Here is a 67,238-nt window from a genome sequence, read left to right as displayed (position 1 = left end):
TTAAATAATTAAAGTTTATTTTACTTAGAAGTCTTACTGAGTACTATAGACAGGCCTAGAGCCCAGCAGTGGCCCTTTAGAGAGGTTCTATCAGTTGGGCCCAGGACAGTATTTTAGCCCACTGCTTATATACAAGTGGTGGGGGTTTAGTACGTGCAAAATCACATCAGACTTGCTCAGAAGTAACATTAAAGTGGAATCACATCCATGTTTCCATGTAAGAGTGCGTTGGGGTTATAGATTACAGAGGCATAATCGCGAACGCCATCAGACGCGATCGTCTGTACCGGAAAAGGCCAGGACTAGGTTCATTTCTCTTTTTTTATTTCTGGTTTTTGTTTTGTTTTGTTTTTGAGAGAGAGTTTTGCTTGTCGCCCAGCCTGGAGTGCAATGGCACAATCTCAGCTCACTGCAACCTCTACCTCCAGGGTTCAAGCAATTCTCCTGCCTCAGCCTCCCGAGTAGCTGGGATTACAGGCACCCAGCACCATGCCCAACTCATTTTTTTTTTAATTTTTGTAGAGACAACATTTCAGCATGTTGGCCAGGCTGGTCTTGAACTCTTTTTTTTTTTTTTTTTTTTTTTTTTTTGAGACAGGGTTTCACCATGACCGGGATGGTCTCAATCTCCTGACCTCATGATTCACCCACTTCGGCCTCCCAAAGTGCTGGGATTACAGGTGTGAGCCACCCTGCCTGGCCCGGTTCATTTATCTTTCAAGGAATATAGTGACTCAGGCAAGAGACATGGGGAGCCGTGCCCACTGTCCCGTCTTATCTCCAAAGCATCCCTCCAGAGAGCTGTTCATGGCCATGGAGTCAGAGGCTTGTGAAATTATGCTGGCAAACAGAAATGAGAGAAGCAGCTTCTTCCATTTGCTACTTTGTCTCCCAGGCCATGGAGCACTCTGCAGTCTGCAGTGAGTCCAGTCCTGGACTGGCGTTGGCTTTCTGTTTAGTCATTTTCACCCTAGTTCATCCTTGGCCTCCTCGCCTGCAGAATGAGGGAGGTTAGACTGCAGGCCACAGGTGGATCTTCATCTACAGCCTGGAGCTGGGGTGAGGGGAGAGGGAACCACCCTAGTCATTGACTTGCCTGCGTTTCTAGGAAGAGGGATGAGAACGAGGATGGGGAAGGGGCTGTTGGCAGGGGTGGGTGGAGGGGTCTCTGATTGGCTGATGGAGGGCACCTGCTCACAGGGAAATGACTGGGGTGATTCTGAGACTAGATTATCCCTGTGACTGCCCTAAAACCACACCCTCCCATTTTGGCTCAGTGGATCTGTCTCTGCTCAGCCTTCTCCCTCTGGGCTCAGAGCACCCACTCCATGGCACGTTCCACCTTCTCCCCACTCCACCTCACCAACAGCTCCAAGAAATGCTGTCAACTTCCCAGGTTTTACTCACAGTTTTCAAGAGTCTGGAAGTTACTATGGTGGCCTAATTTGCATTATCTACTGGGGACTCCTGGAAATGGGGGTGCCTCCAAGAGATATATCTGCATACATGTCCAGAGAATTCCTGAATGAAAGATCTAGGGTTGTCAGGCTGATATCAGGAACCCCAGGTGTTAGCACAGTTAAGAGAGGGGACAAAGGCCAGGCTTGGGAAGGAAGGAGGGATCAACAAAGGCCTTACCCACGGCAGATAAAAACTGATAGAATGGCAGGAACCCCATCCGGAGCCTCCATCTGCAGTCAGCAAGCAAAGTGCTGGTACTTTTTACACCTTATCTAACCTTCGAGACACGTCCCTGGGAGGTTGGTATCATTATTTCAGTGTCTGAGCAGGAAAACATCACTTCCCAGAGGACCCACAGCCAGTACTTGGCAGAGCTAGAAATCAGACCAGGTCCATCCAAAGCTACAGCTAGAGGTCCCTTTACTGGACTCTCTGAAAATGCTTCTCAACTTTGAGGATGGCTCTGTGACAGGCAGTAACCACCAGGACTGTCATCCCCTTGGGATTCAAAGGGGGAGGTTAAACCAGGCTCCACGCCACTGTGGAATTATGCAATTCTAAGTCAAGTCTTTTTTTTTTTTTTTTTTTTTTTTTTTTTTTGAGACGGAGTTTCGCCCTTGTTACCCAGGCTGGAGTGCAATGGCGCGATCTCGGCTCACCGCAACCTCCGCCTCCTGGGTTCAAGCAATTCTCCTGCCTCAGCCTCCTGAGTAGCTGGGATTACAGGCACGTGCCACCATGCCCAGCTAATTTTTTGCATCTAAGTCAAGTCTTAATTGTGAGCCAAGCTTCAAGTGTCTCCAAGGGCCAGAGGTAAGAGTTATAAAGGCCCCATGTGACCCTGAGCAAGTCTCTCTGCTTCCCTGATCCTCAGTTTCCCCATCTCTATTGGGGAAGGGTTAGGTATCTATTCTGGTTGATTGATTGCCAGGGCCTGACCTCTGATGGTCCAGGATTCTGTAGATCTAACGTTAGGTACCACAACTTGCCCTGCTCAGCACCTAATAAGGTCATTAGCTCTGGCTCCTTCTCTCTGGGGTGGCAGCAGGGACAGAAAATAACAGATAAGTTCTCTTGGCAGCACAGAATTCGGCTTAGGGGCTCTGGGGATGGGGCCTTCCCTCCTCCCTGGGAGGCCATCTCGAGAGGCTGACTGCTCACACCTGGACAGCACTCTCTGCCTCCTCCCCTCCTGTCTGGGTCCCAGCTCTGATCACCACGACGTCAGTTGCAAAGGCCCCGCATCACAGGCTAGGAGGGAGGTGGGAGGCGGGAGAGGAAGGTGGAGTACTAACCAAGGTGCTGAATTATCACTGCCCACCAGGACACGGTTATTTCGCCTTACTCTAGGACACCGATGATTCGACACAATCTCCCTGTAATCCGGAACCACAAAACGGAGGCACAGCCTCACACACACACACACACACACACACACACACACACACACACACAACTTAGGAGAGGGAGGGGGGAAGTACTTTTATTTTGAAATGCGTTCATTTTCCTTTGTTTTTATTTTCTACCTTGATGAAAAGAATGTATTTTTAACCCTAGAAACAAAATAGCACAATTTTTCTTTTAATCTTACGTTCCCAGATACATGTGCAGGATGTGCAGGTTTGTCACCTAGGTAAATGTGCGCCATGGTGGTACAGATCAATGCACCAGAACAAATAATTTTCTATCTGTTTTCAAAATTTTGACAGTTCTATCATATTTCTATTACAAAATGCTCCCCCCTCCCTGAAATCAGATGAAGTGGGGGAAGGGCTGACACTTTGGACCAGAGATCCAGGGACTTCCTACGCTGATGTCATGACATGGGCTGGGGAGGGCCTTTCAGGACGCTGGCATCAGAGGCACAAAGCCTCAGGTCCTGGTGAGCTTTCCAAAACTGTGGGACTAGATGTGATCGAATCTGAATGCTGGAAGGGTCTGAGTGATCCTCTAGTCCAATCTGAAACCCTGAGCGGGTTAGTTTCTAGCTCCACATCACACAGCATATGGCAGAGCTGAGACTAGAACTCAGGTGTCCTGGTTCCCAGTCAGCACACAGGGGAGGGAGATTGACCAGCTGAGAGGGCCCCAGCCTAGGCAAAGAAAAGGAGCACAGGGCAGGCTGGAAGGGGCAGGGCCAGGGCTTAGGAAGGAGGTGCTCAGGGTCCCAACTAAGAAGGTCTGTGGGGGTACAAGTGTGCCTATCAGAGTTGGGGACTGCAGCTCCTCTGAGAGGAGAAGGAGAGAGTAAAGGGGTGACCAAATCAGGAAGTCCTTCCTGGGGTGAGCATGCCAGTCAGCATCACAGGCCGCAGCATGGCTGAGGAGAGATCCCTGATCTCAACCCTGCCATTACATAGAAAAAAACTGAGACCTAGATGCAAAGACAGCAGCCTGCGGGGCACAGTCAGGCCCAGACCCAGTTCTTCTGACTCCCAGCCATCGGCTCTTTCCATGCAAACTTCAGTCTCCCTCTTGTGGATTCTGGTACCTCCTCCTACCCCCTGGGAACTGGAGCCTGAGCAGAAGGAGATGGAAAGCAAGCAGGGCTCTGCCAGCCCCAGGCACCAGGAGCTGGGTGCCTTCCTCTGTCCTTCTCCCCAAGGAGAAGAGAGCTGGCCTGGACCTCCAGGGCAGAGCCACTTCAGGCCCGCCCACATCTGATCCTCCCTTGCTGGCAACAGAGTTCAGAGCTAGCACCAGCCAGAGCAAGGACAAAGCCCAGCCCAGGCAGCTCCTGGAGCTGCAGGGAGTCCCAGGTAAGTGAGGGCATTGGGACTGATGGCCCAAGGAGGGGGTCCCCTGATTTCATGGCACCAGAGAAAACCCTGGGATATCAGGTGACTTGAAGGTTTTGGAATCCTTTTCCCCAAAAAAGGGGCTCTTACCCCTCACTCTCTGTAGGCTGAGCCCCTGTGCCTACTTCCTCTGCTTACCACATACACCTGGCCAAAGGCCTTCCCTCACCAAGCTGCCAGATCTGCCAACCAGAAGCAAGGTCCTGGGGCCCAGCAGCTCTGTTCTTGCCACTGGGAGAAGGGAGGAGATGTGGGACCCAAAAGGTCACCAAAAAAAGCAGACAGGCTGGAAGTGTGTGCCTCTCACAAGGATGGGACTGTGGGTCGAGACCTGGGTGAACCCCAGCTCCATCTCTGACTCATCGATGACCCTGGACAGCTCCTTCATCGCCACCTTAAGCATCCCCGTTTCTCTTCGGCTCAAAAAGAGGGACGGGTAAAGGTTCTACCCTGAGGCAGCTTCCTGGAGTTTGTCCAATGGTACCTCCCACCCTGTCACTCGCCTTTCCTCTTAGGGAACCCCCTCTGCCACACTCCTGGAAAGTCCTTCCCCACTTCTTTTATTCCTCCATTAAATTTACCCTCCTGTATTCCGCAGGGTAACTGGCTTACGATTTAAGATGTTCCCCTGTTCATAACCTATGCACATTTATAATAGGAACTACTCCCAGAAGAGTAGGTGATGGTGGGATCTCAGACACCCTGACAAGCAGTGGAGGAAAGATTATGGGGAGTATAGAAAAAGATAGGGGACTTCTTATGACACCATATGGCACCACTACAGCAGCTGCTAGTGGGTCCTGTCTTTCCAGCTGATCCATCCCACTCTTGCCCCAGTCCTCAGCACTCAGCCCTCCCCACCAGCAGCCCAGTACAGGCTAATGGCCACACACCACAGCCTTTCTGTTTGCAGAGGCTTCCTCTGCAGGAAGACAACAACCTATGCATATGATGTTAGAATCAGACCATGTGGACCTTTAAGATGCCAAGTGGAGAATGATAAGCATATTTTTGGCCTCAACACATCTGCTTTGGGAATACTCTTCCCCCTACCTAATGCCCTCTTTTCCTTACCATTGAAATCTTACTCATCCTTCATGTCCCACTCAAGACAGGCTGTGTCAGTCATCCATGTCCAGGAGAGTCATTGATCCTGGGCTTTCCAAGAAGGACTCTGGGTCTCCCACTGCTACTAGGCATGATCGTCTCAAGGTGGGGATCTGTCCTATGGTTTTATATGCTGGGTGCAGAGAGAATATCAGAAATGTTTTCTGGCTGAAACTGGCTATTGTCAAGCTGTACTTGTGAAAATACCCATCTCCAAGATGGAAGGGATCTTAGAGACCAGAGACAGCCCCTCCCTGACAATGCTGAGCCCCCAGAGCAAGCCCCACTGACCACCCTGCCAAACACATTCAGATTTTGTGCAGAGAGAGCCAGGGAAAGAATCAGAGACTAGGAAAGTTATTTGTTTGCTTTTTTTTTTAACAAATTATAACATAACTTGTGCTCATTTAAAAAAATTAAAATAGAGTAGAAAATAGAAATTCTCCTCGTTCTCCTTCTTCCCCAGTCTCAGAAGTCAGCAGGTATTAACAGGCAGTGTGAGTCCTGCAGGCATTTTTGCTTATACATAAACAAAATGTCATCCTTCTACAAAAATATGATCATCCCTCACATACTGTTCTTCATCTTTCTATGTGTTCTGTGGTGTAAAGTACTACAAAAGGAATTGTTGGTCAAAAGGTTTTCTCAAAAAATGTGTTGATTTCCTGAGTCATTTTATTTTCTTGTAACATGCTCATTATAGAAAATTTGGAAAATACAGTCAAGACACAAAGTAAAAAAAAAAAAAAATCATCCATCAGCCACTGTCCAGAGATAACTGCTGCTAGCATTTTGATGATAAGATTTACAGTCTTTTTTTTTTTTTTTTTTTACTTAGAGACAGGATCTCCCTCTGTCTCCCAGACTGGAGCGCAGTAGCACAATCACGGTGCCTCAGCCTCCCAAGTAGCTAGGACTACTACTGGGCATGTTAATTTAAAAAAAAAATTGCAGAGACAGGGTCTCGTTATGTTGCCTAGGCTCACCTTGAACTCCTGGTCTCAAGAGACCTTCCATTTGGCTTCTGAAAGTGTTGGGTTCCAGGCATGAGCCACCGCACCTAGCCCAGTCTTTTTTCTATGTGAGTATATTCTACATAAATCAAAACACTTTACCTATTGTTCCATAATCTGTTTTTTTCTGCTTAATAAAAGATTGTTCTTCCATTAGTCTATGGCATCAGTTTAGTATGCTGTGTGACCTCAGGGCCTCCTTAGAGGCCTACCTTTCCTGACCCCTGTACTGAACAGGGCATCTGCCACAGCAGATGACCAGAATGCTCTTGCTGCAGGATGTAACCTCTGAGCACCTGCCTCCTTGAGGTCCTGAGTCCTTGAGCACCTGCCTCCTCCACCTCCCCTGAGCTGAAATCCCAGCACCCCCAACTGATGGTTATACAGCTCCCCTGCAACTTCTCCAGTGCCGCCCACCAGTGCAGCAAGTAGAAGCCCGCCCCTTTCCCCTGCCACCTCCCTGGACCCTGGGCTCCTCAGCTCTGCTGCCAACCCAAGACCCAGAGTGGGGAGCATAGAGGTGGGGGCCTGGGTGGTCCTGACTGTGAGGCAAGGGAGGGCCTCTGGATTCAAGCCAGGCAAGGGACAGTGCCACTTGCCCTTGTACCATGGCCAGCTTTCCCTCAGAATGATGGGACTGAGGAAGGCACGGGGCAGGTAGATGCCAGAGGTGGGCCAAAGAGGTTGCTGAGCCACTTGAAAGTTTTCTGGTTCCCAAAGCAAATACCCAGCGTCCCAGTCCAAGCCTATACTCTGCCCAAGGAATTTACTGGCCAAACAGTGTGGTTAAGTATGATGTTGGGCAAGATCTCCCCTCTGGGCATCAGTCTTCTTACAATTAAACAAGAGGAAATACAGCCACTTGACTTCTAAGGCACCTTCCCGGCTCTGAAACTCTAAAGCCCAATTGGAATCCATGTTTTCAAATGCTGTTTTCTCTCGAAGTCCCTGTATACCTTATGATCAGTTGAATCAAATTATAGATGAAGTCTGGTTTGAAATACCATTCACATAATAATTATTATGGGCTGTCATCTCATTTAATCCTCATGAGCCTAAGAGGAGATGCCATTTTATACCCTTTTTACTGATGAGAATACAAAGTCCAGAGAGCCAAGATAACTTTCTGCTCATGTGGTAGAGTCCAGATTTGAACCCAGGGCTGTGTGACTCCCAAACCCATGCTCCTTATAATCCTCCAGTCCCCATACTACTCTGTGATCGGTGTAGGGATCATTTTCCCTTGCTACAGTTGAGGAAACTGAGGCCATAGAGAAAGGCAATTTCTTCCTTAGGGTCACAGAGCAAGTTCATGGCACAGCTGGGTGAATCCAGGCTCTGTGTCTCCCGGCCAACCGTCACTCCCCTACTCCCACCCAGCACTGGCTGATTTTCATAGACAGATGTTGGGGAACCAGAAACAGTCCCTGGGGCCAGGCACAGTGGCTCAGGCCTGTAATCCCAGCACTTTGGGAGGCCGAAGCAGGCAGATCACTTGAGGCCAGGAGTTCAAGACCAGCCTGGTCAACATGGCCAAACTCCATCTCTACTACAAATACAAAAAATTAGCTGGGTGTGGTGGCATGTGCCTGTAGTCTCAGCTACTTGGTAGGCTGAGGCATGAGAATTGCTTGAGCCTGGGAGGCAGAGGTTGCAGTGAGCCAAGATCATGCCACTGCACTCCAGGCTGGGTTACAGAGCACTGTCTCAAAAAAAAAGAAAGAAAGAAAAGAAAGAAAGGAAAAGGGAGAGAAAGAAAAAGAAAGACAGGGAAGGAAGGAGGAAGGAAGGAGGGAAGGAGGGAAGGAGGGAAGGAAGGGAGGAAGAGAGGAAGGGAGGGAGAGAGGGAGGGAAGGAAGGGAGGAAGGATGGGAGGGAGGATGGGAGGGAGAGAGGAAGGATGGGAGGGAGGAAGGGAGGAAGACAGGAAGGAAGGAAGGGAGGGAGGGAGGGAAGAAGGGAGGAAAAGGAAGGGAGGGAGGGAAGGAGGAAAAGAGGGAGGGAGGAAGAGAGGGAGAGAGGATGGAAGGAAGGAAGAGAGGGAGGGAGAGAGGATGGGAGGGTGAAAGAGGGGGAGGGAGGGAAGATGGGAGGGAGGAAGAGAGGGAGGGAAGGAGGATGGGAGAGAGGAAGGGAGGGAGAAAGGGAGGAAGGGAGGGAGAAAGAAAGAAAGGGCTAGCCCCTGGGCTGGAGTCAAATGCTCAGAACTGAAGAGGGATGGGGGCAGTCAGGCGGGGAAGGCAGTATTTGTTCAGCCCAGCTCACGTCCACCTTCCCCAGCTCAGTGCAGACAACTATTGGTTTTGGGCAAGTCCCAAAGAAAGAAATACATTACCTGCAGAGTCGGGGAGGGGGGCTTGGCCAGTGGACCCCTCACTGTGCTCTTCACTCCCTTACTCCCTCATTTAATGCATTACCCAACAATTCCTATGGCTTGATGGGCACTGAGATGGGAAACAACAGCTGCATCCCAGCTCTATATCAAAGAGCTGCTGGTGGCCAGGCAAACATATCACATATGCCGAGGACTCAGGAGAACAGGAGTGGCTCTCAGGAGCTCAGAGAAGAGGTTCCTCCTGGAGGAGGTTCTGCTGAAGCTGGGACCTGCACACTGAGTAAGCACTGGGCAAAGTGATCCAGGAAGGACGAACAGCATGTGCGAGGGACAGGAGGCTGGAATGAGGCTGTGTGGCTGAGGATCCAATGTGAGACCAAGGGCAGAGCAATGGGGAGGAAAGCAGGACCGAGTCCTGCCATGCTGTGGGCAACACAGAGCTATGAAGGGTTGTTTTGTTTGCTTTGGTCTTTTTTTTTTTTTTTTTTTTTTGAGACAGTCTTGCTCTGTCACCCAGGTGGGAGTGCAGTGGCGCCATCTCGGTTCACTCCAACCTTGCTTCCAGGTTCAAGCGATTCTCCTGCCTCAGCCTCCCAAGTAGCTGGGAATACAGGCATGTGCCACCACCCCTGGCTAATTTTTGTGTGTGTATTTTTAATAGACATGGGATTTCACCATGTTAGCCAGGCTGGTTTTGAACTCCTGACCTCAGGTGATCCACCCACATCGGCCTCCCGAAGTGCTGGAATTACAGGCATGAGCCATGGCACCTGACCTCATGAAAGGTTTTAAGCAGGGAAGGAAGGTGGAGTGGAACACAGCTGGAGGCAGGGAGGGAGCCCAGAGAGAAAGCAGCAAGGCTGGTGAGGCTGAGGTTGGGAGTGGGATGGAAGAGGAAGTGGAAGACAGAAGTGAAGAGCCAGAGGTTTCTCCTGGGAGCATGGGGCTGTTTCAGAGCTGGCAACTCATCCTCACTCCCCTATTTCACAGAGCCCCAGAGAAGGCAGGTGCAGCAAGCTGGCAGCTGCTCTGGGCCAAGAACCCAGAGCCGCTGCATGTGCTCCTAGCACCAGGTGAACCCAGAATTTGATTCCTGCAATCTCCCACGCCACAGTATCCCTGGGTGAACGTGTCTAGTGCCAGGGAGCTCACTACCTGTGCAGCAGCCCATTCCACTACTAGATTAGGAGGTCTTTCCTTCCATAGGTTCCCTTGTGTCTCTAGTGGTCCTAGTTCTGTCTTCTGGCCCCCCTCCTTTCCATAGGATAGTCCTTTAAAGGCCCTCTGCTTACTGCTTTTCCAAGGACTCCTTCCCATTCTTCAACTAAATACACAGAGGCAGTAGTATTGGATTCCTCTGCTACCTCAGTGGCTTAGCTGACATGGGAAAAGGGAAAGTCCACCTGTACTTAACTCTTGGTCTTGTCACTTAACTAGCTGTGTGACCTTAGGCAATACACTTCCCTTCAATAGCCTTGGATTTCCCATCTGGAAAATAGGAACAAAAATATATACCTTTGCTGGGTTTCTGTGAGGATCAAATGAGTCAAAATAATAGTAATGCCTAATGACAGCTAGAATTTATTGAGGGACTGGCACATGCCAGGTAGTATCTTACTGGGCTGGCCACAGGCCTGGCTCAGGGTAAGTGTTCAGAACATGCTTGTGGGGAAGCACATGAATAGCATGAAGGCCTGGCAGCATGTGGACCTCAGTTCAAACCCTGCCTCTGCCCCTTATAAACATTTTAACCTCAGAGAAGCCAGCCTCTGATCACAGCTTCACCAGCTGGTAAGTGGTGGTAGCTTGCCAGGTTGAGTAAGATAAGACATGTAAAGCATCTGGTGGTATCAGGATCACATCTCTCCCTTTGAGTCCACAACAGGTACCCGCACCTTCTAAGTGCCAAACACTAGGGGAAGAACAATTAGCCACTTGCCCAAGGTCACTCAATCTTTGCCTCCCAGCCTGCTTTTGCTCTGTACCATGCCTCCTCCATTCATGGGAGCCCCGTGTTGTACGGGCCAAGGCTGCTGAGGCACAGACTGCCCTGGGGGAGCAGTCCACTACCCCTGCTCTGATACCCCATCTCTTTGGCCAGACGTGGGTGGCTTACAAGCTACAGTGCCCTGATGCCCCATCCCTTTGTCCTGGCACAGGTGGCTTGCAAGCTGCAGTGATCACCATCCCAGCCCTGCTCTCCTCATCCACTCAGCTGGTCATCAGCTGTATCATATGGAAGACGTGCCACCGGTGGTCCTGGGTCACCTGCCCCAGCCCACCACCCCCATGAGGGGCCCAGGTAAGCCATTCAATGTCCACGATGACATGGAAGATCCATTTCTCTTTTATTCTTTGGTCTTCTTGTGTAAAACACCCAGGAAAGGCCTTGTCAGGTCTGTATTACCCAAAGGTGGGACATTTAAGTGTGACATTAAAAGGAGACACTCCTTACTCTCTTGAGGCAACAGGGACAATATGCTCAGCCGGATAAAGCCTCAGAGAGGCCATGAGCACTGTCTTTGGACTCACAGCCTCTCTTGCCCTTGTTCAGGATCTGTTGGATGTTACTCACCAAGCCCTTGGGTCAAGGAATGTCCATTCTGCTGCCCTATAACTGACCCTAAGTGACTATGGGCCAAGGCTGCCCTCGGCCCCACACTATCCCTCTCCTGACCCCCTGGGCCTGATGGGGCCTCCACAGGAGCCTTACCAAGAAGCATGAGCCTCCTCCAAGGAATGCACTCCTGGTTTCACCCCAGCTGAAGTGTGGCTTATCACATCATCCAGGGCTTGCAGCCCTTAGAATTTTCAACTTGTCCTATCTTAAAACATCCTCCTGGGCCGGGCGCGGTGGCTCAAGCCTGTAATCCCAGCACTTTGAGAGGCCGAGGTGGGTGGATCACGAGGTCAAGAGATTGAGACCATCCTGGTCAACATGGTGAAACCCCGTCTCTACTAAAAATACAAAAAATTAGCTGGGCATGGTGGCGCGTGCCTGTAATCCCAGCTACTCAGGAGGCTGAGGCAGCAGAATTGCCTGAACCCAGGAGGCGGAGGTTGCAGTGAGCTGAGATCGCGCCATTGCACTCCAGCCTGGGTAACAAGAGCGAAACTCTGTCTCAAAAAAAAAAAAAAATCCTCCCATGCTTTTCTGAAGTAATGGAGTTACAGGAGGTGCCTCTCATGCGGCTAATTTTAAAAGCCCAGAATTCTCACCACTATCCAAAATCTCAGGACGTCTAGTCTATGTGTCAACCACAAGGTTCATAGTTTCTTCCACTCATCCAATGACACTCAAGTGTGTGCCATGTGCCCCAGGTGGACCAGGCGGTGAATTTATAACAAATGAAACCCAGAACTAGTAAGCTAGTGGTTAGGAAAGAACAATGAAAACAGAGTATGAGAAGGGCATGGATGGGATACAGGGGTCTGTGGGAGCATAGAGAAGGAGCAACTAACCAGTCAGGAGAGGAAGATTCGGGAACGCCTCCAGTGGCATCTGAACCGAGACCTGAAGGATGACTAGGCGCTTGCTGGAAGGGAGGAGTGAAAGGATAGTCCAGGCAGAGGGGACAGTCTAGGGCAGGCGTCCCCAAACTTTTTACACGGTGGGCCAGTTCACTGTCCCTCAGACCGTTGGAGGGCCACCACATACTGTGCTCCTCTCACTGACCACCAATGAAAGAGGTGCCCCTTCCTGAAGTGCGGCGGGGGGCCGGATAAATGGCCTCAGGGGGCCGCATGTGGCCAGCGGGCCATAGTTTGAGGACACCTGGTCTAGGGGTTGACAAACTATGGCCCATCTCTTGGTTTTGGAACATAGCTATGTCCACTCACTTATGTATTGTCTCAGGCAGCTTTTGCTCTGCAGAGCAGAATGAAGTAGTTGGAAAAAAAAAAAAAAAAAAAAAAAAACCCTATGATTAACAAAGCAAAAAAAGTATTCACTAACTGCCCTTTGAAAGAAAAGGTGTGCTGACGCTAGAGATTGGAGAGCTCATACTGCCTTTTAGGGAACATAGTGGCTGGAGGGTAAGGGAGTCGGGGGAAGCAATAAGCAGCTCACGGTGTATTCTTCCCGCAGCCATAGCAGCTGGATCCAGAGCAGATACACCTCCTCTAAACTGAGCTGATCAGTCTGTCTTCTCAGAAATTGGAAATGTGGGGTGTCAAATTCAAAAATGGAGCCCAGTCACATTAACGCCGGTGAAGCTCTGCTGCGGAGGCTCCTGGAGCCTGCTCCTTGCCCAGACTGCTCAATCAGCCATGCCCTTGATTCAGAAGGCCCTTGCAATCAAGTCCCCTAACTTTTAATTTTCATTTCCCCTCAAAGTTTCTGTTACTTTCAATGAAAAAAAAAAAACCTTTCATTAACTAAAATTAAAGTCATTGAGAGACTTCCCATTGGTAGGTAATACAGGTTTAGTCAGTGAGGTCCAACATAAATACAATGAACGATATAGTTAATATATAATTTTAAATTTTCTAATAGCCAAAATAAGTAAAATATATTTAAATTAATTTCACTCATTTCTTTTTAAATGAATGAAATTAAATAACTGGCTAATATATTTTATTTATTTTAAAACATAAAAAATGTTATCCAGTGATAATATTAAAATTAATATTCATCAATATTTTAAAATTATTGAAATCTTTTACAATCTTTTCTTTTGAACTACATCTTTGAAATCTAGGGTGTATTTGACACTTACAGCACATTCAATTTGGACTAGCCACATTTCAAGTATCCCATAGTCACAGGTGGCCAGTGGCTAACATAACAGACTGCACAGATTTAGACCCTCAGAGCCCTGCCTGAGTGGTTAAAAAGTCCTTAGCCTCATTCTGAGAGCAGTGGAAATCCCCTGAAGGGATTCCAGCCAGAAGGTAACATGATCAAAATTTCATTTTAGGGGCCAGGCATGGTGGCTAATCCCAGCACTTTGGGGGGCCAAGGCAGCAGATTAGTTAAGGTCAGGAGTTCAAGACCAGCCTGGTCAACATGGTGAAACTCCATCTCTACCAAAAAGACAGAAATTAGCCAGGCATGGTGGTGGGCACCTGTAATCCCAGCTACTCGGGAGGCTGAGGCATGAGTATCTCTTAAATCCGGGAGGTGAGATTGAATCTCAGTGAGCTGAGATTGCACCACTATATTCCAGCCTGAGTGACAAAGCGAGACTGTCTCAAAAAAAAAAAAAAAATCATTTTAGGAAGATCATTCTGACTTCCACTTAAAGAATGAATGGGACAGTGGTTGAGGCTGTAGTTCGGGAGAGAGGTTGGGGCATTTGAAGTAATCCAAATAAGAGATAAGAGACAATGATAGCCTGGACGCCTGGCAGTAGCAGCAGGACTATCGAAAGCAAGCGAATTCAAAAGATGCTTAGGAGGCCGAGGCAACACCCCTCATCATCAATGTTGCCCCTACACACTAAAGCTATTTTTCACCTGCACATCTTTGAACATCTCTTCCCACCACTCCAACCCAAATATCTTCCCTTTTTCTCTCTGTCAACCAAAAAAAGTAAATCCCTTTCAATCTTGGAGACACAGTCCATGGTAGTTACGGACACAAAGTGGTTCACAGTAGGAGATCAATTAAGTAAATGTTGCTTTCCTCCCTCAAGAAAGTCTTCTCTGACTTTCTTGTGTGAACAAGAAATAAACCTTTCTTGTGTTAAACCTTAAAATGTAAGTCACTGTTCTGGGATTGATTGTTGCTGCAGCACCACTTAGCCCATTCTGACTTGTATAGCTGGAAGAAAAGAAATTAACAGAGAGAGAGAGAGAGAGAGAGATCATGCAATATGGAGGATTCATGGGTTGCAGTTCCTAGTGTTGAAGGATTGAGGGAGTTTGAATATGAGAGAGAAAACCTGGAAATACAGGAAGTGTTGCTTAGAAAGAATGGCTAAGGTATGACCATAGGTGGTGGCTGAGTGGACAGAGGACAAGGTCTAAGTCAATAAACTGAGAAGACAATGTTGGAACGATCATCCCTGCGTATACCGAAATCCTAACGATTAACAGATTAAGACAGTTAAGCAATGTTGGAGAGCGCGGCATTCACAAGCTAAAAATCTTATTGTTTCTCTGCAACCAAGTTATGAACACCATAAAGGCAGGGACCTTTGTGTTCACTTGTGTGTCCCCAGTGCCCAGCGCAGAGAAAGCACTTAGTAAACATTTGTGGGGAGAATGGCTGAATGAAGAGGAGAGTGGTATGCCATACACTTTGACAAGTAAATAAAACTCAAGAAAGAATTCCCTCCAGCTCTTCCTTGATTCTATTTTTCTGCATTATTTTTTCCCCAGACCACAGTGGCTGTTTTCTTTGTCCAACCTTGAGTCTGCTTTGTTGATCTATCTCGTTGTTGCCAGAAATCTCAAGGAGCCACTTTTAAAACTCATCCCCAGCTGCATGCTGGCAGCTCTAGAAAATACCATCCCCACCATTACCATCACTGGCATTGCTCTCTCCTCTGCCTTCTCCCTCCTTCCCACATCCAACTCCATTGCCAAATGTCTTCTATTCTCTTTCCAGGCATATCTCAAATTAATATTCTGCTCTCAACCCGCACAGCCACTGCACAATTCAGGTTCTCATTCTTAGAGAGATGGCCTGCAACAACCACCCCTTCCTAATTTCCCCCACTTCTCTCTTTGCTTCTAATCCCTCTGTATTTGTTATCTATTGCTGCATAACACATTACCTTAAAATTAGGTAAAACTTAAAACCACAAATATTAATTATCTCCATTTTTGTGGGTCAGGAATCTGGGTATGACTTAACTGAGTCCTCTCACATGGCTGCAATCAGGTGTTGGCTGGGGCTGCAGTCATCTAAGGCTTGCTTGGGGGAGGATCTACTTTCAAGCTCACTAGCAGCTGTTAGAAGGCCTCCAGTCCTTGCTGGCCATTGATTAGCCATCCGCTCCTTGACACATAGACCTATCCACAGGGCAGTTCATAAGATGGCTGCTGTCTTCCCTAAGAGCAAATAAGCAAGAGAGCAAGAGAAGGTGCCCAAAACAGAAGCCACAGGGAGTTTTTGTATTCGAATCTCAGAAATGATGACCCACCACTGCTAACATATTCTATTCATTAGAATGGAATCAATAAATTCCATCCATACTCAAGGGGAGGAAATTACACCAGGGTGTGAATACCAGGATATGAAATCATTAAGGACAACTGAGAGACTGCCTATCACATCCTCTTCCTTGCCTCCTAGCGCACCATCTAAAGTGCAAAGCTACTACCGGGTGCAGTGGTTCACACCTGTGATCCTAGCACTTTGGGAGGCCAAGGCAGGTGGATCACCTGAGGTCAGGAGTTCAAGACCAGCCTGACCATGGTGAAACCCTATCTCTACCAAAAAAAACAAAATTAGCCGGGCATGGTGATGCACATCTGTAATCCAACTATTCGGGAGGCTGAGGCAGAAGAATCACTTGAACCCAGGAGGCAGAGGGTGCAATGAGCCCAGATAGCCCCACTGCATTCCAGCCTGGGCAACAAGAGCGAAATTCCATCTCAAAATAAATAAATAAATAAAGTGCAAAACTGACCTCCTCTCTCCCCTGCTCAGAAATTCTGATGACTTGCTGATACTTCCAGAACATCACCCTTTATTGCCCAAAAGACCCCCAGAATGGGTGAACAGTAGAAAGGAGACCTTTATGGGTTATATTAGTTTGCAAACTGGGAAGAGAGAATCTCTGGTATGAACCAAAAGTGTTCTTTCCTCGAGGAGGGAAGGAGCAGGTTGGCTTTTATGCCTCACAGGGTCCATATTACACAACAGAGTCATACATATTCAGCAGGCTTTGGGGGAAAGCTATACATCTTTATGAGGGGAGCTGAATGCATACACAATGGGTAAACATATATGTAACATTCATCCAATGCTCACTTTGGGGCAGAGTTTTAGCATTAAAATGAGTTAGAATTTGACTCTTTATGTCAAAAGATGAACCCAGGACACAAAAACAGTTTGTGTATAGCCTCTATCAGCTGGTGAAACTGGTTTAAGGTCTGCAGTTGCTTATCAGAAGAGAATGTTTGTAAGGCCGGTCCTCTGTCCAATCAGAGTTGGGTTATAAATCAGAGTTAGAAGAGATATGATAGCCCTGAACCCCCAACCCATAGGTAACTTTAACTTTTGTTTCCTTAAGCTTAGGGTCTGTCTTAAGTGATAAGGGAGCTTCTCAGATCACTTCTTCGTAATATTCCCCCAATCTCCATTCCATTCTTACCTCCCATCCTATACTCCACTTCCCAGAAAGGGCTCTGAATCATCAAACTGCTATTCTCTTGTACACGCCAGTCCCCTGGTCTGGAATGCTCCCCTCAAACTCCCCAGAATTTTCTACCTGGCCAACTCCTACTCATTCACCAAGACCTGCTGCTTCTGCTACATCTTTCCTAATCCTGGTCGGCAGTTTCATCTGCCTCTAATCAGACCTCCCTTGGTGCCCTGTGCTTTCCATTAACACAGCACTTACCATACCAAATCACAATTATCTCCACCTGGCTATCTGACAAGAGCTCAGATTTAACGTGTTCAGAAGTTCGTTTCTACTGATTTTTCTGTAAGTAAGATTCAGCAGGAGGTGGATCTTGAAGTCATCCATTTTTACTTCTCCCAGAAGCCTTGCCCCTGGTCTTAGAGACAAGCTAAAGAATCTCACCAACTTCATTAAAATTACAAAAATGCCCAGAGAGCAGCCATTTGGTAACAGGGTGCTACCAAATAAATACAGGTGATGCTTGAAAGGCAGTTAGGATCATCACAGCGTTCCTGTAGACACAGAAAGAGAGTTGGGCAGGTGTAGCGATTGAGAAGTCCCCTCAGATTAGGCAGTAATCTTTTTCCAACCTGCCTCCACTAGTTGCTGTCTGTTCTAGACGAGTTACTTCATATGTAAGCCTCAATTTCCTAATTTGTAAATGGAAATAACTTACCTGGTTACTGTGGTTACCACGTGTCACGTGCTGTTCTGAGTGCTTTAAATATGTTAACTTTCCTTTTCTTTTGCAGACGGGGTCTCACTCTGTTGCCCAAGCTGAAGTGCAGTGCCCCAATCATGGCTCACGGAAGCCTGGACCTCCCAGACTCAAGCTATCCTCACACCTTAGCCTCCAAAATAGCTGGGACCACAGGTGCTGGCCACCATACCCAGCTAATTTTTTTTTTTTTTTAACCCTTGGCTTCTCAAAGTGCTGCGATTACAGGCGTGAGCTACCACGCCCAGCCTAAATATGTTAATTTATTTATCTTTAGAACAGTGGTATAAGGTAGGTACTATTATCCTATTTTACAGAGTCAGAAAGTGGCAGAGAGTAACTTGGGCCAGGATATACAGCTAATAACTGACAGAAGCAGGATTCCAATATAGGCAGTGGAGGGTCGGAGTCCTTGTCGCATTGCACGGGTCTGTGTCGATTAAGTGAATAACGCGAGTCAAGGGCCTGGCAATGAGTAGGCACTCTTGATTATTTTAAAATGTAAAACTCCTTGGCCTGGAGATCGAGAATTATTTCAAAGCCCCTTATATTCTGCGTGAACCCAGCAGGTGTTTTCCCTCGCATATGAAATGGATGGTTGAAAAGGACATTGGAGACAAGCCTCAGGTTCGTACAGCCTTTCGGCTCTTTTACCCAGATCCTTTTTAAGTACAAGCGGAAGTGACCGATGCGCAAAGGACCCACTTCCGGTGTTATCCCAGGTCTTTCCCGGCTGAGCAAAGACAAGATTGTCCTCTTCCCACGCCGCCTCCTTCCGGGGTTGACCCCTTTCCCATGAGAGCCCCGCCTCGGCAAAGGTTTGGTTTAGCACCGGTGGAGGTTGGAAGACGGAGCTGCGCCTCCCGTCTTTCAACCAATGGATTTCCTTGTTCCTTCTGTTTGGTAAAGTCGGTCCCTCCTCCCAGCCGCCAGAAGGCGCTACATCCTGTGGCTCGAAGCCTCGGAGGCTCTTGGATACGGAAGTGACTTTACGCTACCGGAAGTCCGTGGCCTCGAGGGATGGGGACCGTGAGCGGGGTGGGGCGGGGGGTTCCGGCGGCTGGAAGCTGAGCAGTCGTGGTTCCGCCATGCGGTAGTTTCCACTTCTGACAGTCTCATATGCTCAGATGGGACAACTGAGGCTTTTGGAGGAAGGAGCTTCTCGTAGTTACGCAGCGAGAAACTCCTCAGACAAGCTCTTCCCATACGACTCGCCAGGACCGAGGGACGACATTTGCTCGGCCTGAGGAATCCCTGAGGCAAGTCTCCCGGAACTGTGGCCATTCCACAGATGGAGAAAGCGAAACCCAGAGAGGGACCTGCAGCGTACAGGGACCTGCCAGAGTAGGGTTCCCAGATTTAGCAAATAAAATGCAGGATGGCCGGTTGAAGTTGAATTTCAGGTAAACGATGAGTAATGCTTTTTAGTATAAGATTATCCCAAATATTGCAGTGAGACACGTATGCTAAAAAATTACTCATTTTTATTTGAATTCAAATTTAATTGGATATCCTGTATTTTATTTGGCGACCCTACCCTAAGGTCACCTGAGTGGAAAAGCAGAAAGCACTATGTTGGGGAGGGTCCTATCTGACTCCCTGCCTGGGGCTTACTAGTGTATGGAGCTGGTTTCTCCCCAAGCGTGACCCTGAGGTTATTTTAACGGCCCCCATCTCGTTTCAGTTGATGATCTCGCCACTGCAGGATCTAGACCTATTCAGGAGCTGACAAGGAGCCACATCCTCCACTCCCATTCAGGGGCACCACACCACCACCACCCAGGCTAGTTTATTCAAAAGGCACTGTGTACTCTGTGCTAAGCACATTCTTAGGTTCCAGATCACATGAGAAAGTAGGAGAAACACTCCCTGTCTTTGTGGAATCAACAGGATTAGATATGCCGGAAGACAAGGATGTAGAGAGAAAAACTACAGTACCTTGTGATGAGTAGTTCTTTAATAGGGATAAATACAAGATGCATGAAAGCCCAGAGATAGAACACCTAATCAAGGCATAGAAAGTAAGAGAAAGGAGACACCCAAGCTGTGGGAATCAACTAAAGGGCTTTCAGCAGAGGACTGACAAGCTTGGATTCATGTTTCAGAAAGATCCCTCTGACCACTAGAAGGCTATGTCAGATCATTTTACTGGTTGAATTTACACAGGCTTAGCTGTTTATCCCAAAGGTGTCAGGAAGAGCCTTTAAAATGGTGCAAAAGGATTGTGGAACTCCCATCCTGTTGCCTCCCCTTTGTTCCCCTTACAGCTGGAATGAGCTGGCTTGGGCAGGTGGGATTTCTAGGTGAGGGATGATTCCCACCCAGAGAGACACCATCTCCCTCTGATCGAGGGTGAACAGAGTTGACAACTTGTGTGTCTGGCCTCCACAAAGTTTCCTGGCTGGGTCCGCCTTTCAGACTGCGGGCAGAGGTGAAGGAAGCACACACTACTACCAGCTCCAAGGGTCTTCTCCCTCTACCCTTTTTGAATCTACTTTCTTTTCTTTTTTTATTTTGAATACACTTTGAATTAAACTTCCCAAAGATCCTGTCATGCTTCTGCTCCAGAAGCATAGAGGGCTCCCTACTGCCTACAGAATTAAGTTTGGACTCCTGGCTCTGTAATTCAAGGTCCTCTGTGACCATACTGCACTGTGAGCCCCCTGAGAACTCAGAGGGACTTAACTCTGCATCACCAACATCCACCACAGGCTATAGCCACAGTAAGTGCTCACTACATGCTCAAGGAATTACCTTTCAACATCACTTATTGAGCACTTACTGACATGCTAAGTCCTGGACTGAGTACTTTACACCCATTTCTTTTTTCTTTTGAGAAGGAGTCCCACCCTGTCACCCAGGCTGGAGTGCAATGGTGCGATCTCGGCTCACTGCAACCCCCACCTCCCGGGTTCAAGTAATTCTTCTGCCTCAGTCTCCCAAGTAGCTGGGATTACAGGCATGTGCCACCACGCCCAGCTAATTTTTTGTATCTTTAGTAAGACAGGGTTTCACCATGTTGGCCAGGCCGGTCTCAAACTCCTGACCTCGGGAGTGAACCACCGTGCCTGGCCTTATACCCATTTTCTCATTTAATCTTCACAATAACCCTCTAAGGGAAATACAGTTAGCAGCCACATTATACAAATGAGTAAACAGATTCAGACAGGTTCAGAGCATGTTTATTCATTTGCCCATTTGGCATATACTTTGTGAGCACCTACTCCATTCTAGGTGATAAGGATACAGCAGTGAAAAAATAAATCAGGTTTATTCCAAGAGCCCAGAGCTCACATTCTAGAAAGGCTGACAGTTTCCCTTGTGTTATGGAATACATTATGGAGTTACATTATAGAGTTATGTTATGGAGTTACAGAGTTTTTCTATAAAGAAAAAGAAAACCAGTTAAGGGAAAAGACAGACTGGGACATGCTGTTTTCTAAAGGGTGATCTAGAAAGCTTCCCCTAAGGAAAACATTGGAGCAGAACCTGAATGGAGTGAGGCCCACAGATAACCCAGGAAGATCATTCTAGAGAGAGGGGACAGTGTGGCCAGGACCCAGCGTGTGAGGGACAAGTGTGAGAATCGGAGAGGCAGTTGGCCAAGGACTGCGAATTTTTTTTTTTTTTTTTTTTTTTTTTTTTTGAGACAGAGTCTTGCTGTCGCCCAGGCTGCAGTACAGTGGCACGGTCTCAGCTCACTGCAGCCTCTGCCTCCTGGGTTCAAGTGATTCTTCTGCCTCAGCCTCCGGAGTAGTTGGGATTACAGGTGCCCACCACCACACCTGGCTAATTTTTAGTAGAGACAGGGTTTCACCATGTTAGCCAGTGTGGTCTCAAACTCCTGACTTCGTGATCCCCCCACCTCGGCCTCCCAAAGTGCTTGGATTACAGGCCTGAGCCACCATACTCGGCAGAACTTTAAATTGTATTCTTGGTGAAATGGAATCCCAGGAGGCACAGCATCTGGCTGCTGAGTAGAGGATGGACTGTGGAAGGAAAGGGGGAAGAAGAGGCCAGGTCTGAGTGTGAGAAGATGGAAGCTCAGGTCTCTTAACTCATTGAGGGAGAGAAAGAGAGAGGGAGCATGCACACAGGAGGGGCTTCAGGAGGCACAGGTGGGTTGTAGGGAGGCATTGCAAAGAGGATGTTTCTCGGGTGAGGCTCCGGGGAAGGATGGGTCTGTGAGAGGCCAACAGGAACATCTGGTTTCCGAGGGAGCCAGGAAGTATGAGGAGCCACTGCCCGTGGGTTGCTTAGCAAGGAGCTTGGAGAGGCAATGCCCATGTAGCTAGGACTCGGGGAGACCCCTGGTTAGATTCACCGGCACAAGCCCTCATCTACCATTCTCCACATTTCATGTTTTTTTTCTTCTCTTTGGAAAAAGATTGAAATAAACAAAAACACATAACTGGGTGGAAATGACTTAACTATTATCCTCAAGTCAGCCACATCACGTTCTGTGTATATCTTTCTCGGAAAAGTAAATTTCACATCCTCACTGCAAATGGAACTTGAAACACTAGAAAGGCTCCAGTGAGAAATCTGTTCAAACTCCATGACAGCTACTGTCATTTCAAAAGCCACAGAAGCCCACCTCAGTGGACCTGCTGAGAAGAGGGAACCAAGTACACCTGGGTCTCACTGCAGCCAGCCACGAGATCTCCCCAGGGCTCCTGGACTTTTCACAGCAGATGCCCGGTTCCAGCAGAAAAACCTATGTCCCTCCCCGCAAAAGAAGTATGAGTGCTTGGAGAACTGAGATGGAACAAGTCTTACAGTCTGATAGACTATTACAGGCTTGGTAATACCTGTAAATCATGGTTTTGGTGGATCACAGAAGGTAATAAAGTAATTCTTTCTGATTGCCCTGAGTCTCTTGATATCCTGAGCTTTCAGCTTATTTATTGTCAGAGTACCAAAAACTGGATTCAACCTGGAAAAGGGGAACACCCCTGCTTTGGGAAAGCACCTAGTTCACTCCAAACCCATGGCACATTGCCTCATGAGATGACCTCATGCAGTTCCCAGGACTGGCTGAGATACTGAAGGAGGATGGTCAGGCTTACCCAGAGAGAAGCTCAAGTGAAGATAGAAAATTCATCACAATACAATGTCCAGAATAAGCAAATCCACAGAGATGGAAGGTAGATTCGTGTCGTCAGGGACTGGGGAATGGAGAAAATGGAGAGTGACTGCTAATGGATATGGTATTTCTTTCCAGGGTGATGAATATGTCCTGGAATTAATAGTGGTGATAGTTACACAACTCTGGACACACTAAAAATCACTGACCTCTGCAGTTTGTTATTATTGAGACAATCTCACTCAGGCATCCAGGCTGAAGTGCAGTGGTGCGATCTCGGCTCACTGCAACCTACGCCTCCCTGTTGAAGTGATTATCCTGCCTCAGCCTCCCCAGTAGCTGGGATTACAGGCACCCATCACCATACCTGGCTAATTTTTGTATTTTTAATAGAGATGAGGTTTTGCCATGTTGGCCAGGCCGGTCTCAAACTCCTGACCTCAGGTGATCCACCCACCTCAGCCTCCCAAAGTGCTGGGATTACAGGAGTGAGGCACCATGCCCAGCCTTCTGCACTTTAAAAGGGTGAATTTTACTGCATATGAATTATATCTCAAATCTTTTAATTGCAGCAGAAAAATATTTAGGGTTCCCTACAGCCAGTGGGGGAGACTCTAAAATCTGAACTCCTTTGCTCAACAGCTCACACACCCCAGGTGCATAATTTGGGAACCTGGCAGTGTGAGGGAGCCTTTGTCCTGATAAGCACTGCCAGTCTCAGGGGATGCCAGGGCTGTCAGCAGTGAACACACCAACACTCTGTGCCCAGCCCTGTTGTAAGAGGCACTGCCCAAAGAAGCAAAGCCGACCTTCAGGTGTCTGCTCTCCTGTGACGGCCTGGCCAACCTGCAGGGAGAGCAAGGGTGCAGAGTCCACTCAAAACCTCCCGCACACCCGTTTCTTGGCTCTATATCTTCTGTATGAATTTTCACGGCTGTGTTAAATACTCCATTGCCCCTACTCTGGGCCAGGCCTTAGGCTCACACAGAGGCCATTCACCAGTTATGAGCTATGTAACTGCCCACCTCAGCCCCTGACAGCAGCCCCTTCCTTATGGCACCAGGCCTGAGGGCCCATGAGGAGGAGAGAGATGAGTCAGCTAGGGTGAGTGCCGGTGGGGGAGGCATGCACTACAGCCAGGAGGGCTCAGGATGGAGGCAGAGGGCATAGGCTTATCAAAGCAGGGTGGGGAAATCTTGCCCTTGGCCTTGCCCAGGTTGCTTTGTGAATCAAACCGTCAGATTCTGCTGCAGTTTTTAAAAACCTAAGTATTTATTTATTTGCATTATATTTACAAAGGTGGGAAGGAGACCCCAAGGACACCCCCACACCTGGCTGACCAGGCCCCTTTCGCTGCAGAGGAGGCAGACACGACTAGAAGGGACAGGATTTATGTTGCATACTTGAACTACAGCGAGTGTAAGACTGGTCCTATTTACAGAGCAGAAACACTACAGATGGAGTGCAGGGGTGGCAGGGTGGGCACCGGAGTCCTGGCCAAGGGTACCCTTGCCTGCCATCTTCCCCACCTCTCCCAGACGCATCTCTGAGGCCCCGCTGGGGTTCTCCGGGGGGGAACGAGGCCCGCTCACATGATGCTCGCAGGGGTGAAGACTGGGCCCACGCACAGGGTGTCTGTGATCTCCCAGCCGCAGGACAGAGGCTTGCACACACCCTCCACGTCATCGTCCTGTTCTGTAGCCATCAGCTGCCTTTGCAGCGCTTCCCTAGGGGTGAGAGAGGGGTGCTGCAAGTAGCCAGCATGGTGCTGGCAGGCCCCTGTACTTGGAGACACAGCCCATTGGGGCATAGGGCTTTCACCTGAGCCCGAGCTCAGCTGAGGGCCGGGACAAGGGCAGGCTGCTGACCCGTCCCCAACTGCTCCCTACTCCCATGTGGCCCCCACCCCTCAACAAGGGAAAGAAATCCACACATATTGAGCATTTGCTGTGTGCCAGACATCATGCCAGGCACTTATTATCTGTATCTTCCCAAAAACCCCATGAGGGAGGCATTACCATCCCCCTTGCATTGATGATGTAATCAGTCAGTTCCCCAGAGAGAGAAGTGACCTGCTTACAGTCACACCCCAGTAGGTGGTAGAACTAGGACTGAACCCAGCTCTCCAAAGCCCACATTCATCACACCCCCAACAAAATGACCCATTCTCTCAAACAATCCCATGTTAATAATTGGCTCCACCATCGGATTTGGAAACAGTTGACAATCGTTCCCGCACCCAGTCAAGCCCTGCTAAGCCCAACTTCTGGCCACCCTCATGTGCCCAGCAGTCTCCATCCCCACGGGTAACACCATTTCAGTCTCCCCGATCTGCTCGTGCCCTTTACAGATAGTTCTCAGCCAGGACCCAGGCTCCCCTTTCCAAAAAGCAACTCCCTGCTCTTGAGCTGCCAGCAGCTTCTTTCTGCCCTCAGGCCCTGCAAGATCCAGCCCTACCTGCCTCTCCTGCCATACTCCCAGCCACACCTGCCCACACACCTGGGCCATCCACAGTGGCCATCATTTGGGCTCTTAACATATGTCCTCCCCAACCTGGGCCCATGCTTGTCTCTCTGCCTGCACCATCAACCCTCACCTAATTCCTTCTTAACCTTCAGATCTCAGCTTTGGTGACAATCCTGAGATGACACAGTAGAGGAACTGAATGCACCTGGGCAAACTGCTCCTGCTTTCTGCAGCCCTCTCCCTACCCGCAAAGAGGGGCCCTTGACCACCGACTAGCTGTGTGACCTCAGAAGAATGACTCTGTGATAACGCTGACCCCCAGAGTTTTGTGGGGGTGAAATAGTCATACGACACCTAATGTAAGGCCTGATGTCAGGGTTCACTGGCTGTGACTCCCCCATCTTGCATGCCTCTTGCATCACTGGGTCCCCGCACTAGCCTGGTGGGGCAGGTAGGGCTACTGTCATGCCTATTTTCTAGGTGGAAAGACCGAGGCTCAGCAAGCATGCAGACCAAGTCTTTCCTGTGTCACACAGCAGCCTGGTCAGCTCTGTCTGCACCTGCCCTTGTCCTCAATCTACACAGGAGCTAGGGTGGTCTTTCCAATGTGCAAATCAGACTGTTTTATGCCCCTGCTTCAAACTGGTTCATGCTTCCCACTGCTCTCAAAGTGCATCACTCAGCCTTCAAGCCCTTCCCAGATCTAGCCCTGCCTCCCTCTCCAGTCACAGCCACCCTCCATGAGAGCCTTGAATGCACCACACTTGCTCTCTGTTCCTTTCTTCCAGGAAGCCCGACCACCCCCTCCTGTGGTTGACTCCCACTTCCTCAGGGAGGGCTCTGTCTTCCACTGGGCACAGTATTATCACAAGGGCCTGTCTGCTTCTCCGTGTCTCCCTCAGGGCTGTGAGCTCTCTAGGAAAGCCCAGCCTCACTCATGGCCACAGCCAGGTGCCAAGCATAGGCCTCATGAGGGGTCAGCAGCCAACAGCTACTTGTCAAATTGGATTACACAGAAGCGGAATCTCAAATCTCAGGTTTCCCTCATTTCTGCCCAGTTTTTCCCCATACCCCCATTTTCCAGGAGGACCCTCTTACCAGGCCACCCGGGACATGGCATAGGTGATGTGGCAGGCCTGGGTCCCCCCAAAGGGGGAACCCATGCCCATGGTGTAGGCGCCCATGTTGTCAAAGACCAGCCAGTCCCCTACATGTAGTTGCGGCAGCCACAGGCCCTCAGCCACGCAGTCACAGCCATCAACCGCCGGGCCCCACAGGCTGCTGCTGAACAGGGGCTGTTCCGTGGAGGGTTTCTGTAGGAGGAAGGGATGACCATGCCAGCTCTCCTGGGCATACAACAGCCTTGCCACTCCCTCCCTCAAAAGCCTTCTATGGCTCCCATAGCCAGAAGGATAAAGTCTAGATGGCCCTTCTAGCTTAGTATTTAAGGCCTTTCTCGCTTCTCTGTATTCATTGCCTCTTACATTCTGAAGTCACAAATGCCTGGTCTTAAATCCAGGTTTCAACAGTTGTGAGCTGTGTGACCTTCTCCATATCTCAGTTTGCTCATTTGTAACATGGGGCTAACAATAGTACCTACCTCGTAAAGTTACTGCAAGGATAAATGACTTAGTGTATGGAAAGCATGCAGAACAGTGGCCAACACAAGCGAGGTGCATGGAAAGGCAGCACAATTGTAACTGTTACTGTTGTGATTGTTGTTGTTGTCACCTCTGTGCTTTGGTCTTCACTGACCTCTTTCCGGACCTCAGCATGTCCACACCTCCACAGACCTTCCCCGACCCTCAAATCCAGCCTGTCTTCTGAGCCCAGCCCTGGGTCACCCTCGTCTCTGAAGACCTCCCAGATGTCCTCACTCCATGCCAGGCCCAGCAACAGGAGCCAGCACTGCACAGGTGGGTTAGACTCACCCTCCCTCAGGCCCTCAGTCTCATGAGAAAGACAAGTCTCCAACAACAATCACAGGGGGACCTGGCAGAGGTCACAGAGGACCCCACGGAATAGACACAGTGACTCCCATTTCAGAAAAACTGAGGCTCTGAGAGGTTAAATGACTTGCCCAAAGACACAACTACCAATGACATACAATTTAAGATTTTTTCTTTTAAATGATTTCCAAGTCCAGAAAAGAAATTTGCAACACAGATCTTTTGTGGACAACTAAGGTATCAATGTCATTTGTCACACTGTAGGCAGGGATCCTGCCAGGCAGGTCCTAGAGTCACCACTGAAAGGTGGATGATGCTGACTGTGCCTCTCAGGGGCCTCTTCTACCCTCGGTGTCCTTGCAGATACTCCAGTGACTCCAGTTGCTCTGTCTCCCTAAGTAAACCCTACTTCCCTTCCCATACCACCTACCTTCCCCCATGCTCTTCCCTGAGGCCCCACATCTGCAAACTCCTATTTTTCCTTTAGATCCCAGCTAAAGTGGCTTCAGGGAAGCTTTTCCTAAAGCTCCATGCTCCCCCAACCTTTGCTTTTATAGCATCTACCATAACTCATAAATATTTGCACAATATCTGCTCAGACCTGTCTTCTCTGCGGACTGTAAATTCCATGAACCCAGGAATTGTGCAGGTCTTGAGATCCCCATCTCCTCCATGCTTAAGGCTGGCATCCATTCGGTGCTTATTCGAATAATATTTTTTAAATAAATATGAGTTAAAGAGTGAGGTATACATGAGAGATGAGAAAAAGAAAGAGTGAGAAAGGGGGGGGGGAAGGATATGGATAGAAACCATCCAAAGGGCATAGACGGAAGCAACAGAGAAGATCAGCAGAGAAAAAAGGAAGGGCATTTCAATACCTTAGCCAAGGCAGGAATAAATAAAATTAAGAAAGAAAGATCACAGTTTCCACAAGCAGAAATAATGTTCATATATTTGACAAAAAGTTAATTAGTAAGCTATTGGTCCCCTTAATAAAGAAAAAATGTGTACATTATTTAAGTCAAGAATGATAGCTATCCAATTTTCATGAATTCGTTCATTCAACAAGTACTTATTGAGCATCTACTAATTGCCAGGCTGTGATCTAGAAGCTGGAGATGCAGCAGTAAACACACACAAAATAAAATTCCTGTGGTCATGAAGTTCACATTCTAAGAAGGGGAGACAAAGGAATACTGTGTATCCTTTTTCATATAACTGAAAATTCTTGTTAGTAAATGTTTTGTTAGTAAGTAAAATTAACCTCAATTGCTCTGAATTATTTCCGTTAGCCCCATTCATTGAAAAACATTAAGCTGATGTTTAACGATGAGGGGAGGCGATGCTCTATAAATGAATCTACAAGGATCTTTGAGAAAATAAATTTTAAAGATTCTTCCACAGCAAAGAGAAAAGGCACCCTTGATTATAAGAAGTTAGCATTCTCTCACTTGTTACTAGTATAATAAATATTTTTAAAAGGGTGAAAAAAAGATTTTTCAACTTTACATGAAATAATGCAAAGCTACGCTTTTACTATTTATTTATCTATTTAATTTTCTTTTGAGACAGAGTCTCACTTTGTCATCCAGGCTGGAATGCAGTGGTGCGATCTTGGCTCACTGCAATCTCTGCCTCCTGGGTTCAAGTGATTCTCCTGCCTCAGCCTCCTGAGTAGCCGGGATTACAGGTTCCCACCACCCCACCCAGCTAATTTTTGTATTTTTAGTAGATACAGCATTTTGCCACATTGGCCAGGCTAGTCTCAAACTCTCGGCCTCAGGTGATCTGCCCGCCTTGGCCTCCCAAAGTGCTGGAATTACAGGTGTGAGCCACTGTGCCTGGCCCACTTTTACTATTTAAAGCCATTATCATATTTTTATTGTTATTCTTTTTTTAGATGGAGGCTCACTCTGTCACCCAGGCTGGAGTGCAGTGGCACCATCTCACCTCACTGCAACCTCTGCCTCCTGGGTTCAAGTGATTCCCCGTCTCAACCTCCTGAGTAGTTAGGACTACAGGTGCCCACCACCACGTCTGGCTAATTTCTGTATTTTCAGTAGAGATAGGGTTTCCCCATGTTGGCCAGGCTGGTCTCGAACTCCTGACCTCAGGGGATCCACCCCCCTCGGCCTCCCAAAGTGCTGGGATTACAGGCATGAGTCACCACGCCCAGCCTATCTTTTTTTTATTTTTTTTTTTTAAGGAATCTGTGAAATAAATATTCCAAAAGCTGTGACAACAAGCTTGCAAATCTCAGCTTTCTTTCCAAGTCTGAAATGGACAAGCATCTGCAAAAACCTAAGACGCCCAGTCTGCCAGCCACTAGGCCCCTCTGTGAGAGAGCAAAGGGGGTTTCTCATTTGCAAAGCATACCACCACCACTTCACACCTTATTTGGGAGGCAGGTGGCATGATTGCATTCCCATTTTACGGATGAGAAAACTCAGAGAGGGAAGGTAGCCTGCCCCAGGCTCTACGGGGAGTTAGTAACAGAACTCTGGGCAGTCTCAGACAAGGAGCTTCCTGGCTACCTTCCTCAAAGGCACATATGTCTGACAGAGCCACAGAAGAAACAAGGTCAAACATTGAAAAAGGTACATGGCCTTGATGGAATCCCAAAATAATTCTTCAGCTTTTAAAGAATAACTCAATAGGCCAGCCATGGTGGTTCACACCTGTAATTCCAGCACTTTGGGAGGACAAGGCGGGTGGATCACCTGAGGACAGGAGTTCAAGCCCAGCCTAGCCAACATGGTGAAACCCTGTCTCTACTAAAAATACAAAAAAAAAAAAAAAAAAAAAAAAAAAAAAGGCCAGGCATGGTGCCAAGTGCCTGTAATCTCAGCTGAGACAGGTGAATCATTTGAACCTGTCTCAACCTCCTGAGTAGTTAGGACTACAAAGCGGAAGTTGCAGTGAGCTAAGATCACACCACTGCACTCCAGCCTGGGCAACAGAGCAGGACTCCATATCCAAAAAAAATAAATAAATAAAATAAATCAATAATCCCTATACTACATCAAGTGTACAAAAATATTTTAAAAGACAAAAATGCGATAAACAAGGGCAACACATAAAAAGAAGAAAAAAATTCCTATGGCCAAAATCTCATTTATGAATATATAGGCAAAAACCCGACATGAAATCTTAGCTAACCAAGTTCAGTCATCTTCAATAGTTAAATAATTTATCTCTAAAATGAAGGGTACAGACAACAGGAAAGAAGTCAATCAGTGGCTTCATCATAACATGGAAAATATAGATCTACAGGTCAAGTTTCATTTTCTCAATACATGTCAACATACTATTCAGTAGACTGTAGCATCTATTCTTTATTAAAACTATAGACAAAACAAATCCTATTTTAAATAAAGATCCAACTCTGACTTCATTGAGATACACTAAAGTTCAGCCCAGCCATTTTCCAAATGGAAAAACTAGAGACATAAGGCTCAGGGAGTTTAAGTAGAGTATGTAATCTCTACAAGTTCGCAATACGCTGCATAGAATTCGCTGTACGGAATACACCATAATTTATGTATCTTCTACCCTGCCAACAAACATTAAGGTCGTTTCCAGTGTTTCATATTATCAAAATATCTACATCCTGATACATCTCCTCGAACATGCATGCCAAGAGTTTCTTTACAATATAGGCCTAGGACCTTGCTGTAATGTAGGGCATACATATGTTTAAATTTATCTGAATAATGCCTACTTGCTTACCAAAGTAGAGATACACCAACTCCTACCTAGCAGTATCTAAGAGAGCCAACTACACCATATCCTCACCAACAGTCGGCATTATCATGCTTTTAATGTTTTTCTAATCTAGTTGGTATGAAATGGTATCTCATTTTCACTTTTATTTGCATTTCCTTGATTACCAGTGAGCACATTTTCATTTTTCTTTTCCTGAATTGCCTGGTAAAGTCTCTTGCCTGTATTTCTATTGGGTTGCTTTTTTCCTTATTTTCTTGAGATTCTTGTTTGTCTCTATTTATTACTTAAGAATTCATAGATTTTGCCTACTAATCGCTTATACATGTGTTTCAATATTCCTCCCAGTTTGCCTTAGCTGATTTATTTTTTATGCTGGTATCAAAACTAAACTATTTTAATTACCCTCTGTGTTAAAAGTGATATTATCTTATTTGTATTCTTATGGTGGTTACTCTAGACATTTATATTTTAACATATCAACATGGCATTCAATAGCTATAGCATCTATTCTTGATCAAATCTACAGAAAACAATCTAAACAAAACCCCACAATGAAGACAGACCATTTCAATAAGGAATCAACTCTAACTTCATAGAGATACACTGGAATGGCCTCACTTCAAAACAAGAAGCAACTTTAGTAATTAAAGTTCAGCCCCCTCATTTTCCAACTGGAGAAGCTAGAGAAAAAAGACTCAGAGAGATTAAGTAACTTGCCTAAGGTTATCCAGCAAGTACATGGTAGCATTCATCTTAGCGGCCTTCACAGTTCAGCCCTGGCCTGCACCTTCCAGCAAGATTCTCCTCCACTCAGCAGCAGACTGCTTCTGTGCTGCATGGATTGTTGCAGTAGGCACCCTCTGACAAGGTTGCCACTGGTAACTTCATGTTTCTATGACACTGCCCCCTCTCCTCAAAGGTTTCAATATCAGCCTTGGAGGACGGAGCTCTCCTCTGTGTTTCTAAGTTCCTCCCTTGTTCAGTCTCCCTCAGGATCAGGGATGGTAGCTGATTTTACCCCTTTTAGTAATTATAATTAACCATCTTTAGAGTTAACTATTCTTTATGTTAAAATTTTCCTGTTCAAATTAGTAGTGTGGTATCTATATCCGGATACAATTGCTTCCTGAAACTATGATTGGACATTACTCCTTCTCACTCTATGTACCACTTCCTTAGCCTTTCCTATTTTATATCTTTTTGTCTCTGTGCTACATTTGGATACTTTCTTCAACTCTTATCTTCCCATTCTCTCATTCTCTCTTCTGTTGTCTCTAATATGCTACTTACCCTGGCCATAATTTCAATTTCTCTATTTTTCACTTCTAGAAGTTCTATTTAATCCTTTTTAAAATCTGCTACAACATATTTTTATATTCACTTATTCTTTGGTCATATTTTCAATTTCTTATTTCTTCAAACATTGTAAAAGAATGTTAGCACCTGATAACTGCAATATATAAAGTAAATGTAGGTCTGATCTGCTACCTATTGCTTTTGTGGTTCTTCCTCATGTGACTTGTTTCTTTGTATGTTGTGATTTTTTTTTTTTAAGACGGGAGTGTCGCTCTGTTGCCCAGGCTGGAGTACAGTATCCTGATCTCAGCTCACTGCAAAGTCTGCCTCCCAAGTTCAAGCAATTCTCCTGCCTCGGCCTACTGAGTAGCTGGGATTATAGGCACCCACCATCACGCCCAGCTAATTTTTGTATTTTTAGTAGAGACAGGGTTTCACCATGTTGGCCAGACTGGTCTCGAATTCCTGCCTTCAGATGATCAGCTTGCCTCAGCCTCCCAAAGTGCTGGGATTACAGGGGTGAGCCACCACACCCAACCGTATGTTGTGATTTTTGATTGCTTTTTGGCTGTGAGCTCAGGTACTTTGAAACCTTATCTGTGAGAAGCCTAAATTGAAGAGTCCTCCTCTAGAAAGAATTTGCTTGCTTCTGCCAGATGAAATTATTTTGAGACTTGAGGTTTTTCAGACCATAGTTAATGTGAATTTGGGCCACAAACCCAAGAGAAGCTGGCTTGTGGCTGCAAAATCTCAATTTTTTGCTTTCTCCCAATCACTACCAACATCAAAACAGGGACGTTTTCTTGCTGTCCTTCTCTGTAGGATGGGCTTTTGTCTCCAGTTGACTCTTAAACTGAGGATGTACTTCTTTTGGGCTCTCTACTTTACGTAAGGGTATCCTATTGGATTCTCCATCTTGACACGGATATCAAAACTGAAGGTCAGTGCTACTGTGATCCAGCATACACTCCAAAAGAAAAATCCAGTTTCAGAATTAGGTTGTCATTTAATACATATTTGGATAATCACTGTTTTGTATGCTTCAGACACACCAATGAATAAAATACACAAAGGTGCTTGTCCTCATGGGGTTTACAGTCTAGCAGGGAGAAGGCAAACAAGTAAATTATATTGCAGGCGTCCCCAAACTACAGCCCGTGGGCCGCATGCGGCCCCCTGAGGCCATTTATCCGGCCCCCGCCGCACTTCAGGAAGGGGCACCTCTTTCATTGGTGGTCAGTGAGAGGAGCACAGTATGTGGCGGCCCTCCAACGGTCTGAGGGACAGTGAACTGGCCCCCTGTGTAAAAAGTTTGGGGATGCCTGTTATATAGTATGTTAGAAGGTAATAAGCACTATTGAAAAAAAAAAACAAAAAAAAAAAACAAAAAAACACAACACCAAAGGCACAATCCATAAAAGAAAAACTGATAAACTGGACTTCATTAAAATTAAAAATTTCTGCTCGGCCAGACATGGTAGCTCACGCCTGTAATCCCAGCACTTCAGGAGGCCGAGGCAAGTGGATCACCTGAAGTCAGTAGTTCAAGACCAGCCTGACCAGCATAGAGAAACCCCGTCTCTACTAAAAATACAAAATTAGCTGGGCTTGGTGATACATGCCTGTAATCTCAGCTAGTCAGGAGGCTGAGGCAGGAAAATCGATTGAATCCGGGAGGCAGAGGTTGCAGTGAGCTGAGATGGCGTCATTGTACTCCAGCAACAAGAGCAAAACTGTCTCAAAAAAAAAAAAATTCTGCCCTGCAAAAGACAATGTCACTGGGTTCAGTGGCTCACACCTGTAATCTCAGCACTCTGGGAGGTCAAGGCAGGTGGATCACTTGAGGCCAGGAGTTCAAGACCAGCCTGGCCAACATAGTGAAACCCCGTCTGTACTAAAAATACAAAAATTAGCCAGGCTTGGTAGTGCACACCTGTAATCCCAGCCACTCAGGAGGCTGTGGCAGAAGAATCACTTGAGCCTGGGAGGCAAAAGTTGCAGTAAGCTGAAATCTCACCAGTGCACTCCAGCTTGGGTGACAGAGCCAGACTGTATTTAAAAAAAAAAGAAAAAAGAAACAGTGTTAAGAGAACAAGAAGACAAGCCATAGACTGGGAGAAAATATTTTCAAAAGACACATCTGATAAAGGGACTGCTATCCAAAATATATGAAGAACTTTTTAAAACTCAAAAATGAGTTTGCTAGTATTTTGTTGAGGATTTTTGCATCTATGTGAGCATGGCCTGTAATTTTCTTTTCTTACGGTATATTTGTCTGGCTTTGGTGTCAAGGCAATTGTGACCTTGTAAAATGAGTTTAGAAGTGTTCCCTCTGCTTCTGTTTTATGGAAGAGTTTGAGAAGGATTAGTATTAATTCTTTTTTAAATTTTTGGTAGAATTCACCAGTAAAGCCATCACGTCTTGGGCTTTTATTTGTTGGGAGGTTTTTGATTACTAATTTAATCTCCTAACTCACTATTGCTCTATTCAGATTTTCTATTTCTTCATGAATTAGTCTTTGTAGGTAATATGTGTCTAATGATTTATCCATTTTGCCTAGGTTATCCAATTTGTTGGTGTATAATTATTGATGCTAGTAGTGGTCTCTTATGATCCTTTGTATTTCTGTGGTATCTTATAATGTCTCCTCCTTCATTTGTAATTTTATTAGTCTAGGTACACACTTGGTAAGTGCTATTGCAATACATTCCAGACAGAGTCACACTTTTGAAAGCATAAAAAACTAGAATAAAATGGAATGGCAAGTAAGAAAGCCCCATCTGGGCAATAAAAGGAAGATCTCTCTGCATGGACGGGGGTAACTGTCCTGAATTTTGCCCCCCAAGATTCTCATAAAACTCCCATGATACTTGCCTCCTCTCAATTCCTCCTATACCCAGTTGTACCTTGCATTTGTGAAGTGCTGATACAGATTTGTTGAATTACATCTTTACACACTGATATGGTTTGGCTTTGTGTCCCCACCCAAATCTCATCTTGAATTGTAATCCCCAGATACTGAGTGAGGGACCTGGTGGGAGGTGACTGGATCATGAAAGGGGGTTCCCCCATGCTGTTTTCATGATAGTGAGGGAGTTCTTATGAGAGCTCATAGTTTTAAAAGTGTTTGGAAGTTCCCCCTTCACACTTCTCTCTCCCGCGGCTGTGTAAGATGTGCCTGCTTCCCCTTCTGCCATGATTGTAAGTTTCCTGAGGCCTCCCTAGCCATGTGAAACTGTCAGTTAAACCTCTTTCCTTTATAAATTACCCACGCTCAGGTATTTCTTTATGGCAGTACGAGAACAAACCAATACGCACACTAAATATATATCATTTTAGAGCATTCAGTGAACATTTAAAATGTCCATCTAACACACCACTATTTAAACAAAAATATATGCCATAATATATCAAATTTTTAAGTGAAAAACAAAGGGCACTTGACACTTCTTTAAAAAGTAGAAATCAGAAGCAAGATTGGTCTTTCAAAATGTTACAACATTGTTAATTAGAGCTTTTGGACTTAGTTCTCTCCCTCCACCCAGCTCTGATTATTTCCAATATTTTAGAAGTATATGAAGAAAAACACCTTTTAATCTCAGAGCAGTTAAAATTGGTTAAATCATGGCATTAGTAAACAAAAAGTCTTGTTTATTTTTAGCAAGACTAGACAACTTTAAAAAAAAAAAAATTAAGCCGGGCGCGGTGGCTCAAGCCTGTAATCCCAGCACTTTGGGAGGCCGAGGCGGGTGGATCACGAGGTCAAGAGATCGAGACCATCCTGGTCAACATGGTGAAACCCCGTCTCTACTAAAAATACAAAAAATTAGCTGGGCATGGTGGCGCGTGCCTGTAATCCCAGCTACTCAGGAGGCTGAGGCAGGAGAATTGCCTGAACCCAGGAGGCGGAGGTTGCGGTGAGCCGAGATCGCGCCATTGCACTCCAGCCTGGGTAACAAGAGCAAAACTCCGTCTCAAAAAAAAAAAAAAAAAAAAAAAAATTATCAGGCCAGGCGTGGTGGCTCATGTCTGTAATCTCAAGGTGGGAGGACTGCTTAAACAAAAGATCATAACAAGGAGTTCAAGACCAGCCTGGGCAACATGGCAAAACCCCATCCCTACAAAAAGTACATAAATTAGCTGGGCATAGTGGCATGTGCCTATATTCCCAGCTACTCAGAAGCTGGAATGGGAAGGATGGCTTAACCCTTGGAGGTCAAGGCTACAGTGAGACATGATGGTGCCACTGCACTCTGGCCATGGCGACAGTGTGAGACTCTAAAATAAAATAAAATAAAATTCTCATTAAACTCCAAAAAGGTAGAATTCAAAGTATATTTTAACAAGAGTCATCTCTGAATGGTGGGATTAGTGAATCATTTTATTTTACTATTTGTGTTCAATTTTTTTCTAACAAACATTCTATTTCTGTAAGACATATATATATATATATAATAATCTATATATAAAATAAAGATTCTATAACAGCAGAGCACAAAAGAAAAATATTTTCTATTAATTACAGCCCACTTAGTTAAAACACAATCGTGTATCAAAACTTCTATGAAATAACAAAGAATTACAAAACTAAAATAATAAACCAACAGATTGAAAAATATTTGCATCAAACATCATATTAAATACATGCTTACATGCATATGTAAACTCATCTATATGTGCAAGAAAAAACTTCAAGACCTCCCAAATAAACTGAACAGAGGATATAAAGAGGCACTGACATCAAAAGAAATAAAACAACAAACAAAAGCATAATGCTTTGCCCTTGTCAAAGATATAGAAATGAAAGAAACAATGGCTGGGCACAGTGGCTCATGACTGAATCCCAGAACTTTGGGAGGCTGAGGCAGGCAGATCACCTGAGGTCAGGAGTTCAAGACCAGCCTGGCTAACATGGTGAAACCTGGTCTCTACTAAAAATACAATAATTATCCGGACATGGTGGCACACATCTGTAATCCCAGCAACTTGGGAGGCTGAGGCAGGGGAATCACTTGAACCCAGGAGGCAGAGGTTGCAGGAAGCCAAGATCACACCACTGCACTCCAGCCTGCGAGATAGAGTGACACTCTGTCTCAAACTAAAATTTAAAAAAAGGAAACAGGTATGCCATTTCAGATGAATTAGCCAACAAGAAAAAGGTCATAGCAAGTAATGCCTGTGAGCTTTTTGTGAAATGGACACAACTGGTAATATATTAGTCCAAGCTTTTGGAAATAAAATCCAGCAGTATGTATCAAGAGGGCTAAAAATGCTCCTATCTTTTTACTCAGTAATTCTATTCTAGGGACACATCATAAGAAAATGGTTATTAGGATGGGTATGGTGGCTCACGCCTGTAATCCCAACACTTTGGGAGACCAAAGCAGAAGGATCATTTGAGGCCAGGAGTTTAAGACCAGCCTGGGTAATATAGTGAAACTCCACCTCTTAAAAAAAAATTAGTCAGGTACAGTGGCATGTGCCATTAGTCCCAGCTATTCGGGAGGCTGTGGTAGGAGGATCACCTGGATCCAGGAGTTTGAGACTACAGTGAGCAATGATTGCACCACTCCACTCCAGCCTGGAGCATCACTCCAACATGCCCAGCCCTAGAAAAGAGATTTTAAAATTAAATATAGGCTGGGCACAGTGGCTCACACCTGTAATTCCAGCACTTTGGGAGTCCAAGGCAGGTCGATCACTTGAAGTCAGGAGTTTGAGGCCAGCCTGGCCAACATGATGAAATCCCATCTCTACTAAAAATACAAAAATTAGCTGGATGTGGTGGTGTATGCCTGTAATCCCAGGTACTCAGAATCTGGGTGCGGTGGCTCACACCTGTAATCCCAGCACTTTGGGAGGCTGAGGCAGGTGGATCACCTGAAGTCAGAAGTTTAAGACCAGCCTGACCAACATGGTAAAATCCCATCTCTATTAAAAATGCAAAAATCAGCCAGGTGTGGTGGTCGGTGCCTGTAATCCCAACACTTTGGGAGGCCAAGGAAGGTGGATTACCTGAGGTCAGGAGTTCCAGACCAGCCTGGCCAATGTGGTGAAACCCTGTCTCTACTGAAAATACAAAAATTAGCTGGGCATGGTGGCACACACCTGTAATCCCAGCTACTCAGGAGGCTGAGGCAGGAGAATCACTTCAACCTGGGAGGCAGAGGTTACAGTGAGCCAAAATCGCACCACTGCACTCCAGCAATAAATAAATAATGATAGTCCAAAAGTTTTTTAAAGTTTATAAAGTAAGCAAGTTATAGTAACTAAGGCACTCACTCATTGACTCATCCAGAGCGACTTCCAGTCCTGCAAGCTCCATTCATGGTAAGTGTGCTATACAGATGTACCACTTTTTATCTTTCATACCATACCAAACCTTTTCTTTTTTTTTTTTTAAGAGATCTTCAAAGCTACTGCACATCAACATACCAAACCTTTTCTATGTTTAGATACACAAATATTTACCGTTGTGTTACAATTGCCTACAGTATTCAGTACAATAACACGCCATACAGGTTTGTAACCTGGGATCAGCAGGGTATATCAACCATATAGCCTACTGTTATAGGCTATACAAAATTGCCTAAGGATTTCTCAGAACACATCCCAGTCATTAAGCAACAGATGACTGTAGCTACCTTACAAGATTAATGTAAAAATGAAGAGGCTAGTGCCATATAAAATGCTTAGTACCGCACCTGTTACCATAAGTGCACAATGACTTTAGCTGCCACCAGTATATATGTGAGGTTGGCAACCATGCAACACTGAATGCATATGGTAAAAGAGGAAGTGTCATTAGAGATAAATGAATAGAGTTGTATTAGAGTACAGGATTGCAGAGGGTTTGCTTTTTTTTTCTCTTTTTTAAAAAGTTCCTGTAAGCCGAGCACGGTGGCTCACGCCTGTAATCCTAGCACTTTGGGAGGCCGAGGTGGGTGGATCACCTGAGGTCAGGAGTTCAAGACCAGCCTGGCCAACATGGTGAAACCCCATCTTTAAAAAAAAAAAAAAGTTCCTGTAAATTTTAAGTTGCTTATATAATTTTTTGAAATCTATTCAATTCAGCCTGGGAGTGAAGGCTGTAATCCCAACACTTTGGGAGGCTGAGGTAGGCAGATCACTTGAGGTCAGGAGTTTAAGACCAGCCTGGCCAACATGGTGAAACCTGGTCTCTACTAAAAGTACAAAAAGTAGCTGGGTGTGGTAGCACACACCTGTAATCCCAGCTACTTAGAAGGCTGAGGCAGGAGAATTGCTTGAACCCAGGAGGCAGAGGTTGCAGTGAGCCAAGATCACACCACTGCACTTCAGCCTGGACAACAGAGTGAGACTCCATCTCAAAAAAAAAAAAAAATCTATTCAATTCCAAAATATACTGAGCACCTACTCTGTGCCAGGTTCTGTACTAGGGAAACAGATATGAACAGACATGAGACCCTCAAGGGTCTCACAGTTTATTGAATGATTCATTCATTCACAATTCATTCAACAGATATTTAGTGAGCACTTACTATGTGCCAGGCCCCGTGTCTGGTGCTGGGAGCTCAGAGGAAACTAACTGGACAAGGTGGCTGCCCTCATAGAGCCTACCTGCTAATGGAGAAGACAGACTACAGGCAAGTAAATAAAAACAACAAGATAATTAACAGAGTATGAGAGGTTGTGAAGAAAACAAACAGGGTGTCAAAATTATCTGACTAGGGGAGGTGAGCCCACTTTAGAGAGGGCAGCCAGCAAAGATCTCTCTGAGGAGGTGACATCTGAGCTGAGACATAAAGAAAGAGAATATAGCAGCTGTCTCAGGGGCGAGTGGAAGAGCATTATGAGCAGAGTGAACGCAAAGGCCCTGAGAGCAGAAACAACTTAGGTGTTACAGAAACAGAAAGGAGGCCAGTGAGACTGGAGCAGGTGAGCAGAGCTGAAAACAGGGGAAGGAGTGAGGGCAGAGGTGGCTGGGAAGATGCCAGGAGCCTTGCTGGTTGTGATAAGGAGTCTAGGTTTTATTCTGAGAGCAATGGGAAGCCACAGATGGTGTCAAGCGGAGGAGCATCAGCTTTGGGATTTTAAAAGATCACTCTGTCTGCAGCGTGGAAAATGGGTGGTAAGCAGGTAGGAGTAGGGGGCAGAAAACCAGTTAATAGTTACTGCAGTAGCTCAAGCAGGAGGCAATGGTGGCTTGCATTAGGGTGGTGACAGAGAAGGAATTCACTAAATTCAAAACGTATATTGGAACTACACTCAAGAATTATAGGTGGATTGCATGTGGAAGGAGAGGGAAAGCAAGAATCAAGAATAATGCCGACTTTTTTAGCTTCAACAGTTGGCTAGTGGCAGTGCTATTTACCGAGAGAAGTTTGGGATTGGAAATCAAGAGTTCGGTTCTGAACAAGTCAAATTTGAGATGTCAGTGAAAGCCCAGTAGGAATGTCAAGTGACTAATAGGATGTGTAAGTCTGGAGCTCCAGGGTGCGATCCAGGAATAGAGATAGTCATTTGGGAGTGATGAGAGTATGGAAGATACTAAGAGCCTCGGTCTGGAAGCATTTACCTAGGAAGCACACACAGACAAGGTCAAAGACTGAGGCCAGGACAGTCAACACTTAAAGGGTGAGCAGGAGAAGTGCCAATGAGACAAGGTAGGAACAGCAGAGGAGTAGCCAAGGCCCAGGATGTTGCCACAGAAGCCAGGAGAGGAGAGTGTGAAAACAGAGGAGGGACAAAAGAGCCACACGGAAGAGCTAGCAGCGTGGAAGTGACTTTCAAGAGCATCTTCTGTGGCATCATGGAAGAGATACCCAATTGGAGAGTCTGGAAGGGCTAAGGGAGCTGAGTGAGCAGAGGCAGTGGGCACAGACCACTCGGTGGAGAAGTTCAGACATGAAGGGCAATGCCAACTTACAAAGTCCCTGGAAGAAGTTCCTGGAAACACATTTGACCAGTAAGTATACAAAGAGATGTCCAGCTTTGCTAGTGATCAGGGAAATGCAAACCAAGACATAATGAGATGCCATTTTACATCCATTCCACCAGGAAAATGTTTTCAGTCTGGCAGTACCCCGTGCTGGTACTGAGTCTCTTACACACTGCTGGTGGGATTGTCAGTACAATACTTCAGAAAACTGTTTGGCACTGTCTCATGAAGCCAAACATTCACATGCCCTATGGTGAGCCCTTGCACTCCTTGCTCACTCATCAGAGAAGGAGGAACAAGAATTCACAGTGACAGTATTCACAGTAGCAAAAACCCAGAGACAGTCCAAATGCCTTGAGAAGAGAATGAACAAATAACCAGCAGCATACTCACCAAAAGAGTGCTACACAGCAATGGAATGAATGGACTCTAGAGACATGCAGCAGGGTGGGTGGCTCTTAGACTGTGATGTGAAGGGAGAAAAAGCCCAGAAAGGTTACATGCATCAAAGCACCCTTTAATAAAGCAAAAAACAGACACAATAAATTATAAATACACTCGATGAATAGATTTAGACGTGATAAACCTATACTGAAAAAAAGGAAGCCAGAGAATGATAATACATGAGTCGAGATAGTGAGGACTTTGCATGGAAGGCAACATAGGTTAAATGATAAAGATGCTTATTACGCTAAAAAGAAAACAAAGACAAGATCTCCCATGGAGCATTTTTATTCCAGAGCTGATTGAGATGCTATTCAAACTGTTAAATATATCTAATTTCAAAAAAAAAAAAAAAATACCAGGCAGAGAAACATGTTCAAAAGAACCAAAGGGAAGTTCAGGAAATTCACCAATCAGGAAAATCTAAGACGCAGGAAACTCCACAGGAAAAGTAACTCAGTCTAAAATTACCAAACAACAACAACAAAAAATTAGATTCAAAAAGAGGGTGCAGGCCAGGCACAGTGGCTCACACTTGTAATCCCAGCATTTGGGAGACTGAGGCTGGACAATCACTTGGGGCCGGGAGTTCTCAGTCAGCCTAGACAACATAGCAAGACCGCATCTCTACAAAAAAGAAAAAGAAAAAAAAAAAAAAAAGAGTGTGGGGAAACCAATGGGTTAAGAAAGACATGGCACCGGTGCAGTGGTTCACACCAGCACTTTGGAAGACTTAGGCAGGTGGATCACTTGAGGTCAGGAGTTCGAGACCAGCCTGGCCAACATGGTGAAACCCTGTTCTACTAAAAATTAAACAGGCGTGGTGGCATGCACCTGTAATCCCAGCTACTCGGGAGGGTGAGGCAGGAGAATCGCTTGAACGCTGGAGGCAGAGGTTGCAGTGAGCCGAGATCACGCCACTGTACTCTAGCCTAGGTGACAGAGCAAGACTCTGTCTCAAAAAAGAAAAAGAGAAAGAGAGACATGGTAACCAAATGCACCATGCAGACCTTCTTTGCCTCCTGATTTCAGCAAATTAGTATAAAAACCACTACGAGACAGTTGATATCTCAACACTGATGATGGGGGAGACTATGAAATTATTCATTTTTAAATTTGATAATGGAATTGTGATTTTTCAAGTTCCTTATTTTTTAGAAACATGTATAGTACTAAAATTTTTGTTAAGTTCCAGTAATATTTGTTCTGTACTTTTCTCATACATGGTTGTAGCTTGTATACTGATCTCACACACACACACACACACACACACACACACACACACAGCTTTCTATCCAACAGGACTGTATTTCCAAAGCACAGACAATTCCTCTGCAGGCCTCAACATGGTGATTTGAATATTGAGCATACTGCTTTGAGAGTACTGAATTATATGCTGAATTTATAAAAATAAAAAACAGGAGGGGTGCAGTGGCTCACACCTGTAATCCCAACACTTTGGGAGGCTAAGGCGGGCAGATCACAAGATCAGGTGTTCAAAACCAGCCAGGCCAACATAGTGAAACCCCCATCTCTAATAAAAATACAACAAATTAGCTGGGCGTGGTGGCAGGTGCCTGTAATCCCAGCTACTCGGGAGGCTGAGGCAGGAGAATTGCTTGAACCCAGGAGGCAGAGGTTGCAATAAGCTAAGATCACCCCATTGTACTCCAGCCCAGGCAACAGCACAAGACTCTGTCTCAAAAATAATAAAAATAAAATAAAATATAAAATAAAAAACACACAAATAAAGGGTCAAGCATGGTACAATGATAAGAATTATACCTTGAGCCAAGGATTATACATTTTCATACGACTGGTTTTTTTGTTGTTTTTTGTTGTTTTTGTTTTTGTTTTTGTTTTGGAGACAGACTCATACTCTGTCGCCCAGGCTGGAGTGCATGGTGCAATTTCCGCTCACTGCAACCTCCACCTCCTGGCCTCAGGTGACTCTCCTTTCTCAGCCTCCTGCGTAGCTGGGATTGCAGGCATGCACCACCATGCTCAGCTAATTTTTGCATTTTCAACGGAGACAGGGTTTCACCATGTTGGCTAGGCTGGTCTCGACTCCTGACCTCAGGTGATCCACCCACCTCGGCCTCCCAAATTGCTGAGATTACAGGCTTGAGCCACCATACCCGTCCTCATACAACTTTTTATGCCAAAGTATAAACACAAAGTTCCAGGGAAGAAAGAGCAGGTATGCAAAGAAAGATGTCGTAACTATTATACTTGTAAGGGGACCTTCCTTGGGAAAGAAGGTGCAGGTACCACCAGCCAGGCTGAATCCCTCTGACACACACTCCCAGCACCACAGGAGTTAACTTATTGTGTATATTGTCACCTATGCACTGTCTGATTCCCCTGCCAGGCTGTAAGCCCCGCTCTGGAGGCGCTCACGTGGCCAGACTTGGAAAGTAGTTGAAAGCCTAAAGGAAGAAACTGCAGTATCATCCAGAGAAGGAACAGCACAGACCACAAAGAGAGTCGAACATCCCGGTGCCCAAGTCAGGAATGCCAACTAGAGATCAGCCAAAGCAGAGAGCCTGGTGGAGGGCATGGCAGTGGACTGGAACCATAATCTCCTCTTCTGAGGAGCCGATGAAGGGAGTGGAGAGCGGGTGAGAGCCAGCATGCAACAGGAAGATAGGGACTGGACGTGCAGAGTAACAGGGATGCAGCAGCTGCCCGCTCTGTAACCCGGGGGCCTGGTCTTTTCTCAGTGCAGTAGGATGTGGGCTACCACAGGAATGCGAGCAATGCTAGTCTGTCAGACTACAGAACTCAGCATTCCTCAGCCCCTTTGGGAGGCCTACTCAAACCAGCGGATATAACCACATTTAACGATGGAATGAAGCTCCGTCAAGCACATCCATGGTGCCTGGGCACCTGGAGGAAGGAGAGAGGGAGAGAGAGGTTCCCTAGGCTGACAGAGAGATAACGGGCAGGAAGAGCCACAAAGCAGAGTTGATTTTCAAGACCCCTCTAACTGACTCTTGAAGAGCTGGATAGGATGGGAAGGGAAGGAAAAACATATTGAGTGCCAGTTAGGCACTTCAAGGCATACAAGGAAAATTTCCTGCCAGGAAGAGGGGCTGCACAAAGGTCAAGAGATGGAAAGAAGCTGGGCGCAGTGCCTCGTGCCTGTAATCCCTGCACTTTGGAAGGCTGAGGTGAGTGGATGATTTGAGGTCAGGAGTTCGAGACCAGCCTGGACAACATGGTGAAACCCTACCTCTACTAAAAATACAAAAATTAGCCGTGCATGGTGGCGGACTCCTACAGTCCCACCTACTTGGGAGGCCGAGGCAGGAGAATCAATTGAACTCAGGAGGCAGAGGTTGCAGTGAGCTGAGATTGTGTCACTCCAGCCCAGGTGTCAGAGAGAGGTTCCGTCTCAAAAAAAAAAAAAAGAGAGAGAGAGAGAGAGATGAGAAGATACAATGGAGAGAGGAAGATACAATGATGTCTGATTTTCTTTCTCCTCTCAAAGATGCCCATTAAAGGTGCTGGAGGCCCTGGGCTGGGTTCCACAGGCTAGGAGGAATGTTTTATGTATTCCTGTTCCCCTGTTAATTTAGAAAAACCCACTGCCAATGAACTGTTTCTACTTTTAGGAATTTACCCCAGAGCTGTAACCTCAACATATATTCACAATGCTCAAAAAGAGGAAACCAAGTGTCCAACCACTAGAGTTAGATTGGTTAAAATACTATATACTCATCAAAAAGCACGTTGTCAAAGATCAGCTAATGGCACAGAAAGAACTACACCCCATATAAATGGAAAAAAGCAGATTACAAAACAATATAATTCCAATGTCATGAAAAAAGTGTAAGGTTTTTTTTCTTTTTTTCTTTTGAGAGGGAGTTTTGCTCTGTTGCCCAGGCTGGAGTACAATAGCACAATTTCAGCTCACTGCAACCTCTGCCTCCCAGGTTCAAGTGGTTCTCCTGCCTCAGCCTCCTGAGCAGCTGGGATTACAGGCATGTGCCACCATGCCCAGCTAATTTTCTATTTTTTTTTTTTTTTGAGGCGGAGTTTCACCCTTGTTACCCAGGCTGGAGTGCGATCTCAGCTCACCGCAACCTCCGCCTCCTGGGTTCAGGCAATTCTCCTGCCTCAGCCTCCTGAGTAGCTGGGATTACAGGCACGCGCCACCATGCCCAGCTAATTTTTTGTATTTTTAGTAGAGACAGGGTTTCATCATGTTGACCAGGATGGTCTCGATCTCTTGACCTCGTGATCCACCCGCCTCGGCCTCCCAAAGTGCTGGGATTACAGGTTTGAGCCACCGCGCCCGGCGCTAATTTTCTATTTTTAGCAGAGATGGGGTTTCACCATGTTGGTCAGGCTGGTCTCCAACTCCTGACCTCAGATGATCCACCCACCTCAGCCTCCCAAAGTGCTGGGATCACAGTTGTGAGCCACTGCGTCTGGCCCCAGTTTTTTAAATATATAATGTTCAAAGAGTCATTCTCTGTGTGGTAGGATTATGAGTGATAACTGTCATCCTTATTGTCTCTTATCGACTAAATATGTTTGACTTTTTAAAAACTAGACAAAAACACAACAAATGTTATAGAAATACACACACAAAATTGAAAACATGCCCACATGGGGTAAGCTTACCTTCTGCAGGATGGGGGCAGGGCAGATGTTGTCAAACAGGACTGAGTTGAAGATCCCATACACACCCTCATCAAGCTGGTACACGATGGTCTTGGGGGCAGAACTGTTTTCCCCTGCAGGAGGGGAGGGGTCAGGGGCAGCACAAGTAGCAATGTGAGGGGGGTGGTAGTGGGGCTGGCACAGCAGTGGGCTCTGCAAGGAAGCAAAGTGGCTGCCCATTTCTCAACCATGAGGTGGGGCCTGCCACAAAAGCCACCAGCGGCCACCCTCCCAATGACATGGGTTCACTGCCGTGTTGGTAACACTCACCCTTGCAGCCAAGCAACCCTGCCCAGGAAGCACTCCCCTGCCTGCCTCTGAGCCCCTAAATGCCCCAGGAAAGAAGAACAGCCCACCCAAACTCAAGACCCCAAAAGGTTAAGACACTTGTTCAGAGGCCCATGATAGGGCACTGGATGAGCCAGAATGGGAAGCCAGGTCTCTTGGTCAGATTAGATAGGACAATCCCCCAGGTCTATAAAGGAAGCCAGAAGAATGCCACATATATAAACAGGACATTCTACCTGGAGCCCACCACCCTTCCACATGAATTCTCTCTGGGGAGCAGTGCACGGTTCTGAGGCTTTCCTGCCTGAGGGTCCCAGAGCAGAGGGCAAAGTCTCAAGATCAGAGTCCCTGACAGCTGTTACCCACAGGCGGCTGTCCCGGACTTATCTGGAAGGGCAGGGAAGAGCATTGATGGTGGTGATGTGGGGGGCCCAGAAGCTCTGAGTCAGCCTCACCTGAACTTCAGTCCCAGCCCTGCCCCTTATCAGCCATGTGACCTTGGGCTAATGACTCAGCCTCCCCCTGCCTATGTTGTCATCTCTAAAGTAGACTCAAACAAATATAAGCTGTCATTAATTATTTTCATTACATGATGAGAAACAGTAGGGTGAGTAGGAGCCTGTACTTTGGAGTGGAGACAAACATGGGGTCAAATGCAGGCTCTTACTAGCTATTAAGCAATTCACTTGTATTCTCTCTGGTTCTCAGTTTCCTCATCTGTAAAATGGGGTCCACAGAGTATCTATTCTCTCTAAGGTTGTTTTGCTCTCAATCTTCACAAAATATGAACATGCCTAGGAAAAAAGATGCTAAATAAATGTGTTGAGGTGGGGTGACATGATTGTAAGTTTCCCTATAGCAAGAACCCATTCTCCAGATCCCCCATCCTCTGCCACTGGATCTAAAACCAGATCCTGGTCAGCCAACCACCGTCCCCACCTTCAGGGGAGAACAGGGCTCCACTGCCCTCCTGGCACCTACCCTCCCTGCCAGGCTGGTCCAGAAGAACCTCTTTCTTGGCAACAATGCTGACTGCCACAGTGAAGGCCGAGGTTACATAGTAACGCCCCAGTTCAGCAAGGATGTCCACGCCACAGCCCTCTGGGAAGTACAGGTCCAAGGCGGAGTTGATCACAGAAGCAATCTGGTAGGAGGAGAACAGGGAGACAATTATGTGTTTGAAATGTAGGCTTTATGCTGAAGACTTGTTACAGCTCCAACTCTATTTCTTGAAAGCTGCTTTCATTTCCGGAAGAAGGATTTGGCAGCTGCTAAGGCCCCAGCTGGTAACTGTGGACAGCTGGCCAAGAAGGTAGGAGGGGGACAGAGCTGGGTAGAGAGCCTCATGCTTCTGTAAATCACCCCCTCCATGGCCCCACAATGGGAAGGGGTACTCTTTATATCACACTTGGTACTCAGATTCCAGAAGCCCTGATGTGGATCTTTCTTTCATAAATAACCCGTTTGTTAAATACAGTTGACCCCTGACAAACAGAGGTTTGAACTGTGTGGGTCCACTTATGCATGGATTTTCTTCTGCCTCTGCCACCCCTGAGACAGCAAGACCAAGCCCTCCACTTCCTTCTCTTCTTCCTCAGCTTACTCAGCTTGAAGGCAATGAAGATAAAGACGTTTATGATGATCCACTTCCACTTAGTGAATAGTAAATACATTTTCCCTTCCTTATGATTTTTTTAATCGCATTTTATTTCTGGCTGGGCATACTGGCTCATGCCTATAATCCCAGAACTTTGGGAGGCTGAGGTGGGCAGATCACTTGAGGTCAGAAGTTTGAGACCAGCCTGGCCAAGATGGTGAAACCCTGCCTCTACTAAAAACACAAAAAATAGCTGGGCATGGTGGCATGTGCCTGTACTCCCAGCTACTTGGGAGGCTGAGACATGAGAATCACTTGAACCCAGAAGGCGGAGGTTGCAGTGAGCCAAGATCATGCCACTGCACTCCTGCCTGGGTGACAGAGAGAGAGACCCTGTCTTAAAAAAAAAAAAAAGAGATTGTATTTCCTCTAGCTTACTTTATTGTAAGAATACAATAAAGTAAGTATGGTATTGGCCGGGTGCAGTGGCTCACACCTATAACCACAACACTTTGGAGGGCTGAGGCAGGTGGATCACCCGAGGTCAGGAGTTTGAGACCAGCCTGGCCAACCTGATGAAACTCTGTCTCTACTAAAAATACAAAAATTAGTTGGGCATGGTGGTGGGCGCCTGTAATCCCAGCTACTCGGGAGGCTGAGACAGGAGAATCGCTTGAACTAGGGAGGTGGAGGTTGCAGTGAGCCGAGATCATGCCATTGCGTTCCAGCCTGGGTGACAGAGTGAGACTCCATCTTAAAAAAAAAAAAAAAAAAAGACAGAAAAAGAAAGAATACAGTATATAAAAATGTCACACACAAAATATCTGTTAATCAATTGTTGGTTATTAATAAGGCTTCCTGTCAACAATAGGCTATTAGTAGCTAAGCTTTGGGGGAATCAAAAGTTACATGCAGATTTTTAAATGTGTAGGGTGTCGGTGCCCCTAAGCCTGTGTTGTTCAAGGGTCAATTGTTATACTCTTGATTACAGAAAATTGAGAATACAGAAAAGGAAAAAGAAGATTAAAAAGTCACTTCTAATTCTATCACCTAGATGAATCTAATTATTGTTAACTTTTTGCAGTAGTGTCTTTAACTATTTGTTATACAAATGCTATTTTTTATTATAAGCATCATAAGTCTCTGTATGTTTGTATAACCTGTTTTACTTAATAGACTGTGAATGACATTCCCACATTGAGTAAAGGTTCTCATCAAAAGAATGTACCATAATTTAACCACTCTTGAGTATTAGACGGACCAGGGAAGTCCACTGGTCTTCTGTTATGAACAAAGCTAAAACAGCCATCTTGGAGGCAAATTATTTCTGCGGGGTCAATTCCTAGATGTCGGTATTCCCGAAGAAGGTGCCTTCCAGGAAGAGGCGTCCTCTAGTGGTTGAAGTGGGAACTGCTAGGACACAGTTTTCTTGACTTCACCTCACAGTGAAAGGGAATGGAGAAGACCCAGGGAGTGGACCAAATGTTGGTTTTCCTTTCCCTGCCTTCTTACCCGATTTCTCATCAGCCCATCTGAGTGTGAATAGGCCTATCCAGCCCCTTAAAGAGCCTTATGACTTATGTAAATATGTCCTGGTTATGCCTCAAACTGGCTGGGGAAGTGCATGGCAGGCAGAACTGGGTTTTTGCTTTGGGCTCAGAAAGTGACGTAACCTCTTTGAGCCTCGGCTTGCTCAGCTGTAGCACAGGGTCAATAAGCAGTGAGATCACCTAGGTAAGCACCAAGCATTGCATGTGGTGCATAGGACCATGCACAGTGGTCTTCCTCCGATCATCTCACCCCTCCCTATCCCCCCCAAATAGAACCCAGCATGATACTACCAGCTCCAGGGTTACCTCTTCAAATCTCACTTTGGCCCCTTCTGTGCCAGGGAAGCCGCCACCAAGGTCCAGGACGTGCATCCTGTGACCCAGCTCGGTGCCCATTTCAAACACGAGCCGGGCATCTGCGATGGACTGAGCGTAGGCCTGAGGATCAGGACAGCCACTGCCAACATGAAAACTGGGAAGGGAGGAAGAGCCTCAGCTGACATGCAGGGCTCTGAATGCCACCACCTGAGCCCCAGCCAAGAGTGACGTTGGGCAGGCACATAAGACACTGTGCCCATTTTGCAGATGTGGTGACTGAGGGCCTGAAATGTTAAATGGGTTGCCAAGGGCATATGGCAAGGGAGGACTGAACAGGAGGCTCAATCCAAGGTCTCCTGGCACTTGGTGCTCCTCCCATCCCTCCTTCTGGGATGAGAGCCAGGGCCCCTAAGTCAACCAGATCTAGCTGTGCTCCCAGTCAGCAGGGTGGCCTTGGCAGCTTACTCAGCTTTGTTTTAGTTTCCCTACCTATAATATGGACACAAGACCCACACCACACAAGGCTGTGAGATAATGCTCGTGAAGCACTTAGCATAGCACCTGGCACATCCTAAGTACAGAATAAACGAAGCCCTATATTAGGTAGTTCGTTGTTCATTCGGTAGATCATTATTACTCCTTCCATATCCCTGTAAGAAAAGAGGCACACAGCTGGGTGCAGTGGCTCATACATGTAATCCCAGCATTTGGGGAGGCTAAGGCAAGAGGATTGCTTGAACCCAGGAGTTTGAGACCAGCCTGGGCAACAGAGTGAGATCCCATCTCTCTCTCTTTTTTTTTTAGATGGAGTCTTACTCTGTCGCCCAGGCTGGAGTGCAATGGCACGATCTCAGCTCACTGCAACCTTTGCCTCCCAGATATAAGCAATTCTCTCACCTCAGCCTCCCGAGTAGCAGGGATTACATCATGCCCAGCTAATTTGTTTTTTTGATTGTTTGTTTGTTTGTTTTTGTATTTTTGTAGAGACGGGGTTTCATCATGTTGACCAGGTTGGTCTCAAACTCCTGACCTCAGGTGATCTGCCTGCCTCAGTCTCCCAAAGTGCTGGAATTACGGGCGTGAGCCACCATGCCTGGCCATGACCCTATCTCTACAATAAATAAAAATTAATCAGATGCGGTGACACACACTGTGGTCACAGATACTTTGGGAGGCTGAGGCAGGAGAGAGAATTGCTTGAGTCTGCGAGGTAGGTCAAGGCTGCAGAAAACCATGATCATGCCACTGCACTCCAGCCAAGGTGACAGAGTAAGACCCTATCTCTCTCTCTCTCTCTCTCTCTCTCTCTCTCTCTCTCTCTCTCTCTCTCTCTCTTCAGATAGAGTCTCCCTCTGTAGCCCAGGCTGGAGTGCAGTGGCATGATGTCAGCTCAATGTAACCTCCTTCTCCTGGGTTCCTGTTCAAGCAATTCTCCTGCCACAACCTCCTGAGTAGCTGGGATTACAGGCATGCCACCATGCCCAGCTAACTTTTTTTTGTATTTTTAGTAAAGATGGGGTTTCACCATGTTGGCCAGGCTGGTCTTGAACTCCTGACCTCATGATCCACCTGCTTCAGCTCCCAAAGTGCTGGGATTACAGGCATGAGCCACCGTGCCTGGCCTGAGACCCTGTCTCAAAAAGAAAAGAAAAGAGGCTTCTCAAGAGTGGAGCTGCACGACCTTTGTCCTACAGGCTGGTAAAACACCCTCGAAGCCAGGTCCCTGGATGGAACTTCCTGGGATGAGACCTTCTGGGGACCCTGGGGTTGGGGAAGGGGCCATTCCAAATTTCCTTTTCAAACAGAGGAAATTCTCAAATGGCAGAATTCCAGGCCCAGGGACAGGCCCTGCTGGGAGGCCCTGGGGAAGGTCTCATGTAAAATTAAATTCCTGGGAAACAGCCAGGAGCCTGGTGTGGGTGGGGACAGTAGGGGTTTTCCCAGTGCTCACCTCACACCCACCACCTCCACATGGCTCTTCTTGGCACTTTCAAGCAGGTGTCTGCAGGATTTCAGTGGCACTCCAAACTTCAGGCTCAGGCGACTCAGGGAGTGGGAGTCATCGTTAGCAATGCACAGAACCATCCTGATGAGACACGCAGTGTCCCTCTGCTGGACAAACCCTGTCGCCCCACCCCAGCCACATCTCTCAATCAAGGGCTGTGAACTATGTGGCTCAGAGCCACCCACCCCCACAGGCTCCCTGACCCCTCCCTCTCCCTACACAGCCAATCAACCTGCAAGTCCTGTCTATTCCATTCCCTAAATGTCCCAGGACTCATCCCTGCAGCCCCTGCCCTGGTCGAGACCTCACCAACCTTTCCTGGGGCAGCTCCAGTTCCTCCAAATCAGTCTCCACATCAGTCAGAGCTTTCAAACTTGTCATGTATGAGAAGAATCATTTTTAAACAAAGCCTTAAGGAGAACCCATTAATATCATGACGGAAGCTGCTTTGGATGGACTAGAGTGGCCCATCACCTGGCCCCGCCCCTCGCCCCAAGGTCCCTCCTTAGAAGTCCAAGGCTGTCCAGTAATCGTGTAAAAGGCACAGCCAGAGCAAAGCATCCACCCTGACCCCTTCCAAAGTCCATTTGCATTGGGTCCCTGCCCCCAACCAGTATCTCCTTCACCCTCCGCACAGAACATGCTGCATCCACACCAAGTTTCTGCTTACCCTTGAACACCTCATGCTGTTTGCCATCTCAATGCATTTGCTTATGCAGTTCACTCTTTTTGCCCTCTTCAAATTCTTTTCATTCCTCAAGGCCCACTTCAAATGCCACTTCCTTCTTGAAGCTTTCTTGACTACCCCCTCGGCTCTCTCAAGCCTGGGACTTTGGCCTCCATAATACCGTGGGTCTTACTCTACCTGGGGCTTTAACCAGTTATTTCTGCTTTTGTTCTAGCTAGATCCTAGCATCCTGGGTCCAGTCCAGGAGTACCTGGCCCAACCTCCTGCGTGACTGTGGCTGGGTCCAGGACAAGGTGACCTGCCCCAGCTCCACTCTCTCACCCCGCAGCCCAGCCTCCCCATGAGTGGCTCTCAGCTTACTTGGCACTGGGGTGGCTCTTTACCACCTTTGCCAGCTCCATCTCATTGTCAAAGCTCAGCAGCTGGATCCCATGCTTGGCAGCATACTTGAGCTGTACAATTTGCTTACAGGGGTTGGCGTAGATGATCTTACTGGCAGGGATTCCAATATGCTGGACCAACTCCATCTCTGCCTGTGGGGACCCAAAGGTGTTGGTAAGGAGGCCCAAGGGCCGGCTGGCCCACGGAGCCCAAGGAAGCACAGATGAGGGCAAAGTCATGGCTATGCATAAGGAGGCCCCTAACAGGTGGGCCTTGCTCTAACACAACAGATACATGGAAATCAGGACTTACATGGTTTCACCATTCTTTGATGAACAGGGCTGCCATGTACAGCCATGCAGGTGGTGCACTGCACAATCCTGGGGGGTGGGGGGTTCCCATTCAGAATGAATACAGGGTAGATTTGTATATTTATTACAACTTCCCGGCAGTAAAGCACCTCATTCTAAGAAAATCAGCATATTTATAATAACAATTAAGTGTCTTGAGGAAAGGGTATGTTTTTCTAATTTACATAAAGGCATTATATAGACTCATGGTACCCCTGACAACAGGCTTCTGACACATTTTCCTGGCAAATTTAAATGTTTAAATATTACTTGGAAAACAGTATGAAGGTTCTTCAAAAAACTAAAAATAGGACAGGGTGCAGTGGCTCACGCCTGTAATCCCAACACTTTGGGAGGCCGAGGCAGGCAGATCACTTGAGACCAGGAGTTTGAGACCAGCCAGGGCAACATGGCAAAAACCCTGTCTCTACTAAAAATACAAAAATTAGCCAGGCACGGTGTTGCGCGCCTGTAGTTCCAGCTACTCAGGAGGCTGAGGCAGGAGAATTGCTTGAACCCAGGAGGCGGAGGCTGGAGTGAGCTGAGATCATGCCACTGCACTCCAGCCTGGACGACAGGGCCAGACTCCATCTCAAAAAATAGAACTACCAACTATCATATGATCCAGCAATCCAATACTGGGTATACATCCAAAAGAAAAGAAATCGACGCGTAGAGGAGACAGCTGCACTCACACGTTCACTGCAGCATTATCCACAATAGCCAAGGTATGCAAGCAACCTAAGTGTCCCTCAGCCGATGAACAGACAAAGATAATGCAGGCCACATACGTAATGGAATACTGTGTGAGCCACATACACCGCAGGATATTATTTAGCCTCAAAAAAAGCAGGAAATCCTATCATTTGCAACAAGAGGGATGAACCTGAAGGACATGATGTTAAATGAAATAAGCCAGGCACAAAAAGACAAACATGCATGGTCTCACTTAGCAAATGTGGAATCTAAGAAGGTCCAACTCAGGGCCAGACGTGGTGGCTCACACCTGTAATCCCAGCACTTTGGGGGGGGCCAAGGTGGGTGGATTACGAGGTCATAAGATCGAGACCATCCTGGTCAACATAGTGAAATCCCACCTCTACTAAAACTACAAAAATTAACTGGGTGTGGTGGCGCATGCCTATAGTCCCAGCTACTTGGCAGCTGAGGCAGGAGAATCACTTGAACCTGGGAGGCAGAGGTTGCAGTGAGCCAAGATCATGCCACTGCATGCCAGCCTGGTTGACAGAGCGAGACTCTGTCTCAAAAACAAAAAAAGAAAGTCAAACTCAGAGAAGCAGCATAGAATAGCAGTTGCCAAGGACTGGGGTCAGTGGTGAGAGGGCAGTGGGAAGAAGTTGGTCAAAGGATACAAAGTTTTAGTCAGGAGAATTAAGTTCAAGAAATCTAATGTACATCATGATAACTATAGTTAATAACAATATATGGTATATTTGGAAATTTCTAAGAGAATAGACCTTTGGTGTTCTCACCACAAAAAAAAAAAAGTATGTGAGTTAATGCCTAATTAGTTTGTTAACCATTCCACAACATATACATATATCAAAACATCATTTTGTACGCCATAAACATATACAACTTTTTTTTTTTTTTTTTTTTTTTGAGACAGAGTCTCGCTCTGTCACCCAGGCTGGAGTGCCGTGGCATGATCTTGGCTCAATGCAACCTCCGTCTCCTGGGTTCAAGCAATTCTCCTACCTTGGCCTCCCAAGTGTCTGGGATTACAGGTACCTGCCACCATGCCCAGCTAATTTTTGCATTTTTCGTAGAGATGGAGTTTCACCACATTGGCCAGGTTGATCTCGAACTCCTGACCTCAGGTAATTCACCCACCTTGGCCTCCCTAAGTGCTGGGATTACAGGCATGAGCCACCACGCCCGGACTCTGTATGCAATTTTTATTTGTCAACTTAATAAACAATAAGAATATTGCTGGTGTATTAGAAAGTCCACCAAACCAAGGGTCTTTTGGACAAAGATCACACAACTCCAAAGGCCTACCCTGTGTGCGGCCCTATGCTGGGTGTGCAGGATGTGCCGGCTCAGCCCTGCTCCTCTTGGGGCCTGCTCCTCATCCCCTTTACAGAACATGGGGTACCTGATTACTGCATTAATAATATGAACAAATGATGATGATGATCATGATGACAGCAACTGTGTTCATCAGCACCTGCCACAAGCAGGCCCTGAATTATATGTTTTACATCAGGTGTTAGCAAACTTTTTCTATAAAGAACCAGAATAAATATTTTAGGCTTTGTGAGCCACACAGTCTTTGTCGCAATTTCTCTCTCTCTCTCTCTTTTTTTTTGAGACGGAGTTTCGCTCGTTGCCCAGGCCGGAGTGCAATGGCACAATCTTGGCTTACTGCAACCTCTGCCTCCTGGGTTCAAGCAATTCTCCTGCCGCAGGCTCCCAAGTAGCTGAGATTATAGGCACGTGCCACAATGCCCAGCTAATTTTTGCAATTTTAGTAGAGACAGGGTTTCACCACATTGGTCAGACTGGTCTCGAACTCCTGGCCTCAGGTGATCCACATGCCTCGGCCTCCCAAAGTGCTGGGATTATAGGTGTGAGCCACCGCACCCAGCTCTGTTGCAACTTCTCAACTGCCTTTGTAGCACCAGAACAGCCACAGCCAACACCAAGTTGAATGAATGTGACTATGAGCCAAGAAAACTTCATAAAATCAGCTGGTGGGCTGGATTTGGCCCTCCATCCATAGTTTGCCAACCCCTGCTTTGGATTCACCCTTTTATTCAGTCCTTGCAAATAACCCATTCAAATGGGTATTAGCTCCAGTCTACAGAAAAGGAAACCGATGCTCAGAAGGGCTAGGCAGCAAGTAGGTGGCAGAACAAACTTTGGAACTCAAGTCTGACTCTCCCCGAATAAATAAGAGAAGCCAGTTTTGAAACATGGTGAGAGATATAAGAGCCATTTTTAGCCATCCTGAGTTTGTAATGAGTCTAATTTTAATTTAGCAACTTTTCAGCACTGGGTATTTATAAGCATTATTTCATATCATCCCAATGACTATGCTATGAAATATTTACTGGCTACATTTTATGGAGGACAAAATTGAGTTCAGCGAGGTCCACCTGTCTGTGGTGGCACAGCCAACCAGTAGCAGAGTGGGACACAAAGGTCAAGCTCCAGAGCTGGGCTTGCTGCTACCACAGCTGGCTTCCCAGGGGCAGATGTGGCCCACCCTGAATCAGAGTGGATGTAGACCTGTGTTTTTGTTCCCTGCCTCAGCACATGATGTGAAAGCAAGAATCAGTGTTAGCATTTTGGGGACCTATGATTGAGCTTCAATTATAAAATTTTTTTATTTTAAATATATATATATATATATATATATATATATATATATATATATACATACACACACACACACACACACACACACACACATATATATAAAAACAATTTTTTCTAAATGGAGATGGGTCTCACTATGTTGCCCAGGCTGGTTTCAAACTCCTGGGCTCAAGCAGTCCTCCTGCCTTGGTCTCCCAAAATGCTGGGATTACAGGTGGGAGCCATGGCACTCAGCCTAAATATACATATTTAAATAAGTGTTATCATTCACTGAAGGCATATCCTATGCCAGTCATTGCATGAAGTATTTTATATATATTCTCATTTAACCTTACTAAGAATCTTATAAGGTAGGGAACAGAGGTTCAGAGAGGCTACGTGATTTGTCCAAAGTCACGCAGCTTCTAAGTAGCACAGATGGGATTCTAACCATCAGACCTTAGCACACCAACTCAACCTCGCTGCTGTAACAGGGAATGCAACCTCAATGCCGCACTGACAGGTATCTTTTGAGCATCTACTGAATGGCCAGGCTCCATGATAGGTGTTAACAAAACAAGTGGTATAAAAAGCACATAGGGTCTCTGAGACCATGGAGCTTTCAGGTTGATGGGGAAGACAGGCAGGCAGTCCCAGATGAGCAATGAACAACGATGGAATTACAAGCAGTTAAGAGCTGGGAAGAAAAAGTACAGCTCCCAGAGACCTGGGTGTGAAGGGCGAAGGGCAGCTTCAGGGTCAGATATTTAAACTGAGCCCTGCCGGAGGCCTCAGATAGGCCAAGAGGGAAGGAAAGAATCTAAGACTGTTCCCAGCAGAGGAAGTGGCCTGTGCAGAGATTCTGAGGCAAGCAGTACTGAGCACTTCAGCCTGATCAAGGAACAGAGAATGCTGGAGTGGCTCGAGCAGAGTAAGTTAGTGCAGTTGGGACAATGAGGTCAGAGGGAGGTGGGCAGAGCCACCAAGGAAACCTGTTTTACCCTGCATGTGATGGGAAAGAGCCTGAAGGGTTAGAAAGGGAAAGCCGTGGTCAGATTTGCATTTTAAATACAAGGTCTACATGCCTATCACTCTGGCTACCTGAGGGATGGCCTAAGGGGATTCTGGGGGAATAGATTGTGCTAGTCAGTGGCTCTAGTGGCTATAGTCAGTGGGGGAGATGACAGAGCCAGCTCCAGAAAAGCAGGGAGATGTGTTCTGGAGGCGGGGTTGGCAAGCTGGGTGATAGATTGCACATGGGGATGAGTGGACAACAGAGGGAACTCCCACACCCAGCAGACTGAGGGGGCCCTTCACAAGGGGGAAGGGGGACATCAGGAGTCCCTTTGGACATGCTGGGTTCCAGGCATCTCCTTGTATCAAGTCAACTGGACACATAGGTCTGAGCTGGAGATTCAAATGTGGGAAGAGGTGGCATATTGATGTTATTTAAAGCCAGGGAAGAGACGAAATTCCCTGAGAAGAAGGATTTACAAGACAGGGAGGCCTAAGAATTCAGAAGAATGCTACCATTTAGAGAGCAGCAGAAGACGGGAAGAGATGGCTCCCAGGACCTGCAGAGGTGAGGATGGAGAACGTTTCCAGGGGATGGAGAACAATACACAGATTAGAATGCTATTCCTATAAATGCAAATCTTGTCTTAACAGCTTGTGTCTGGATGAGACGGAACTGTCTCAGCTGTCTGTCAGAAGTGCCTGACGAGGTGGGGTCAAGCAGTGTTCTTTCATCTTATACATTTCTGAAGCCTTTGAAAGTAGGATCATATGTTACTGTTGAGTCTTTTTTTTTTTTTTTTTAAGAATGCATTGCTGTGTTGAATGCTGTTGAGAGGTCCAAAAGGACTAAGGAGTGTCCCCCAAGACCAGGTCTAAATGCATCAACATGGACAGCTCTTCAAAAACCACTGAGGCTGGGCCAGATGCGGTGGCTCATGCCTGTAATCACAGCACTTTGGGAGGCCGAGGTGGGTGAATCACTTGAGGTCAGGAGTTCAAGACCAGCCTTGTCAACATGATGAAACCCCTTTCTACTAAAAATACAAAAATAGGCTGGGCATGGTGGTATGTGCCTATAATCCCAGCTACTTAGGAGGCTGAGGTGGGAGAATCACTTGAACCCAGGAGGTGGAGGTTGCAGTGAGCCAAGATTGTGCCACTGCACTCCAGACTGGGCAACAGAGTGAGACTCCGTCTCACACACACAAAAAAAAACCCACTGAGTTTAAAGCAATTGTGGAATAGTACATACCACATGCCACAAGAACACCTTTTATATATTGTTACAAAATCACAAAATATTTGATATATATTTTGTAGATCATTTACATATTTTTTAAATACCATATATCCACCAAAACCATCCTAGTGATTATCTATGGAGACATAAAGCTGATGGCCTACTTTCTTTTTGGGTCAATGAATCAACCTGTTATTTGATATGTATTATAGTTCACGGTTCCTGTTTAAAGTGCTCACTGGATCCTGCAGATCACTGCAGATGTTAGTAAGAGAAAATCCTTTGGCGTAGTGACAGTGGAGGCTGGGAAGCAATGGCTTAAGGAAGGAATGATGAGGAAAAGAAAAAATGTGGGTGGACAGACGAGTGCAGACAACTCTGTTGAGTTTGGTCACACAAAGGGAGCAAGGGATTGGGCTGGAGGAGGATGTGGTGCCCAGCAAAGGCTTTTTAAGATGGGAGGATGCTGAGGGAGACGGCAAGAGAGGGCAATGACAGGGGCAGGAGAGATGACACAATGGTCCTTGGGCAGGTGGCTGTGTGGACCAGAGTCCCTGAACAAGCCATGGCCCTGGCACCTGTCCAAAGGATGTCTGTCTGCACATCCAGCCTTAGTTCACCCCAGGCCCTCGGTCAGTGTCCACTAGGGCACAACGCTGTTAAGCAAAGCCACCCGCTGTGGCCGACCAGAAGAGGGCAGCCTTGCTCTTCCAAGAAAAGCTGTAAGTCCCAGGCGCTACCTCCAGAAGCGTACCAAAGGGTCTGCATGATCCCATCGCAGGGAGGGGGCTTAGGCCTCCCCTAGCCCCTGCAGTTGGCTGTGGGCATCCATCACTGGCTGAATCCCAGCTCCGCTATCCTCTCCCCAAGGACCTTGGAAAAGGCAGAGTCCGAGGCGACTCAGCAGGACTCAAGCTGCCACCACCCAGGTATGGAACCTCCATCCCTCCTTTCCTGATACATTAAATATGTCCTCAGCAGGGTATGGTCAGAATCTCCGTAAAAAAAAAAAATAATAATAATTACCTCACGAGGCTGCTGCAAGAATAAAATGAGATCATGTACAGAAAACACTTGGCAAAGTGCCTGGCATAACAGATGCACTCGGCAAAGGGCAGATGTTTCTCCAGTTCCCACTGTCATCAAGGTCTCTCTAAGCCTTAACACCCCACAACTCTGCCCTTTCTGCCAGAGAACGAAGTGCCTCCCCCTGGGGTTTCTGAAGCAGAAAACTTTAGGCAGTGGGGTTTGGTCCTGTTCTTCACCTAGACCTGGACTGAGAGGATTCTGTTCCTTCTCACCCCACGTGGAGGCCAGGGACACTGCAGGAAGAAGCGGGAAGTGCTTCTGCTACCCACAGACAGCCAACCCCACAGTGTCCTCAACTGTAGAACAGTCGTCTCTTACCCTGTGTACCTCACAGGGCTTCATGGAAGATGTGCATGAAACGAGGTGTGCAAAGCACGAAGTAACCCAAAGACAAGGGGAAGCACCTCGTCTACCATGAAAGGCATTAACATCGAGTCCCTGCTGCAAGTTACCCTGCTCGTTCTGACCATCCCAGCCGGGTGCACACTTCTCCCCAACCTGGAGTTGCTCTTACACTGTCATCCTGCCCAGGACTCCAGGAGTCTTTTCTAGAACTCTCCTCACAACATCCAGCCATATGACACAACCATTATTAACCACCAAGAAAATGGTGCTAATGACAATATCACAAACTAGTGCCCACCAGACTTGCTCCCACCTCAGGGCCTCTGCACTTGCTGTTCCTGCTGCCTGAAACGCCCTTCCCCTAGTTATCCACCTGGCTTGATCCCTTGGCTCTTTCGGGTCTGTATTCAAGTCTCAGTGAAGTGTTCCTTGGCCAAACCATCTAAAAGTGCAATCCGCTCTCCCAGCATTCCTTACTTCCCTTTCCTGCATTTTCTCCACAGCACTTTCCATCTAAAATACTAAATATTTTCATAATTTCATCTGTTTTTTCGTAAACAAGCTCCATGAGGGAAGGGCTTTGGTTGTTTTATTTTGTTCATTGCCAAATCCCCACCTAGAACAGCACTTGGCCTCAGAGGAGATAACCAATTAATATTTGCTGAATCAATAAATGAGATAGTTTCAAAGCTCTACTTAGTTGAAATATAGCTTAAAGGCTTTTATCTAGCAAGGACAGAGTGGAAATAGATAAACTAAGCATTCAACTCAAAGACAGTTCTGCCCAGCACAGTCACTACCACATTGCAGGAGTTCAATGGACACTGAATGACAGTACATAAGCAAAGTTCATCTAAAATGGGCATGCGCGGTGCCTCACACCTATAATCCCAGCACTTTGGGAAGCTGAGGTGGACAGATCACTTGAGGTCAGGAGTTTGAGACCAGCCTGGCCAACACGGTGAAACCCCATCTCTACTAAAAACACAAAAAAAAATTAGCTGGGTGTGGTGGTGTGCGCCTGTAATCCCAGCTGCTTGGGAAGCTGAGGGCAGGACAGTTGCTTGGACCCAGGAGGTAGAGGTTGCAGTGAGCCAAGATCACGCCGCTATACTCCAGCCTGGGCAACAAGGCAAGACTCCGCCTCAAAAGAAAGAAATCTAAAGGGCGAAGGAGGGAATGAAGACAACAGCAGAAATCAAATTAGAAAGACAGAATTGGTGGCAACAACAAAACTACAAGGACTAGTTAAGAAAATATACCGTCACACATTGTTATTATAAAAGGAAAAAACAACAGTATGGAGATGGTTTTGTTTTGTTTTAATTAGAAGAACACCATGTTTAGCTTTGTGCCAAACAAATTTGCAAATATCCATTAAAAAGATGAGCCTTCTACCAGGACACACAAGATTCTAATTTGGAACTTCAAGGCTGACAAATTCCATGCTCGTTTCTCCCTCCCTTATCCCTTGAGACCCCTCCTGAGTGGGCGGTCTTCCCAGAGGGCAAGGGCCAACTGCAGGTACCTCCTGCTCCCCAGAGCCCACCTGCACTAGCCTGGCCATGTGTGTGTTCAGTGGGCATGGAGGGTCAGTGCACCTTGGGGGAGGGGCTCACCTTGTTGGCACAGCTGAAGCCCAGCCCCAGCTGGGCCAGGACCTTCAGCACACCTGGGCTGCTGTTGCACTTGACAACGTAAAAGGGCTGGACTCGTGGCAGGCACTTCAGAAAGTAGAAGTGCTTCCTCACTATGGCACCCAGGTCAGCCACGAAGAAGGCAGCGGCCTTGTCCTGAACAAGAAGTGGATAAATGTGAGACCCCATCCAGCTCCTACCCCTGCATGCCATCCATGATCCTTCCAAGTACCTGTCTCAGGTTCAGTACTGGCCAGAGCTACCCTGCTGTAAAGTTTTCTGGGCCTCCCCAAGCCTACAGGACAGAAGGCAAACTCAGCCTGGCATTCAAGGTTCTGCGATCTAGCTCCAGCCCCTCCCCTCAATGCAGCTAAAACTCCAGCTGTAGGCTGGATCATTTTTCCACCTTCGAACCTTTGTTCCCACCATGCCCTCTGCAGAATACCCTTCCCCCTCCTGTGTCTGGCAAAATCCTTAAAGTTTCAGCTCAAATGCCACCTTTTCCAAACCAACAAGGCAACTCTGCTTTTAAATGCTTCCATGGCATTTTGGATGTGCTTCCAAGGAATCAGAACTGTATATGGATCCATCCATTCTAGAAAAGGGTAAACTCCCTAAAGGCAGAAGCTATGACCTACAGCTCACTGCCTTCCAAACACAGGTGCTCGATGAAGCCTTAAGCTAGTCCCACGGACACTGCAACCTATGCCTATGGACGAGTGTTCATTACAGATGTGCTAAAGGCTGAACATGTATGAGGCTGTGGGCGAGACCACATTACTTAAATGTGGAAGGGATCCTTCCAAAGTCCCTTCCCTGGGACTCAGTTTCCCTTTCATGCAACACTTTTTTACTGATGCCCACTTGGTGCCAAACATTGCACTAAGGGACAGAGGTGACCAAACCGCACTGTTGCTCTGAAGGAGCTTGGGTCTGGAAGAAAAGGAAGCCCTTAAGTACTTACAAGTCCATTCAGTGGATGCTAGATGGAAGTTTCTACAAGGTGCAGTGCGGGGACATGGAGAAAGAAAATACAAAATCTGCCTGGGTTGAGCAGGAAAAGGTAGCACTGATGAGAAGCAAGGAATAACTAGAAAGGGGTAAAGAGGGGAGAGGTTGGGAGAAGGATGCTGCAGGCAGAAGAAACAGCCTGGGCAAAGGCATGGTAATAGGGCCCGTGGCATCATTGGGAAATGTGAATAGAGTCCTTCAGCTCTGATGGAGCATAATATATACTTTGGGGAAAGCTGGGAATGGGGCTTTGGAGGCAGGGAAATTCTGACTTGATCCTGTAGAGTGAGGAATTGCCAAAGAATTCTGATTTTGAACAGAACTATGATATATTTGGAGGGGGTGGCATGAGACAGGGAGGAGATTGGGGGGCCTTTGGAGAGATGAAGACTGAACTAGTAAATGAGGTTCCACATAACCACACTGGAGGGTTATTTAAGGAGGCAGAATTCACAGAGCTTGGTAATGCCTAGATGTGGACAGTGAGGGAGACGGGGCAGCTGGAGAAGAATCCCCGGCTTCTGACTTTGGAGGGCTGGGTAGAAAGGCAACATAGGAGGGGCAGGTTTGGGGGCAAGGACCAGGAATTGGAGATAAATTGAGATGTTCCCTTGCAAATAGCAAGGATTGGGTACCAAATAAGTGAAAGGATAAGAGAAGGCCCTAGGGACCCTTCCACAGGAGGCAGGTGATCTGTATAGGGGACCGCGGACCCAACCCATTCCCAGTCCCTCACCGTGGTGGCCTGTGAGGCCCCCAGAGTGAGTTCCTCCAGCAGGTCTTGGGTACTGAAGCCCTCCTCCACCATCACAAAGTCCGATTCACTCAGGTAGCCAGCCATGCCTTGGCAGGAGGAGCTGACGCGTTGGATGGAGCCGCTGCTGCAGCCGCCGCCTTAAAAAGTATGCAACACACTGCGGGAGGGGGAGATGGAGGGAACCGCTGGGGGGTCGGCTCCGCTGCCCCCCGCCCAGGCCAAGGATCCCAACTCCGTCACAACCCGCCCCCAGCACAAGCCTGGAGTTCACTAGGCAAGGGTGGAGAAAGTCAAGAATCCCGGATTTCAGACCGAGACAAGGCACCGTATGCCCAAATGTCACTGCCTCTCTGAGTCAGTTGCCCCATCTGTAAAATGGATGAATTGTTTTGAAGAGCCTTTCCAGTTCTGAAATTCTGGATTTCAGGAAAGAGTGAAAGAGTGAGAGGGGGGACAGGAAATCTGAGAAGCTTGGGTGGGAAAGTTTCCAGGCACCCCCGTCCTGACCACGTCCACCTAGAAGGTAGTCGGTGGCCACCCCAGGGAGTAGTCTCAGCCTGAGAACGGGAGCTTAAGTTCGAGTCCACTCTCTACTGCTAGACCTTGGGTACGCTCTGACCCTTCTCGGGGCCTCAGTTTCCCCACTTGTAAATGGGGGCTGGACTAATCCTGGACATGCCAGAATTCTAAGGGTGCCTGGGGGCACCACGTGGTGGGTGGGGCCGCCAGCTCCCGGGAGAGAACAGAGGGCCGAGGTTCTTTCTGTCCCGGTGACTCCTCCCAACTGTAGGGCCGAGGTCCACCCCATCCCCCAGGACCCCTTACCAAGCTCCGTCCTCCTTCGCGGGGGCCAGAGCCAGGCGCGCTGCTAGGGGGGGTCGCCGGTGACCTCGAAACTTGTGCAACACTCCGAGGAGGAGTGGCAGTTGCGGAGCCGAGGCCCCTGCTGAGAGGAGGCAGAAGGGGCCAGCGGGCAGGTCAGCACCACAGCGGGGAGCGTCCGCTCCCCGAGGCTCCCCAGGCCACTCCCCGCACTCGCCTTAAAACGCATTTACACGGCTTCGGCCCATAGGTCTCCCCAGCGAGTGAATCGGATCCTCCGCGCCTCCGCTCTCTCGCTCCCCCGGGCTCGGGCCCCGCGGCCTGCGCCCCGCCCGCCCAGCGAACACCGACCCCACGCCCCGCCTTCCACCCGCCGCTCACTTATATAGCCCCGCCCAGGCCCCGCCCACATGGTCCAGGCCCCGCCTTAGCCCTGGCAACCAGGTGCCGCCATCCCATTGGTCGATTCCGACATAAAGCCCTCAGCTCTGCCCACCCGTGCTGCAGTCTTCCCCCCCGCCCCGACGACGCCTAGCGGTGGCTACCCCACGCTGGGAAATCGAACTGCAGGGTCACCGCCACACGGGTGGGACACTTAGACCTTGCATCTTAGGTCTTAAAAAGTGGGCAGGAAGCCTTTTCTGCCACTGCCTTACTTCGTGGTACCACTCTTCTCTCCTGCGGGAACTGCTCACTCATCTCTCAAAACCCAGTTCAAGTGTTATGTCCTTGTATTGCTTTTATAATAAAATTCTTTTAATTTAATTGCCTCTTCCAGGCATCTTCGACTCCAACTCAAACCGCAGCTAAAATGTCTTCAGACAGCGTTTTTGTGACTTTCCCAGTTCAGGGCAATCCCTCCCTTTATCCCATCCTCTGAACCCGGCAAACTCTTACCTCTCAAGGGAAATGTGTCTCCCTCTCCAAGAAGCTTTCTCTGACTTCCTCAACTCAAAGCATTTCTTCCATACCAACAAGCTGCTGCTCACCCATTAAAGTCCAGTATAATGTCACCTCCTCCGTTGAACCTTCCGTGACTTGCCTGGCCCTAAGGAACACAGCACTTTGTCTGGACTCCTCACTCACTTGGTTCTTGTTACCCTAGCGTGAGATTGCTGTTGTTATTTTACACTTCTTCTTTGGTTACACTTTGCAACTAGTTTGTGATTTCCCAAGGGCAGGGACTGAATACCCTGCTCAAGTGCCTGGTGCCTGGCACAAACAAGAGTGTGCAAGAAGATTCAGTGTAATCCTGGCACTTTGGGAGACCGAGATGGGCAGATTACCTGAGGTCAGGAGTTTGAGACCAGCCTGGCCAACATGGCAAAACACTGTCTCACAAAAAATACAAAAATTAGCCAGATGTGGTGGCACACATCTGTAATTCCAGCTACTTGGGAGGCTGAGGCAGGAGAATCACTTTAACCCGGGAGATGGAGGTTGCAGTGAGCCGAGATCACACCACTGCACTACAGCCTGGGCAACAGAGGGAGACTCCGTCTTTTTTTATTCAATAGCTATGTTACTCAAAAGCTGAATCAAAGTTCATCTGGAAAAGAACAGTCAAGACATTCCTGGAAAAAAAGAAAGAGGACTTCCTCTATCATATCAAAATTTTAAAATAAAGCTATAGTCTTAAACTGTGGTGCTGGAGCAGGAAGAGACAGTGCTAGAACAAAACAGTCTAGAACAGTTCCATACACATTAGAGACTGGTACACAATGAAGGCAGCATTTCAAATCAATGAAGCCAGAGGGCTTTTGATCTACCATATGTCTCCATGTCCCTTGCTAAGCTGCAGGCTTTTCTTTTTTTTTTTCTTTTGAGACAGGGTCTGGCTCTGTCACCCAGGCTGGAGTACAGTGGCATGACTTTGGTTCACTGCAACTTCCGCCTCCCAGGCTCAAGTGATCCTCCAACCTCGGCCTCCCAAGTAGCTGAGACTACAGGTACATGCCACCATGCCTTGCTAATTTTTGTATTTTTTGTAGAGACAGAGTTTCGCCATGTTGCCCAGGCTGGTCTCAAACTCCTGAGTTCTAACAATCTGCCTGCCTCATCCTCCCAAAGTGCTGGAATTACAGGCATGAGCCACCACACCCAGCAGACTGTAGACATTTTTTTTTTTTTTTTTTTTTTTTTTTTTTTGAGACAGAGTGTCGCTCTTGTTACCCAGGCTGGAGTGCAATGGCACGATCTCGGCTCACCGCAACCTCCGCCTCCTGGGTTCAAGCAATTCTCCTGCCTCAGCCTCCTGAGTAGCTGGGACTACAGGCACGCGCCACCATGCCCAGCTAATTTTTTGTATTTTTAGTAGAGACGGGGTTTCACCACGTTGACCAGGATGGTCTCGATCTCTCGACCTCGTGATCCACCCGCCTCGGCCTCCCAAAGTGCTGGGATTACAGGCTTGAGCCACCGCGCCCGGCCGACTGTAGACATTTTTTAAAATCAGAGGCACTTCTTGTCTTGCCTTAGGATCTCTCTGGCACACTCTGTACAACCTAGTTAGAATATGCTCAGTACAC

The 67,238-nt window shown here is 47.1% G+C and overlaps 1 protein-coding gene across 4 annotated transcripts; it reads right to left on the bottom strand.

The window, feature by feature from the left end:
- Positions 1-24,066: 24,066 nt before the first annotated feature.
- AZIN2 (antizyme inhibitor 2) lies at positions 24,067-65,108 on the bottom strand. 4 transcript variants are annotated; one of them, XM_010348063.3, is made up of 12 exons: positions 64,928-65,055; positions 64,714-64,834; positions 63,868-64,045; positions 62,103-62,276; positions 53,098-53,270; positions 52,363-52,422; positions 51,996-52,130; positions 50,033-50,198; positions 47,561-47,723; positions 46,253-46,365; positions 26,383-26,597; positions 24,067-24,545 (listed from the first exon to the last, which is right to left on the bottom strand). In XM_010348063.3, exons 3-12 carry the CDS (start codon positions 63,970-63,972, stop codon positions 24,407-24,409), a joined length of 1,443 nt encoding a protein of 480 aa, XP_010346365.1. In that variant the 5' UTR covers positions 63,973-64,045; positions 64,714-64,834; positions 64,928-65,055; the 3' UTR covers positions 24,067-24,406.
- Between the last annotated feature and the right edge of the window lie 2,130 nt (positions 65,109-67,238).

Source organism: Saimiri boliviensis, chromosome 11, assembly GCF_048565385.1.
Source record: "Saimiri boliviensis isolate mSaiBol1 chromosome 11, mSaiBol1.pri, whole genome shotgun sequence".
Lineage (NCBI taxonomy): Eukaryota > Metazoa > Chordata > Mammalia > Primates > Cebidae > Saimiri > Saimiri boliviensis.
Note: the sequence above shows the minus strand (reverse complement) of the source record. Positions and strands in the feature narration are given on the sequence as shown.

Bases quoted from the DNA above. Each gene is read 5' to 3' on its own strand.
- AZIN2 (XM_010348063.3), bottom strand. From the start codon at position 63,972: ATGGCTGGCTACCTGAGTGAATCGGACTTTGTGATGGTGGAGGAGGGC. The intron at 52,131-52,362 runs GTTGGTGAGGTC...GTGTCTCATCAG, and splicing joins CTGGAGCTGCCCCAGGAAAG to GATGGTTCTGTGCATTGCTA. The intron at 47,724-50,032 runs GTAACCCTGGAG...TCCTCCTACCAG, and splicing joins CCAAAGTGAGATTTGAAGAG to ATTGCTTCTGTGATCAACTC.